The 71,393-nt window shown below is 47.3% G+C and overlaps 2 protein-coding genes across 3 annotated transcripts; both read right to left on the bottom strand.

Annotated features, from left to right (window-relative positions):
• Window positions 1-16,225: 16,225 nt before the first annotated feature.
• On the bottom strand, window positions 16,226-64,884 carry LOC125632989 (GTPase IMAP family member 8). Of its 2 annotated transcripts, none has more exons than XM_048842034.2 (4): window positions 64,574-64,884; window positions 41,756-42,702; window positions 20,483-20,522; window positions 16,226-17,474 (listed from the first exon to the last, which is right to left on the bottom strand). In XM_048842034.2, exons 1-4 carry the CDS (start codon window positions 64,602-64,604, stop codon window positions 16,705-16,707), a joined length of 1,788 nt encoding a protein of 595 aa, XP_048697991.2. In that variant the 5' UTR covers window positions 64,605-64,884; the 3' UTR covers window positions 16,226-16,704. The 2 variants fall into 2 exon arrangements, with proteins under 2 accessions (XP_048697991.2, XP_074980794.1); XM_075124693.1 differs by lacking the exon at window positions 64,574-64,884 and adding an exon at window positions 64,361-64,431.
• Window positions 36,301-38,028, bottom strand: LOC125633027 (uncharacterized). Its single transcript, XM_048842153.2, has 2 exons — window positions 37,502-38,028; window positions 36,301-36,914 (listed from the first exon to the last, which is right to left on the bottom strand). Exons 1-2 carry the CDS (start codon window positions 37,968-37,970, stop codon window positions 36,655-36,657), a joined length of 729 nt encoding a protein of 242 aa, XP_048698110.2. The 5' UTR covers window positions 37,971-38,028; the 3' UTR covers window positions 36,301-36,654.
• Window positions 64,885-71,393: the final 6,509 nt, after the last annotated feature.

Below are 71,393 nucleotides of genomic sequence, written 5' to 3'. Positions count from 1 at the left end.
ACGGAAACAGCCCCATCCCCTACATCGCTTCCAGAGGGACGAAGCATAGGTCCACAATTCAATGAGGAACTGATGTCTCCAGCATCAAGGGAACAGTTCCAGACCGAACAGGAAGCAGGTGAAAGCCTCCAGAGAGCTTGGACGGCGGCACGGAGCAACCCACCGCCTCTCAGCTCTTCTAATCGATCCAGGTTTGTTGTAGAAAGAGGACTTTTATACAAGGAAACTCTTTCTGGGGGACACCAGGAAGACTGGCATACTCAGAGACAGTTGGTAGTTCCAACTAAATACCGGGCCAAGCTCTTGAGCTTAGCCCACAATCATCCTAGTGGCCATGCTGGGGTGAACAGGACCAAAGACCGTTTGGGGGGGTCATTCCACTGGGAGGGAATGGGCAAGTATGTTTCTACCTATGTCCGGTCTTGTGAAGTATGCCAAAGAGTGGGAAAACCCCAAGACCAGGTCAAAGCCCCTCTCCAGCCACTCCCCATCATTGAAGTTCCATTTCAGTGAGTAGCTGTGGATATTCTGGGTCCTTTTCTGAAAAAGACACCCAGAGGAAAGCAGTACATACTGACTTTCATGGATTTTGCCACCCGATGGCCGGAAGCAGTAGCTCTAAGCAACCCCAGGGCTAAAAGTGTGTGCTGGGCACTAGCAGACATTTTTGCCAGGGTAGGTTGGCCCTCCGACATCCTCACAGATGCAGGGACTAATTTCCTGGCAGGAACTATGGAAAACCTTTGGGAAGCTCATAGGGTAAATCAGTTGGTTGCCACTCCTTACCACCATCAAACAAATGGCATGGTGGAGAAGTTTAATGGAACTTTGGGGGCCATGATACATAAATTCGTAAATGAGCACTCCAATGATTGGGACCTAGTGTTGCAGCAGTTGCTCTTTGCCTACAGAGCTGTACCACATCCCAGTTTAGGGTTTTCCCCATTTGAACTTGTATATGGCCGTGAGGTTAAGGGGCCATTACAGTTGGTGAAGCAGCAATGGGAGGGATTTACACCTTCTCCAGGAAATAACATTCTGGACTTTGTAACCAACCTACAAAACACCCTCCGAACCTCTTTAACCCATGCTAAAGAAAACTTACAGGATGCTCAAAAAGAGCAAAAAGCCTGGCATGATAAACATGCCAGAGAGCGTTCCTTCAAAGTAGGAGACCAGGTCATGGTCTTAAAGGCGCTCCAGGCCCATAAAATGGAAGCATCGTGGGAAGGGCCATTCGTGGTCCAGGAGCGCCTGGGAGCTGTTAATTATCTCATAGCATTCCCCACCTCCAACCGAAAGCTAAGGTGTACTATATTAATTCTCTAAAGACCTTTTATTAGTTTTTATTAGTCAGTTTACAGCCCAGGGAGGAGACAACGCTGAGTGGCCTGATGGTGTCTACTACGAAGGGAAAAGTGCTGGTGGTGTGGAAGAGGTGAACCTCTCCATGACCCTTGGGTGTATGCAGCGACAGCAGATCAAGGAGCTGTGCACTAGCTACGTTTTTCTCAGCAAAAAATTGTCTGAGAGGGAAAGCAACTGGTCAGTCAGTGAAAAAGAATGTTACATCATTGTCTACATGCTGGAAAAGCTACGCCCATATGTTTGGGGACGGCGTTTCCACCTGCAAACCGGCCATGCTGTGCTACAGTGGCTTCATACCGCCACGGAAAATAACAAAAAACTTATTAGGTGAAGTTTAGCTCTCCAAGATTTTGATTTCGACATCTAACACATCTCAGGAGCTTCTAACAAAGTGGCTGATGCACTCTCCTGTGAAAGTTTCCCAGAATCAACTGGTTAAAATCCTCCTTGAGATGTGGAAAATATTGTTAGTCTTTACGTACTTGGTAGTATATTTAGAGGTGCATGTGTCTTATTAACTCTGTTTTTCCTAGAGCTCCAGGAAGAAATCCCAGCCAGCTTTTCACCCTAGCTGAGATTTGGGGGGCGTGTCATAAAAATAAAGGGAAGGGTAAAACCCCTTTAAAATCCCTCCTGGCCAGAGGAAAAATCCTCTCACCTGTAAAGGGTTAAGAAGCTAAAGGTAACCTTGCTGGCACCTGACTAAAATGACCAATGAGGAGACAAGATACTTTCAAAAGCTGGGAGGAGGGGAATTGGTGAGGATTTTTACCAAACCTTCCCCAGGAAGTGGGGTGCAAGGGGTGGGAGGATTTTGAGGGGAAAGACGTGTCCAAACTATGTTTTTTCAGGAACCCAGATAAAGTTTGGTGGTGGCAATGGAAATTCAAGGGCAAAGGGTAAAATAATTTGTACCTTGGGGATGTTTTAACCTAAGCTGGTAAAAGTAAGCTTAGGAGGTTTTCATGCAGGTCCCCACATCTGTACCCTAGCGTTCAGAGTGGGAAAGGAACCTTGACAACTCATATCCAGCTTCTCGTCCACTGTAACCCCTAGTCCTTTTCTGCAGAACTGCTGCCTAGCCATTCAGTCCCTAGTCTGTAGCGGTGCACGGGATTCTTCCGTCCTAAGTGCAGGACTCTGCACTTGTCCTTGTTGAACCTCATCAGATTTCTTTTGGCCCAATCCTCTAATTTGTCTAGGGCCCTCTGTATCCTATCCCTACCCTCCAGCATATCTACCTCTCTTCCCAGTTTCGTGTCATCTGCAAACTTGCTGAGGGTGCAATCCACACCATTCTCCAGATCATTTATGAAGATATTGAACAAAACCGACCCCAGGACCGACCCTTGGGGCACTCCGCTAGATACTGGCTGCCAACTAGACATGGAGCCATCGATCACTACCCGTTGAGCCCGACAATCTAGCCAGCTTTCTATCCACCTTTCCCAACCATTGCTGGTTTCTTAAGCCCAGAAATGGCACTGCATTGTGTGATGCTGCTCAGACAAAAGTTTCTGCAGGAGCAGTTGCTTGATATCATCCTCTTCCTCATTCCCCTGCTGCTGCTGTAGCTGCATAAACCACTCTGTGATGCTTCCGCTGAAAGCCAAACCCACCTGGAACCAAGACCTCAGATAATGTCCCAAAAGCCTCTGTGTATTTGGAGTTTCCAGCTTCAGTGTGGAGCATTGTTTTATCCATGATGGTTGACAGCAGTCTGAAAATGATGCAAGCTCTCAAAGTGGCTCTAATACACCCATAAAGAGAAGTGCCATGGGACAGAGGGAGGAGAATCATGGGACTTTGGAGTTTGACCCCAAATCCTAGAATTCTACAAGCATCTGCGTGGCTTGAGCAATGTGCAGACAGAAAAATCCTAGAATGCACAGAGACTGGCAGTGAGGCAAAGGACCTTGGGATACCTGCCCAGAAAGCCATGAGCTTCGTGGCACCAAGCCGCTGTCATGTGTACGCAGTTATATCAATTGAAACAGGAAACAGCTGTCCATGCATATGCTATCCCTATGCCATACGTACTGTGCACCAGATAGTGCGTTTTATCTCAGACATTTGTTCCTAGTAGACATTGTTTTTGCTAATGGCATGGAGAAACCAGCTGTCTTTCCATCATGAACACTCCCTACTTCTGAGTTGAACTAGGGACAAATAGATTGAGAATCTCTCAGGATTATTTTCAGAATTTGGAAATTCCGTACTTAGCTGTGTGGTAGACATTTTACCCTGCTGACAGATCATTGCCTGCTTCTTTCAATTTCTGGACAAACATCGAACTCCAATCCACTTTGCCCACCTCTTTTTTTTCCCTCCCGAACGCTCAGAAGCATTTCCCCTATGGTCTCCACAGCAATCTGTTAGCTGCTAGTGAAAGATTCAGTGAGTTTTGTTTCCTGTTGGCTTACAGATCATAAATTAAAAGCACAGTGACTGTCAGCCCGGCAGAGTACAAGATTTGGGTTACAGTATCTATGACCAGTGGGGGTGGGGGACTGAGCTTTCAGTACTTTTGGTAAGTAAAGGGTTTTTCTTTTTCCCTTTGAACATTTTATTTAACCATTTCTATGCAATTTAGTTTCCTGGATTGTTAACAGCCGGCTTTGGTGGAAGTGCGGCTCATACTTACAGCAGCACATAGACAGTTTCCATCTCTTCTCATGACCCCTGATGAGCGTTAGCTGTATGTGATACTTGTAAGGTCAGTTTTCTGTACTTTCCCGGACTATAGCATCTTGGGGGTTAGAAGTGAGAGAGAAAGGAAGGATCGACTCCGGAGGCATGGACCGTTCAGCCTATGATCGCTGTTTAATTGCATCAGAGTTGTTACAAGCTGTATCGCTCGTTCACCTCCCCCACATCCTGAGGAGTGAGCCCAGCTTCTGGTTTCAGGCTTCTGTAGGCAGTTTTACTCAGGCAGAACCGGTTCCCCACATCCTGTGTTTGCCTTCTGCAGTTTACCAGATGGGGCTGAGGTTCAACAAAATCAACCCCCCACATAGCATACTACATATTAAACATTACATTAAACATACAATCAAACCCCACAAAATAGCCTGGCTATATTGCATTCATACTAAACCTCCTTTGTGATTTTTTATGTATTTTATGCTATATTTTGATTAACCACAACTGGGTTTCCAGAAATTTTGGGTAACTCTACTTAATTCATCTTCAACTCCCTACTTCAAATGAACTCAATTAAATTATGCTGGCTAGTCTAATTAGCACTTCAAGCTATACATGTGTGTATAGAGATACATACCTAGAGGCATCCCTCCTTAAATAATTAACCCATTAACCGGTTTCAATGATTACTGAAACAAGTCCCAAGAAACAGCAGAGAGAAGAGGGGTCAGCTCCATCTCTCTTCACCTGATGGCTAATGTGCTCTTAGCTGATCGAGATGTTGTTACCCAGTCGGGACCTACCAAGCAGCAAGGGGGAGGTTGCTGGTAGACGGATCTAGTCACAAGCCGGGAGAGTTGAGGGAACTGATATAAGGTAGCTTGAACGGTACAAGTTCTGAGTTACTGCAGCCTTTTGGCAGCAATAAAAAACAGAGATTAATCAACTCCCCTGCCATCACAGAGTATGGATTACCGAGCCCTGTGCAGCTGCCTTTTTTAACTTCAGGTACCCTTATATCACAATTCAACTTACAAAGCCCCCTTTACATGTTTATAAAGGAATCTCCTTGTGAGATTCTAAACCCCAGTGACTAGTCAATAATACCTAGTAAGGATGCCCTTGGAGTGCAATGAGGGGTCCTTCCACAATTACAATATCCATAGAGACCTAATGGTGAGAGACAGGGGGTCACCCGCAAGGCATACCAAGTTAGTCTGATGGTCAAGACCACGAGCACTCCTTTGTGTCTATGTCTACTATTTCCCCCTGGAGGACATATTCTTCCCTCTATTGCAGAATTTATTAGTTACGAAAAGTAGAAATAATATACTACAGGCAAAGAAATAGAAAGGATTTCCATAAAATGGAAACTCTTTGTTTCCCTGTTTGATCCTCACCCTTGCTAGTGGAAAAATACTAGCAGTTCAAGATGGAGTTTAGGACCAGGTGACATGGTCACTTGCGTCTGTAGTGTCACGGCCGCTATGAGGCAGAGGCTGTTAGAGTGTCAACAGGAAGACTACGCTCTTTCACAGTCCATTGTCCTTGCAGATGGGCCATCAGCCCTGTCTGACTTTTTCTTCGTTGTACCTGAAGGGTTAGCTGTGGGTGTCACCCAAAGTAGCACATTTGAAATACAGATACATAGTCAATATTCCTAACTTCAGATACAAAAATGATGCATGCATATGTAACCTTTGGGTGGGCTAGAGTTCACTTCATTGCCCTTCTCCAGTGCCTAAAAGAAACTCCAACTCCTACAGAAAAGTAGCTGGAGACCCAGAGTTCAGTCTCAGGATTTTCAGTAAGAATTGCAGAGGGTCAACCTCCCCACATTCAAGTCCTGAAAGGAACTAAAGAAATGAATTTAATTAAATAACTTTATAAAAACTTCTGATGAAGAAAGAAATAATACTAATTTTTACAGCATGACTATTTTATAATGCAGAGACATTATCTTCAGAAAACAAATTAAAATCTGAACAGTTCAGTCCCCACAGAAACACACAGTGAGAAGAAACTGAGAGCCCCAAAAGCTTAGATTTAGTTCACCTAAGTCTCAGTTAGAGTCTTTGATCACCAAATCTGTACGGTCTGCTGAGTCTCAAACAGAATCTTCCGCTGGAATCCACGTAGACTCTTCCTCTTCCTCTGCTGAAATCACAGCTAATGCTAACAGCTAACGGATTAACCAACTACTAGGTTAAGTGTATAGATTGTGAAAAAAATGGTCATAAGAAAATACAAAAATGGAGAATAACAAAATATAAATGACTCTTTCCCCATTACTACATTTAAAGCAGAGTTGGTGAATAGCACTAGTTGAGAAAGTAACTAGAACCATTTGGCTAAAATCAAAACAACATTCAATGCATACAATTGAAATAGAAGAAGTTATTTTCCCCTCCCAGTTTCTCCTTGCTATCATTAGCATTGCCCATGCTGCCCTGGGAGATGGTTAACAGTATAATTAACCTGCTGCAAAAATGCTTCAGCGTTAGGGAACACAGCCTGCTTTCTGCTCCTGAGCTCCGCTTCTTACAACTGAACAAGACACATGGCCCTTAGTAAAGCAGCTGCTCTGACTGCTTGCAATCAGAGGGCTTTCCCTTCACCCCCTCCCCTGGTTCTTCTCATACAGACAGCAAGCAGCAAAAGACCAGAAGTCCAAGTGCAGACAATGCAATGTTTATTGGGGTTCAGTTTCCAAGCAAGCATATTCTGAAGCCCTTCACACCTGTCGGACTTATCTCTATACGCCGATTGAGTCTGTTCCCCAGTTTTCTGTTCCCAGCTCTGACACCACAGGCCTTTACCCCATGGCCCACTTCCCCTGTTCCCAACTCCCAATTGCCCTATTACCATTCCCCTTTCCATTCCCCTCTCCTCCTTCTTAGCAGGCTCAAATATACCTGTACTGTACACCCCTAGTCACACCCCTTACCACTTCTGGTCATGTTCTGTTCTGGAGGGTCGTGAGTTGGGGTCTTTGTCTCACCTCTTTTGTACCCCACGGGAGGAGTCAGGCGTGAGGTTATACTCCAGTCAGGGGCAGGCATTTCTCTGGTCTTTTAGTGTGTTGTACCACCCCCTAATCCCTCTTGCCCCTCCTGACTGGTTGCTTGACCTTGCCTCAAGATAGGAGCTGAGACAGTGTGCGCCTCTACATTGCATTCCCACCGTGCCCTGCTCCATCTCTTTTCTCTTCCCATTATACTGACAAACGCAGCTGGCTGTGGAAAATGAAGCACAGTTTCTTTGTTCTTCACACATTAGGAAGGATGTAAGAGTATCAAAAGCCAAACCCAAAATTGTAGCTCAGGCTAACAAACAGGCTTATATGCTAACCCTCCACTCCGTTCTTTCTTCTGGGATCCTCCTGCCCAGGTATCCGGGAAAAACACAGGGCACGTGGTGGCACATTTCCTGAGAGGGCCAGGTATTAAGATGGAATGTGTCAGGGCTCCATTTGCCCCACTGCTCCCTATGCAGTATAGTGCCCTGCACCTTCCCTTGTACGGATGTGCTGCACGTAGAGTGCAATTAGTGTGTCAGACTCCCCACAGTGATGGGCCCGAGAAGGTTGGGGCCGGGTTATCCGTTACACTTTGGTGGAGGGCCTATTACATTGCTTATACGTGAGAAGTAGAGATTGTGCTTTGTGGGGCTGTGCCCCCCTTAGCCACCACAGTATACATTGCAGGATTAGTGTACTTAATAATAGGTCAACAACCATAATGATCCACAGTAACATCGGGAACCCTGACCCTTGTGATATAGTCCAACATTCAGGCCATTACCAAAAACCCTGCTTCTTCTCTTTTGACAGGGTTAAAACCCGGTAACACCATTCTGGAGTGTATATTTGAAATGTGTCTAGTTATTCGCAGTTGCAGTGAGCTGCCTCTGCAGTGTCCATGTACTTTTGTCCATATCACAAGTCCACTGGATAGTCACAGAAAAATGGGGTTTTGTCCAAGCCAGTTTGACCACATGGTATGGAATTGGGTAGTACACACTGGTTCAATTGTTCACAGCCATGAGTTCCACAGATCCATTCGTGTACCATAGTCCTGATGGCAGCGTGTAGATGTCTGTAACTGTGCCAGATGCTTGGACCCCAAGCGTTGTGTACATTCTCAGAAAACACTCCATACATATCACCCCTAATGGTCCCCATTTGCAACAGGCCATTAATTCTGCACCTCCATGGCCACTGGGATGGGACACATTCAAATATGTTCTCTGGACAAACAATTACTTAACTGAATTATTGTCCATTTTACACCATTCCATTCTCCCCACCTATCCTCCAGTGGTTCCCAGAGAGCTCCTCGCTGTCTTATTATTCCCATAGGGCTCATGGGGACCACCTTAGTAGCGGTCCCATTCCAAGGCACCATGGTAACAATTAAACAGGTGCCATCCCCAGAGCTGAGCATTATGTAATCCCCATACACACCTCCCCTTCCCAAGTTAGCCTTCTGAAGCCATCCCCCACCCATGTCGCGAGGTTTCCTGTCCACTGAGTGAGCCACAGGTTCACTTTTGCTGCCCTTTTCCATCCCATTGCGATTGCAGACCGTTGCTGTGCCAGTCGCTCATTGATTTGCTGCTGCAATTTTACATTCTGACTTATCAGTTACTTAGTTACCCAACGGTCCCCCCCGATTTCATACACCCAACCCTGTGTTTCCTGCTGCCCACACATCCCTTCTCCAGCGACCATTCCATGTGCGTCTTCTCGCTCCTCAATTAAATTGTTGCTTCAACCCTTCTATGTATGTGCTGCAGTTGGGGTGTACCTGGTCCACCCACCATTCTCTGGGGTGCACCACCCATGTAATGGACCGGAAAGACGTGTGGAAAAACACTGGTTGCACCCGCTCCCTTATCACATCTGACTGGGGTGTCTAGGTGGAATGCATAAGGCTGGGTTGCTCTAACGGAACTGCGTTTTGGCTTCTGGGTAACCAGTAAGGTATTATAGAAGCTGCTTTATGCTGGCTTGGTAAATCTAAGTATTGGAATATCCACCAGCTTTGGGGATTGTTTGCCCCATTCTTTGCAGTTTGGCCCTAATTAAGTGACCTCATGCTTCTTTTCCCTGGGACCCTGCTCACACCTGACAAAGGTATTGGTCCAGTGCTATCTGGAAATGGTAGAACTGACAGCAATAATGTAGAAAAAGCAGAAGTGTTCAAGAAATATTTCTTTTCAGTATTTGGGGAAAAGGTAGATGATATTGTCATATCATATGATGATGAAATATTTTCCATTCCATTAGTAACAGGAGGATGCAAAAACAGCCCCGATTAAAGTTAGACCTTTTAAAAGCAGCAGATCCAGATAACTTGCCTCCTAGAGATTTAAGAGAACTGGCTGAGGAGCTCACTGGATCATTAATGTTGATTTTTAATAAGTCTTGGAACACTGGAGAAATTCCAGAAGACTGGAAGAAAGCTCATGTTGTGCCAATGTTTAAAATGGATAAATAGGATGACCCAGGTAATTATAGGTCTGACTGATCCCAGGCAAGATAATGAAGTGGCTGATACTGGACTTAATTAATACAGAATTAAAAGAGGGTCTGACCCTATAAGCCTCTCAATGCCCACTGGCAAACGGTTCACTGCGTGTAACTACAAACCTTACCAGGCCTGACAAACTCACTACACATAACACTCACTCGTGTCATAATATTTATCCAAAGAGTATCTTGCATGATATCAGACCAAACTGGTGTCATGCTGGTAATGAATATCATTGTGTGATATAGAGAATTATGTATGTATGCTGGAAATACATTAGTAAAACATCTCTAGACCAAGCTAACAAAGAGGTTTATTCTACACAAAGGAGTGTGAATTTGTCCAGCTGCCTGGGTCCAGCTTTGTAAGCCAGAGACAATGTAAGTACATTTGTAATGGAGGTAAATACCAGTTATAAAGAGGCTGAGAAGACAGCAGGGGGGCAGCTCCCCGCAGCACAAGCAACCAGAAAGAATAACTTCATCTGGGGACTGTGACAAAGTTCCTCCTCTGCCTTGGCGGGTCCTGTGCTTTCCGGCAGATTTGCTCGCCTCAGAGGTCCACGGCAGCCCTCCGTTAGGCCACTTTTGCCAGTGGCTCAAACTTGCTGTTTGCCCAGGTAACCTCATCACTGGCCAGCATGGGGAAAGGGAGGAGAACAAACCCTGCGGTCTCTTGTCCTACCCAGTGGGTCGGGGACAGGCCAAAGACCTTCCCCATCTGATGTGACTCACAGTCGAGGTCAACTCCCCTTGTGTAAAGTAAGGAGTTGGGCAGGGGGTGGAGATGGGGGGAACCCGGGCCTGCTCTCTATTCCGGGTTCCAGCCCAGGGCCCTGGGGATACTGGGTGTCTGCAACATCTCCTGTACCAGCTGTATGACAGTTCCAACTCCCTGGGCTACTTCCCCATGGCCGCCTCCCAACACCTTCTTATACTCACCACAGGACCTTCCCCCTGATGCCAGAGAGCGTTTGTCCTCCTCAGTCCTCCAGCAGCGCGCCCTCTCACTCTCAGCTCCTTGCGCGCCCCTCACTGACGGATCCTTTTTAATGTAAGGGGGCTGTTGCCCCCTTACTAACACTCAGCGGGGGTGTTTTGGTTGCTAGCTCCCAGTACCAAAAGGGGAAGGGTGGATGGGAAACCAGGACCCTGAGACTGACAGTCCCCAGGGGCAATGGGGAGAGGCCAATGCTCCAGGTCAGCCTGATTGACAGGGCGGGCAGGTTAATCAGGGAGTCAGGAGGCCAGGGGGGTCCCATCCCCCGTGTGAGCTGGAATTGCCTGGGTCGGACAGAGGGGGGCCGAGCTAAGGAGAGATCAGGGGCCGGAGCTGAGTGGGGGGCAGAGCTGGGCCAGCCAGAGGGGCCAGAGACGCAGCCCAGGGAGCTGGAGGCAGAGCATCAGCAGCAGCCGTGCTGGGGCAGAGTGGTGGGGCTGGGGCTGGGGCTGGGGCTGGAGCAGTCTGGAGCCGGGCGCCGTGAGCAGCTGAGGAGAGCGAGGGGGACCCTGGGCAGTGGGCCCAAAGCAGGTAGACGCCCCCAGCCGAGAGGCTCTGCAGGCCAGGCTTGGAGGGGGACCGTAACCCCGACAGGGCGGGGGCGACGCTGGGAAGAAGGGTCCTGCCACCCAGAGCCTGCGAGCGCATGGCCACCACCAGAGCAAGTGTCCAAATCACAGCATCCCTGCAGCACGGCCAGGGCCTGAGCAGGGGGCCTGGGACTGACAAGGAACAGACGGTGAACAGCCCTGACGTTCCAGAGACACTGTTTGTGATGTTCCCTGCCACAGAACGGGGTGACGTGTTTCCTTTAACCTTTCCCATTTTTCCTTATTCCTTTTTAAACTAATTTCCAATTAAATAAACTGTATTTGCTTTAAATTGTATGCTATGATCAGTGGGTCAGGGAAGTGTCCAGTGCAGAGAGAGCACCCCAGCGTGGGGACACCCCAGCCCCTGTCCTAGGTGACCACAGCAAGGTTGGGGTCGAGCCCCCCAGGAATCCTGGGCCCGGCCTTGCTGGGGTTCCGAGGACTCTGCCACACAGGAGAGTGGAAGGGGAGTCCTCGAGGGCAGGGAGGCCACTGGGTAAAGGAAGTGGGAGCGAGGACTCAGATCCTTCCGCTAGCCCATTTCACCGGGGTAGTACAGAAGCCAGGAAAGTTCCCCACAATAGCGGGACCATTCACCCCCCCCCCCGCGCTTCCATTAAGCCAGATGTCCTGATTAGCCTGCCTGCCTTAATTGATTCTGGTAAGTTCCTAATTGGCTCCAGGTATCTCAATCAGCCTGCCTGCCTGAATTGGTTCTAGCAGGTTCCTGATTGCTCTTGGGCAACCCCTGCTCTCATAACTCAGGGAACAGAAAACTATTCATCCAGCGGCCAGCGTGGTTTCCTTTGAACAGACTCCTGCCTTCCACAGCACCCTCCTGTAGCCCTCTGGCCTGGAGGGAGGGAGGTGGAGGGCTGCTACCGCTGCTAGGCCCTGGGCTTTCGCTGCTGCTGCTGCAGCTACTCCCTTGTCTGGACCAGACCCCTCCCCCCTTCTCTGCTACCTGGTGGACCCCCTGGTTGCTGCTGCTCCTCCTGAAGCTCCTTGGGGGGGGGCTGCTGGCCTGCTCCCCAGAGAAGGGGAGTGATGGACCCTTGCTTCAGCTGTTGCTGCAGCTGTGGGCACCATGACCACCTGAGAAGGGTCCCTCCCGCCTGGCCAGGGGACTGCCTGCTGGAGCCGCCGCTGCTGCTGTGTTTGCTGCCTGGGAGCTGCTGGAGCCTTGAGGAGAAGGAAGAAGAGGATCATCTGCTGCTGGGGGAGCGTGCAGAGTCTCTGCAGACCACTGTGGAGGGGGCCTTCAAGGACAGGATCTCATGGTCTACAGTGCTGAATGCTGCAGAGCGGTCCTGGAGGACGAGGATGGACGTCTTTCCTCTATCCACGGACAGCAGGAGATCAGTGCCACTAAAGTGGTTTCAGTTCCATGTTCGGGCCTGAATCCAGACTGTGCTGCGTCTAGAATATTGGTTTCAATTAGATGAGCTCATAGTTTGCCTTTGGCTTCTCTCTGAGCTTGCTCAGGAAGGGGACATGTGTCCCAGCAGCGCTTCAGCCCTAGGAATGTTGATACCTACAGGCAGATCGCTCGAGGCGTATGTGAAAAGGGCTCTGACCGCGACACGGTGCCGTGCAGAACAAAGATAAAGGAGCTGAGGCAGGCATACCAGAAGGCAAGGGAGGCAAACCATCTCTTCGGTGCTGCACAGAGGACCTGCTGGTTCTATAAGGAGTTGGACACTATCCTTGTCAGCGACCCCACCTCCACTGCCAAGAGCCCATGGATACTTCAGCGGGACTGGAGGAGGCAGAAAGTGGACGAAGTCTTTGATGAAGAAGTGGAGTTAGACGATGATTTAGAGCCCACAGCAGGGTCACCAAATGAGGGAGGCAGCCAGGAACTATTCACCACTCCAGAGGTGTCCAGCCAGTCTCAGCAGTATCTCTCTGGCGAGCAAGAAGCAGGAGAGGAGACCCCTGGTAAGTGGCTTTGCTCTGTGTAGTGTGGTGGTGGGTTCAGGTTATAGAAATGTTCAAGGCTTGCTGTGTTTCTGTGTGCTGGACATTTCTCTGTGCCTCTAATCAGTATGGTGGAACAAGGTGTTGATGCACACTGAGAACTCATGGGAGTCCTCCAGACAGATCGCTAGGAAAATTTCTTAGAGGTACTTTTTAGAGGGCTTTCCCTTCACCTTCTCCCCTGGTTCTTGTCATGCAGAGAGAGAGGAAAAGACCAGAAGTCTGAAGTGCAGAGAATGCAATGTTTATTGGAAGTGTTTCTTGCAGCCCTCTCGTGGGCCCTCAGTTTCTGCAGAATTTATGTTTAGTAAAATATTCCAACCCCTTGTTACTGTGTAGGAAACCTCCCAAATGTGACCCTGCCTGAGTCTGCAGAAACTGGGGAGCCATGAGGGGGCACCTGCAGTGGTCCGTAGGCTGGTGCATCACACATCTGTAGTTTACTCTTTTTAGTTATTTCAGCAAAAGGTGGGGATGAGGGGTGGGGGTGGGAGGTGAAGGAAACCAGTGAAAGAAGATGGTTACACAGTGATTCAGGGAAGGCAGGTAGGCAGCATGGCGGAGCCGGGTGTTTTAATCCTGTATAAAGTAATACATAAATGTACTTGTTAACTCACTCCTTGTTGGTGTTTGTTTCTTCAGGAGGGTTTAAATGAGGCAGGCATAGTTGTCTGGTGGACCAGCCCAGGGTATCCTATGGGCATGGGGCGGCAAGGACACAGGCCCAGAGATGGTTGTGGGAGAAGCAGACAAAGCACTGAGGGGGCATTGGGAGGAGGAGGGGCAGAGTGATGCTTTAGGGCACAAGGGCAGGAGAGAGCAGTGCTGAAGGTGAGGACAAGAAATTTAAATTTGATGCAGTGGGGAAGGGGAACCCAATGGAGCTGTTAATACAGTGTGAAGCCATTTAGCTTGTCAAGTTGACAGTGCAGTCCTCTGTGGTGGTGGATTACTGTCAGCAATTGACCAAGTGGTCTAGAGGAACAGAAGAGGCTTGATACCCAAAGCACTGGCTAGCTTAAGCCTCTGGCGGCTGGTAGATACTAAGGGTCTGAGACTCTGTTTCGAGACTTCAATAAAGCAAACCCAATTTTTTTTGTGGCTGTATGTGTCTCCTTCACATAACACATGAACTAGGGGTCACCAAATGAAATTAATAGGCAGCAAGTTTAAAACAAACAAAAGGAAGTATTTCTTCACACAGCACACAGTCAACCTGTGGAAATCTTTGCCAGAGGATGTTGTGAAGGCCAAGACTCTTAACAGTGTTCAAAAAGGAACTACATACATTCATGGAGGATCAGTCCATCAATGGCTATTAGCCAGGTTGGGCAGAGATGGTGTCCCTAACCTCTGTTTGCTGGAGCTGGAAATGGGTGACAGGGGATGGATCAGTTGATGATTTTCCGTTCTGTTCATTCCCTCTGGGGCACCTGGCATTGGCCACTGTCAGAAGACAGGACACTGGGCTAGATGGATTATTGGTCTGACCCAGTGTGGCTGTTCTTGTGTTCAGGTTTCCCCTCTGTAAAAGGGGATTAATGATGCTTCCCTCTTTGAGATCGGATGAAGAGGTAGCTATTATCATTATTACCTGGCCACCACAGCATCTCAGCTGCACACCCACATGATAATTACAGCTGCCTCAATAACCACTGCCCCCTACCAACAATACTTCTCTTTCTGTTAAAAAAAAACACCCCAGGACATTCACTGACAAAAACCTTCATTCGTACAGTGAAAATTGACCGGTGGTTTGATGTGCCCTTCTAGAACACCGAGTTTAGCATAACTCAAGCTTATGAAATCCAGGAAACACAGAGTTACATGCCCATGCAGGATACCTGCTCGTGCAACCTTAACTCTCCCCTCTATGAGTGACGCCCCAATATACTCGTAACACATATTTGCACGCTGCTTTTGCCCTGTACTGAACAGGAGCTACATACACCTGCCCGGCACTCACACACTTAGCGTACTCCACAGAAAGAACATCACAGCTGCTAAATTTTAAAACCCTTTCACCCTTGTGCACACAATGTCATCTCACACTGTACCGTCACTTACCCTTCACTGAACAGACAGACCACAATCTTCTCCCAGCTCACTGTGGCTAACCCCCATGAGCTTGATTATATTACATACTAAAATGAGTCATGCATGGCTCTAGGGGCAGGGACTGCCTTCTTACTGCATGTTTGCAGAGCATCCAGCACAATAAGGCCCTAATGCAGGGGTGGGCAAACTACGGCCTGCGGGACTGTCCTGCCTGGCCCCTGAGCTCCCGGCTGGGGAGGCTAGCCCCCGGCCCCACCCCTGCTGTCCCCCGCAGCCTCACCTTGCCATGCCGCCAGCGCTCTTGGCAGCGTAGTGGCATGGCTGGCTCCGGCCGGGTGGCGCGGCTCAGGGGCAGATTTAAAAGTGAACACAGGGCTGGGCACTGGGGCAGCTCAGCACCGGCGCACCCGCCCTGGGGGCTGCACTGCGGGGGCAGGGGAGAGCAGGAAGGGAGGCTCACCTGCAGCCTCAGGGGAGCAGGCGGGCGGTGCGGGTGGCAGGAGTGCAGCGAACGCGGCAGAGGACTCAGGAGGACACCGGGAGGCCGTGCAGCCTCCCGGCTTTCCAATAAGGGCCGGCCAGAGAGAAGCGGCGCTTTGAAGGGGAAACCACCGCTTCTCTCCAGCAGCCCCTGCTCCTCTTGAGTCCTCCGCCCATGTTCGGGGGCTGCATTCCGAAAGGGGCGATAGAGGGGGGTTGGATGGGAGTGGGGTTCTGGGGGGGGCGGTTAGGGGATGGGGAGCAGGGGAGGTTGGATAGGGGGTGAGGTCCAGGCGGGGGTGGTTAGGGACGGGGGTTCCGGGAGGGGGTGGTCAAGGGACAGGAAGCAGGGGGAGTTGGATGGGTTGGGGGTTCTGAGGGGAGCAGTCGGGGTGGATGGGGTGGGGATCAGGCTGTTTGGGGAGGCAGTCTTCCCTATCCGGCCCTCCATATAGTTTTGTAACCTTGATGTGGCCCTTGGGCCAAAAAGTTTGCCCACCCCTGCCCTAATACTTGATTGGAGCCCTTACATGCTAATGAAATACAAATAAATATACATAAACCAGTGCATTAGCATTAATATGATTGTATTTTGATGTTTCCAAACTATAGCTACATACAACAAATAACTGTTTTCGGGGGTAGAGGGCATGTGAGTGTGTAGCAGAGGCAAAAGGGGGAGGATGGGCATATGGGAACAAATTAGGGATGAAAACAAGGGAAAGTGGTAGGGAAGAAGGATAGAGGCAATGGTGGGGTGCAGCGATATTGCAGAGCAGGTGGCATTATTGGCAGTGGGGTGGGTTGTTTATGCATAGTGATTGAAGTAGGTTTCAGAGTCCAAAATGGGAAATCCAAAAGGTTCGTTATCACATGGCAGGTTGGGAAGGTTCTGGTCCCTGGCTCCCTGCTATTGGCTGATGATGGCTACAGTTGCTTCCAGGGGGATAAGTCTTTTACACCTTGTCCTGGAGGCTGCCCCAATGGTACAGGCCCCTTCCTCCATAGATCAGTGGAAGGTGGGAGCTGCTGGGCCTCGGTCATTACTCTTACAGCCAGGGTCTCCTCAACATGTTGTGTAATCTAGTAGTCATAGCCTCTTTCTTGGGTGTCTTTTGTTTTGCCATCTGCTCTCTCAGTTTTTCTTCAACCTTCCTGTGCTTTTCTTCAGTTCCTCCATCCACCATACGCTCCACCTCAGAATACAGCTCATTGGTGTAGCATCTGCCTCCATTCTCCTCCACCATTTTCTCAGTTATTTCCATCAGCTCATTAACCTGTTCGTCCCTCTCTGCTCCAGTTGCCTTGTTGTTGAAAGCGCAGTATCGGTTCTTACACTCTTGAATCAGCTCCTTAAGATTTTTGTTATCTGAGTTTGTCACATAGTCCCTCAGTGAGTCACCCCCTAAATCTTCTTTCCGGGTGAACAGGACGATCATGTTCCTCTTAGCTTCGACTCCAAAAATCTCCCATACTCGCTTCACTACTTCCTTGTCTTCTTCAGTGTAACGGCCCAGCTGAGTCACCAGCACCAGAGCATGGGGACCTGGGGCAGAGAGCAGGATACAATGACTGATCTCTCGATAGGTTTCTGTGTCACTGGCCTCTGGAGAAAATACATCAGGCATATCGATAACCACAACCTCCTTCCCGTTCCAGCTCATGCTCCCTGTACTGCAAGCCTCGGTTACTGGCTTTGCCCGCAGTTTGGACACAAACACTTTGTTGCCAAGGATGGTGTTTCCCGTTGCACTTTTCCCAGCTCCTTCCTTACCAACAAGGATGAATTTTAATTTGATGTGGCTGCTTTCTTGTGCACCTGTTGGGAAGAATTTTGACAGATTTACTATGTTATTGCATGTATAATAAAGTAAAGATGGTGGGTTTAAGATTTCTCTTAATTAAAAAAAATATATCTATATAAACTCATTAAAACTACAGGCTGCCTGAGTTTCAAGATTTGGGTCTGGATTTGAAACCTCCCTGTGTTTGGATTCAGATCAGAATTCAGGTCCAGGTCACTGGAGCATCTCAGTGCTTTGATACAAATGGATTTTAAGTCACATGTGAAAGGTGCTGCTCTCACCACTATGGTGTCAGAGCTGAGCAGCCAGTTGGCATTTGACCTCCTGAGGTCCCTTCCAACCCTGATATTCTATGATTCTATGATCATCACAGAACTGTGACACAAAAAATATGACAGCCTCTTCGGAATACGAGAGCAGAAACAATGGAGGATGTGGTGTGTTAGCATTGAGCTGCATGGACTGAGGTTTCTGAGGACTTACAAAAGGAATCAAAGGTTTCAGAGTAGCAGACGTGTTAGTCTGTATTCGCAAAAAGAAAAGGAGTACTTGTGGCACCTTAATAAATTTGTTAGTTTCTAAGGTGCCACAAGTACTCCTTTTCTAAAAGGAATCAAAGGGGATTTAGTGTATCATTATTTCCATTAATAGTTGTGTGGGGTCACAGGTGTACATGGCCAGAAGAGATAATCTATAGTAATCTAGTGTGAACTCCTGTATAATGCAAGGAAGAGAATTTCAGCCAGTTACCTTTGTATTGAGCCCAGTAACTTCTGTTTACCTAAAGCATGTTCCAAAAAGGCAACCAGTCTTGATCTGAAGATATCAAGAAAGGAGGAATTCCCCACTTCCATTGGGAGCTTGTTCCAATGGTTAATTACACTCACTGTCAAAGTTGTGCCTAATTTCTGAACTGAATTTATCTGGCTTTAATTTTCAACAATTGGTTCGTGTTCTGCTAGATTAAAGTGCCCTTTGGTACACAGTAATTTCTCCAAATGAATGTATTTATACACTGTAAGCAAGTCACTTCTTGATACTAATTTTGATAAACTAAACAGATTGAGTCTTTAAATCTCTCACTATAAGGCATTTTCTCCAGCCCTCAAATCCCTTTTGTAGCTCTTTTGCTGCACCCTCACATCCCTTTTATAATATGAAAGATTACAAGTTGAGTTGATAAAAGAAACTGTATGATGTTTATCCTTAGGCTTCTCTAAGGCATTGGACTTGGTATTGCATGACATTCTCATGAAAATACTCAAATTATACAACATCACAGCACAGGTTAAATGGATTACAATCTGGTTAACTGACAGATCTCAAAAAGGAGTTTTCAATGGTGAATCATCATCAGATGGGAGTGTTTCTGAGGGGTTTTGTGAGGACTGGATGTAGGCCCATGTCAAAGTTCCTTCCCCACTCTGAACTCTAGGGTACAGATGTGGGGACCTGCATGAAAACCTCCTAAGCTTACTTTCACCAGCTTAGGTTAAAACTTCCCCAAGGTACAAATTAATTTTATCCTTTGCCCCTGGATCCACTGCCACCACCAAACTTTAACTGGGTTTACTGGGAAACGTAGTTTGGACACGTCTTTCCCCCCCAAATCCTCCCAACCCTTGCACCTCACTTCCTGGGGAAGGTTTGGTAAAAATCCTCACCAATTTGCATAGGTGACCACAGACCCAAACCCTTGGATCTGAGAACAATGAAAAAGCATTCAGTTTTCTTACAAGAAGACTTTTAATAGAAGTAAAGGAATCACCTCTGTAAAATCAGGATGGTAGATACCTTACAGGGTAATTAGATTCAAAACATAGAGAATCCCTCTAGGCAAAACCTTAAGTTACAAAAAAGACACACAGACAGGAATAGTCATTCTATTCAGCACAGTTCTTTTCTCAGCCATTTAAAGAAATCATAATCTAACACATACCTAGCTAGATTACTTACTAAAAGTTCTAAAGGTTTCAGAGTAACAGCCGTGTTAGTCTGTATTCGCAAAAAGAAAAGGAGTACTTGTGGCACCTTAGAGAGTAACCAATTTATTTGAGCATAAGCTTTCGTGAGCTACAATAAGACTCCATTCCTGTTCTATCCCTGGCAAAAGCAGCATGCAGACAGACACAGACCCTTTGTTTCTCTCCCTCCTCCCAGCTTTTGAAAGTATCTTGACTCCTCATTGGTCATTTTGGTCAGGTGCCAGCGAGGTTACCTTTAGCTTCTTAACCCTTTACAGGTGAGAGGATTTTTCCTCTGGCCAGGAGGGATTTTAAAGGGGTTTACCCTTCCCTTTATATTTATGACAGCCCAACATTATTTGATACTTGTATTCAATATCTTGCAGTAAATATAAAAGCACTGAGATAAAATGTGTGGATGACACAAAGATTGGTGCAGTCATAAAGAATGATGAGTACTGCAGAGCGATCTGTTGCATTAAGAAAGCTGGGCCTATTCAAACAAAATGCATTATAATACAGCCAAGTGCAACAAGGACTCTAGCAACAAGCACTCTTGGAACAATCTAGGGAAGCAGTGACTCTGAAAAAGATTATGGGGTCACAGTGGGCAACCAACTGAACACGAACTCCCAGTCCGACGCTGTGGCAAAAAGGGCTAATGTGATCCTTGGATGTATAAACAGGCATAAGGAGGTGATTTTATCCGGGTTTACGGCATTTCTCAGACTGATACGGAAATAGTGCGTCCAGTTCTGGTGTCACCTTTTTCAAAAAAAACAAGTTGAAAAATGGAATCAAGATTCGATGTCTTTCTGGAAGAGATGCTTTAGTCAAACACAAGTTATTGATCTCATTACTGGAATAACTGGATGGAATTCTTTTGTCTGTGCTATACAGGAGCACAGACTAGATGATCTAATGGGTCCTTCTGGGCTTAAAATCTGGGTCTATGAGGTCCTATTCCCACACCTAAAACTATACCTGTATGTAACTCATTGAAGCATCGGTGCCTAAGTCAGTAGCGAGTGCAGAACAGATTTCTGAGTGTCACTTACCTTCAGCAGTTTCTTCATTTTCTCTCCCTTTCCTTTCTGGCTGAAAGATTTGTAAAAATAAGCAGTTATTTGCAAACATGTTATCAGAGCAAACAAAATCATGAATAAGGCTGCAAAAATTCTCCTGCAAAAATCTCTCTAAGATTCTTTTTAATGTATTTGTTCAGCAGTGATCAGCCTCTCACTCAAATTGTAATTTTCTGCAATAATTCGATGCATCTTTTCTTGAATCATGGTCTTACTATTCCTTAGAAATGGCTACCCATGAAAAGGTCTTCTGACATATCTAACAGATCCCAAAACTTGAGACTGGATCAGGATCAGCAGAAACTGCAAAAAAAAAAAAAAAAAAAAAAAAAGACTTTGGCACCATAGAGTATGAGCTGGTTAACAGTGAAAGCAAAAGAGGTTGTATGTTTGGGGGAATTGATTTAAGTAGAAAAAACTCTGCTTCAGAAGGGTGAGAGACAGCCAGCTTTTAATGCATTCTATTTAGGAGGGGGATTACCAGAGCACTTGCCTTCCTGTGCACTCCTAAGGCAGGGGTCCTGTGGGAAAGGAGTACTGTGTCCAGTTTTGGGCCCCACACTATAAGAAGGACGTGAAAAAACTGGAAAACATCCAGCGGAGGGCAACAAAAATGATTAGGTGTCTGGAACACATGACTTATGAGGAGAGACTGAGGGAACTGGGATTGTTTAGTCTGCAGAAGAGAAGAATGAGGGGGGATTTGATAGCTGCTTTCAACTTCCTGAAGGGGGGTTCCAAAGAGGATGGAGCTTGGCTGTTCTCGGTGGTGGCAGATGACAAAACGAGGAGTAATGGTCTCAAGTTGCAGTGGGGGAGGTTTAGGTTGGATATTAGGAAAAACTTTTTCACTAGGAGGGTGGTGAAGCACTGGAATGTGTTACCTAGGGAGGTGGTGGAATCTCCTTCCTTTGAAGTTTTTAAGGTCAGGCTTGACAAAGCCCTGGCTGGGATTTTAGTTAGGGATTGGTTCTGTTTTGAGCAGGGGGTTGGACTAGATGACCTCCTGAGGTCCCTTCCAACCCTGATATTCTATGATTCTATGTCTGATTACCTGCCGTATGGGCAGGTGGCATATGTGTGCATTCAGTGCAAGGAGCTCCTGGCCCTAAGAGACCATGTATGGGCTTTGGAGGCCAGAGTGCCTGAACTAGAGGAGCTAAGGGAGACAGAGGGGTACATAGATGAGACTTTCCGGGACACAGTAGAACGGTCACACCCCCACTCTGACAGCTGTTGAGGAAGATGAAAGTCCCAGGGAAGGAGAGCATCTAACTGGAGCAGAGGGAACCAATCCCATACTTGGGACCCTCCTTCCAGATGATGTTGTGGTATCCTCAATGCGAGAGGAGGAGGGGAGGGAACTGTCCAGGGGAGGGAACTCCAGCTATTAGGAAGAGACAGGTGTTAGTAATTGGCAATTTGATCATTAGAAACATAGATAGCTGGGTTTGTGATGATCGGGAGAACTGCAGGGTGACTTGCCTGCCTGGTGTGAAGGTTGCGGATCTCTCAAGGCATCTAGATAGGTTTATGTGTAGTGCTGGGGAGGAGCCGGTGGTCGTGGTACATGTGGTTACTATAGGAGAGAGGTCCGAGAGGCCAAATTTAGACGGCTAGGTAAGAGATTGAAGTCCAGGACCTCCATGGTAGTATTCTTGGAGATGCTCCCAGTTCCACACGCAGAGCTCATTAGAAAGGATGAACTGCAGGGTCTCAATGCGTGGATGAGACGATGGTATAGGAGGAGGGGTTTACATTTTTTAGGAACTGGGGAAACTTTTGGGATGGGGAAGCCTATACAGGAGGGATGGGCTCCACCTAAACCAAAATGGAACCAGATTGCTGGCACTTAACATTAAAAAGGTCGAAGAGCAGTTTTTAAACTAAGGGGTGGTGGAAAGCCAACAGGTGCAGAGGAGTATGTGGTTCGGACAGAGACATCCCTTAGGGGAGGATCTATTAATAGAGAATCTCTATGTCCTAGTGAGGACGAGAGGATGGAAAATGATAAAATACAGGCAGGGTCTGATCAGAAAGAGACCACAAAAAAAAAAAAAGAGTCCCATTCAATTACGTCATGTAATGGCAGACAGCTAAAAGGAGAGATGTTTTTAAAGTGTTTATATATGAATGCTAGAAGTCTAAATAATAAAATGGGTGAACTAGAGTGCCTCATATTAAATGAGGATATTGATCTAATAGGCATCACAGAAACTTGATGGAATGAGGATAATCTATGGGATACAGTAATACCAGGGTACAAAATATATCGGAAGGACAGAACAGGTCGTGCTGGTGGGGGAGTGGCATTATAGTGAAAGAAAGCGTAGAATCAAATGAAGTAAAAATCATAAATGAATCAAAATGTACCATAGAATCTCTATGGATAGAAATTCCATGCTCTAATAATAAGAATATAGCAGTAGGAATATATTACCGACCACCTGACAAGGATGGTGATAGTGACTGTGAAATGCTCAGGGCAACTAGAGAGGCTATTAAAATAAAAAACTCAATAATAATAATGAGGGATTTCAATTATCTCCATATTGACTGGGTACATGTCACCTTGGGATGGGATGCAGAGATAAAGTTTTCTGACACCTTAAATGACTGCTTCTAGGAACCCACCAGAGGAGAGACAATTCTTGATTTAGTCCTAAGTGGAACACAGGATCTGGTCCAAGAGGTGAATATAGCTGGACCACTTGGTAATAGTGGCCATAAAATAATTACATTTAACATCCCTGTGGCAGGAAAAACACCACAGCAGCCCAACACTACAGCATTTAATTTCAGAAAGGGGAACTACACAAAAATTAGGAGGTTAATTAAACAGAAATTAAAGGGTACAGTGACTAGAGTGAAATCTCTGCAAGCTGCGTGGAAACTTTTTAAAGACAATGTAATAGAAGCTCAACTTAAATGTATACCCCAAATTAAAAAAACATAGTAAGAGAACCAAAAAAGAGCCACTGAGGCTAAACAACAAAGTAAAAGAAGCAGTGAGAGGCAAAAAGGCATCCTTTAAAAAGTGGAAGTTAAATTCTAGTGAGGAAAATAGAAAGGAGCATAAACACTGGCAAATGAAGTGTAAAAATACAATTAGGAAAGCCAAAAAAAAATTTGAGGAACAGTTAGCCAAAGACTAAGTAATAGCAGGTTTTTTTTTTTAAGTACATTAGAAGCAGGAAGCTTGCTAAACAATGAGTGTGGCCACTGGACGATCTAGGTGCTAAGGGAGCACTCAAGGACGATAAGGCCATTGCAGAGAAACTAAATGAATTCTTTGCATCTATCTTCAAGGCTGATGATGTGAGGGAGATTCCCAAAACTGAGCCATTCTTTTTAGGTGACAAATCTAAGGGGCTATCCCAGATTGAGGTATCCTTAAAGGATGTTTTGGAACAAATTGATAAATTAAACAGCAGTAAGTCACCAGGACCAGATGGTATTCACCCAAGAGGTCTGAAGGAACTCAAATGTGAAATTGCAGAACTACTAACTGTAGTCTGTAACCTATCATTTAATCAGCTTCTGTACCAGATGATTGGTAGATAGCTAACGTGATGACAATTTTTAAAAAGGGCTCCAGAGGTGATCCTCGCAATTACAGGCCTGTAAGCCTGACTTCAGTACCAGGTAAAGTGGTTGAACCTATAATAAAGAACAATATTGTCATAAGAACATAAGAATGGTCCTACTGGGTCAGACCAAGGATCTTTTTAGCCCAGTATCCTGTCTTCCGACAGTGGCCAATGCCAGGTGCCTCAGAGGGAATGAACAGAACAGGTAATCATCAAGTGATCCATCCCCCGTCACCCATTCCCAGCTTCTGGCAAACAGAGGCTAGGGACACCATTCCTGCCCATCCTGGCTAATAGCCATTGATGGTCCTATTCTCCATGAATTTATCTAGTTCTTTATTGAACCCATTTATGTCAGACATATAAATAAACATAATTTGTTGAGGAGGGGTCAACATGGTTTTTGCAAAGGGAAATCATGCCTCACCAATCTACTAGAATTCTTTGAGGGGGGTCAACAAGCATGTGGACAAGGGGGATCCAGTGGATACAGTGTACTTAGACTTTCAGAAAACCTTTGACAAGGTCCCTCACCAAAGGGTCTTACACAAAGTAAGCTGCCACGGGATAAGAGGGAAAGTGCTCTCATGGATTGGTAACTGGTTAAAAGATAGGAAACAAAGGGTAAGTATAAATGGTCAGTTTTCAGAATGGAGAGAGGTAAATAGTGGTGTCCCCCAGGGGTCTTTTCTGGGACCAGTCCTATTCAACATATTCATAAATAATCTGGAAAAAGGGGTAAACAGTGAGGTGGCAAAATTTGCAGATGATACAAAAGTACTCAAGATAGTTAAGACCCAGGCAGACTGCGAAGAGCTACAAAAGGATTTCTCAAAACTGGTGACTGGGCAACAAAATGGCAGATGAAATTTAATGTTGATAAATGCAAAGTAATGCACATTGGACAGCATAATCCCAACCATAGATATGAAATGATAGCTGTTACCACCCAAGAAAGAGATCTTGGAGTCATTGTGGATAATTCTCTGAAAACATCCACTCAATGTGCAGTGGCAGTCAAAAAAGCAAACAGAATGCTGGGAATAATTATGAAAGGGATAGATAATAGGGCAGAAAATATCATGTTGCCTCTATATAAATCCATGGTATGCTCACAACTTGAATATTGTGTGCAGATGTGGTTGCCCCATCTCAAAAAAGATTTATTGGAATTGGAAAAGATTCAGAAAAGGGCAACAAAAATGATTAGGGGTATGGAACAGCTTCCGTATCAGGAGAGGTTAATAAGACTGGGACTTTTCAGCTTGGAAAAGCGACGGCTAAAGGGAGATATGACTGAGGTCTATAAAATCATGACTGGTGCAGAGAAAATATATGAGGAAGTGTTGTTTACTACTTCTCATAACACAAGAGCTAGGGGTCAGCAAATGAAATTAATAAGCAGCAGGTTTAAAAGAAAAAGGAAGTATTTCTTCATACAACGCACAGTTAACCTATGGAACTACTTGCCGGAGGATGTTGTGAAGGCCAGGACCATAACAGCGTTCAAAAAAGGAACTAGATAAATTCTTGGAGGATAGGTCCATCAATGGCTATTAGCCAGGATGGGCAAGAACGGTGTCCCTAGCCTCTGTTTGCCAGAAGCTGGGAATGAATGACGGGGGATGGATCACTTGATGATTACCTGTTCTGTTTATTCCCTCTGGGGCACCTGGCACTTGCCTCTGTCAGTAGACAGGATACTGGGCTAGATGGACCCTTGGTCTGACCCAGTAGGGTCATTCTTATGTTCTTATGTTTGAATGTAGTAGGGGTTGGGTGTGTGTAATTTCTTAGGATTTAAAAAAGCAAACTGAAAAAACAGAAATTCTTTTAGTTAATTTCTTTGTTTTGTGAGTGTCTGTAGGAGTCAAGGGCTTCCTTTGCAACCTGGATAAGGCCCCCTAGCCAGGGGGAGCAGCCTGTTAGCTCGGCACAGGAGCTCTGGAATCTGGGGTGCCAGATACTGGGGCACCTGGGGATGTCAGTGACTGCCATGGAACATGGGAAATGCAGAGTCAAGGAACAAGGCAGCCCCTGTCTCTGACAAAGTTCTCCTGTGTCATGAAAGAAAGACTGGGGGAATCTTCACAGAACTATGGGGGACTGTGAGAGACCCCTCCACAGCTCTGCCTCTCTCCAGCAGTCATCAGCGCTTTGAATCTACAACTCTCCTGCATCCGCAGAAAGAGCATCCTCTTCCCTATCTGTTCCCCTTTCAACAGGCAGTATATCGTGCTGGTTAGCAGTGTGATCTCCCTGTGATATAAGCACTTGCCACGCTTCATACCCTGCAGCCGCAAGATCATGCCATGATCATCAAAAATGCTTCCAGGCCCTGCACATGTTGCTTGTTCAGGATAGAACACTTGGAGTCTTGCATGAATTTGCTTGTTGAGACTCGCATATTTCCTACTCACATCAGTCGGCTTTGGGGACAGTGATGGCAGGGGGATGAACCTGCTTTCAACTACCTGAGAGGTGGTTCCAGAGAGGATGGTTCTGGACTATTCTCAGCCCTGGTCTACACTAGGACTTTAGGTCGAATTTAGCAGCGTTAAATCGATTTAAACCTGCACCCGTCCACACAATGAAGCCCTTTATTTCGACTTAAAGGGCTCTTAAAATCGATTTCCTTACTCCACCCCTGACAAGTGGATTAGCGCTTAAATCGACGTTGCCGGCTCGAATTTGGGGTACTGTGGACACAATTCGATGGTATTGGCCTCCGGGAGCTATCCCAGAGTGCTCCATTCTGACCGCTCTGGACAGCGCTCTCAACTCAGATGCACTGGCCAGGTAGACAGGAAAAGAACCGCGAACTTTTGAATCTCATTTCCTGTTTGGCCAGCGTGGCAAGCTGCAGGTGACCATGCAGAGCTCATCAGCAGAGGTGAGCATGATGGAGTCCCAGAATCGCAAAAGAGCTCCAGCATGGACCGAACGGGAGGTACGGGATCTGATCGCTGTTTGGGGAGAGGAATCCGTGCTATCAGAACTCCGTTCCAGTTTTCGAAATGCCAAAACCTTTCTGAAAATCTCCCAGGGCATGAAGGACAGAGGCCATAACAGGGACCCGAAGCAGTGCCGCGTGAAACTGAAGGAGCTGAGGAAAGCCTACCAGAAAACCAGAGAGGCGAACAGCCGCTCTGGGTCAGAGCCCCAAACATGCCGCTTCTATGATGAGCTGCATGCCATTTTAGGGGGTTCAGCCACCACTACCCCAGCCATGTTGTTTGACTCCTTCAATGGAGATGGAGGCAATACGGAAGTAGGTTTTGGGGACGAAGAAGATGATGATGAGGAGGTTGTAGATAGCTCACAGCAAGCAAGCGGAGAAACCGGTTTTCCCGACAGCCAGGAACTGTTTCTCACCCTAGACCTGGAGCCAGTACCCCCCGAACCCACCCAAGGCTGCCTCCTGGACTCAGCAGGCGGAGAAGGGACCTCTGGTGAGTGTACCTTTTAAAATGCTATACATGGTTTAAAAGCAAGCATGTGAAAGGATTACTTTGCCCTGGCATTTGCGGTTCTGCCTTTGCAAAAGGTTTCTGGGGAGGGCAGCCTTATTTCGTCCTTCATGGTAGGACACTTTACCACTCCAGGCCAGTAACACGTACTCGGGAATCACTGTAGAACAAAGCATTGCAGTGTATGTTTGCTGGCATTCAACCAAAATCCGTTCACGCGGTGGGAGGAGGCAAAATGCGACCTTGTAACGAAAGCACATGTGCTATGTATGTAATGTTAACAGCAAGGTTTACCCTGAAAGAGTGTAGCCACTGTTTTATAAAATGTGTCTTTTTAAATACCGCTGTCCCTTTTTTTTTCTCCACCAGCTGCATGTGTTTCAATGATCACAGGATCTTCTCCTTCCCAGAGGCTAGTGAAGCTTAGAAAGAAAAAAAAACGCACTCGCGATGAAATGTTCTCCGAGCTCATGCTGTCCTCCCACACTGACAGAGCACAGACGAATGCGTGGAGGCAAATAATGTCAGAGTGCAGGAAAGCACAAAATGACCGGGAGGAGAGGTGGAGGGCTGAAGAGAGTAAGTGGCGGGCTGAAGACAGGGCTGAAGCTCAAATGTGGCGGCAGCGTGATGAGAGGAGGCAGGATTCAATGCTGAGGCTGCTGCAGGACCAAACCAGTATGCTCCAGTGTATGGTTGAGCTGCAGCAAAGGCAGCTGGAGCACAGACTGCCACTGCAGCCCCTCTGTAACCAACCGCCCTCCTCCCCAAGTTCCATAGCCTCCACACCCAGACGCCCAAGAACGTGGTGGGGGGGCCTCCGGCCAACCAGCCACTCCACCACAGAGGATTGCCCAAAAAAAAAGAAGGCTGTCATTCAATAAATTTTAAAGTTGTAAACTTTTAAAGTGCTGTGCTTAAAGTGCTGTGTGGCATTTTCCTTCCCTCCTCCACCACCCCTCCTGGGATACCTTGGTAGTCACCCCCCTATTTGTGTGATGAATGAATAACGAATGCATGAATGTGAAGCAACAATGACTTTATTGCCTCTGCAAGCAATGATTAAAGGGAGGAGGGGAGGGTGGTTAGCTTACAGGGAAGTAGAGTGAACCAAGGGGCGGGGGGGTTCATCAAGGAGAAACAAACAGAACTTTCACACCGTAGCCTGGCCAGTCATGAAACTGTTTTTCAAAGCTTCTCTGATGCGTACCGCGCCCTCCTGTGCTCTTCTAACCGCCCTGGTGTCTGGCTGCGCGTAACCAGCAGCCAGGCGATTTGCCTCAACCTCCCACCCCGCCATAAACGTCTCCCCCTTACTCTCACAGATATTGTGGAGCACACAGCAAGCAGTAATAATAGTGGGAATATTGGTTTCGCTGAGGTCTAAGCGAGTCAGTAAACTGCGCCAGCGCGCCTTTAAACGTCCAAATGCACATTCTACCAACATTCTGCACTTGCTCAGCCTGTAGTTGAGCAGCTCCTGACTACTGTCCAGGCTGCCTGTGTACGGCTTCATGAGCCATGGCATTAAGGGGTAGGCTGGGTCCCCAAGGATACATATAGGCATTTCAACATCCCCAACAGTTATTTTCTGGTCTGGGAATAAAGTCCCTTCCTGCAGCTTTTGAAACAGACCAGAGTTCCTGAAGATGCGAGCATCATGCACCTTTCCCGGCCATCCCACGTTGATGTTGGTGAAACGTCCCTTGTGATCCACCAGAGCTTGCAGCACTATCGAAAAGTACCCCTTGCGGTTTATGTACTCGGCGGCTTGGTGCTCCGGTGCCAAGATAGGGATATGGGTTCCGTCTATAGCCCCACCACAGTTAGGGAATCCCATTGCAGCAAAGCCATCCACTATGACCTGCACATTTCCCAGGGTCACTACCCTTGATATCAGCAGATCTTTGATTGCGTGGGCTACTTGCATCACAGCAGCCCCCACAGTAGATTTGCCCACTCCAAATTGATTCCCAACTGACCGGTAGCTGTCTGGCGTTGCAAGCTTCCACAGGGCTATCGCCACTCGCTTCTCAACTGTGAGAGCTGCTCTCATCTTGGTATTCATGCGCTTCAGGGCAGGGGAAAGCAAGTCACAAAGTTCCATGAAAGTGCCCTTACGCATGCGAAAGTGTTGCAGCCACTGGGAATCGTCCCAGACCTGCAACACTATGCGGTCCCACCAGTCTGTGCTTGTTTCCCGAGCCCAGAATCGGCGTTCCACAGCATGAACCTGCCCCATTAGCACCATGATGCATGCATTGTCAGGGCCCATGCTTTCAGAGAAATCTGTGTCCATGTCCTGATCACTCACGGGACCGCGCTGACGTCGCCTCCTCGCCCGGTATCGCGTTGCCATGTTCTGGTGCTGCATATACTGCTGAATAATGCGTGTGGTGGTTAATGTGCTCCTAATTGCCAAAGTGAGCTGAGCGGGCTCCATGCTTGCCGTGGTATGGCGTCCGCACAGAAAAAAGGCGCGGAACGATTGTCTGCCGTTGCTCTGACGGAGGGAGGGGCGACTGACGACACGGCTTACAGGGTTGGCTTCAGGGAGCTAAAATCAACAAAGGGGGTGCCTGTACATCAAGGAGTATTTCAGGCAGGACTTCACGGAGGGTTCCAATAAGAAATGGTGCACCTAAGTTATCGTTGTTATTGGAACAAGGAGGTTAGCCTGGCCTCTGATTGATACATGGCTAAATTTACCTCGCTGCACCTTCTCTGTGAGTGACTGCAGTGTGACCTAGAGGAATGAGTCCCCTAGACAGGGGAGGAGGCAAATGAGTACAAAACAAATCTGGTCTATTTCTTGTTTTGACCCACTCCATCTATCTTTTACATCTTTGGCTGGCAGCAGACGGTGCAGAAGGACTGCATGCCATCCACATCTCATGGCTGCTCGGCAGAAGATGGTACAGTACGACTGCTAGCCATCCCCATCTCTTGCCTGCCTGGCAGAAGATGGTGCAATACGACTGCTAGCAATCCTCATCTCTTGCCTGCCTGGCAGAAGATGGTACAGTACGACTGCTAGCAGTCCGTATCGCCTGCCCGCTCACCATAAGACGGTTCAATAGGACTGACTGCAGGACTAAAGAGAATGACCTGGTCAAGTCACTCCAAATTTAGTCCCTGTGCCCATGTCTGCCCAGGCGCTCCCAGCCGACGCGGCCAGGAGCACCTCGGACATGACGAGGACGACTACCAGTCATATTGCACCGTCTGCTGCCAGAAGGCAATGGGTTGCTGCTACTGTGCAGCAAAGCCGTACCGCGTCTGCCAGCACCCAGGAGACATAGGGTGACGGTTACCTGAGCGGGCTCCATGCTTGCCGTGGTATGGCGTCTGCACAGGTAACTCAGGAAAAAAGGCGCGAAATGATTGTCTGCCCTTGCTTTCACGGAGGGAGGGAGGGAACGGGGGCCTGACGACACGTACCCAGAACCACCCGCGACAATGTTTTAGCCCCATCAGAGTGCTCCATTGTGACTGCTCTGGACAGCACTCTCAGATGCCCGATTGTTTGCCATTGCTCTGATGCTGGGAGGGGCGACTGAGGACACGGCTTACAGGGTTGGCTTCAGGGAGCTAAAATCAACAAAGGGGGTGGCTTTACATCAAGGAGTATTTCAGGCAGGACTTCACGGAGGGTTCCAATAAGAAATGGTGCACCTAAGTTATTGTCCTTATTGGAGCAAGAAGGTTAGCCTGGCCTCTGATTGATACATGGCTAGATTTACCTCGCTGCACCTTCTCTGTAAGTGACTGCAGTGTGATCTAGAAGAATGAGTCCCCTAGACAGGGGAGGGGGGGAAGCAAATGAGTACAAAACAAATCTGGTCTATTTCTTGTTTTGATCCACTCCATCTATCTTTTACATCTTTGGCTGGCAGCAGACGGTGCAGAAGGACTGCATGCCATCCACATCTCATGGCTGCTCGGCAGAAGATGGTACAGTACGACTGCAAGCAGTCCGTATCGCCTGCCCGCTCACCATAAGACGGTTCAATAGGACTGACTGCAGGACTAAAGAGAATGACCTGGTCAAGTCACTCCAAATTTAGTCCCTGTGCCCATGTCTGCCCAGGCGCTCCTGATCGACCTCACAGAGGCGACCAGGAGCACCTCAGACATGACGATGACGGCTACCAGTCGTACTGTACCGTCTGCTGCCACAAGGCAAGGGGTTGCTGCTACTGTGTAGCAATGCCGTACCGCGTCTGCCAGCACCCAGGAGACATAGGGTGACGGTTACCTGAGCGGGCTCCATGCTTGCCATGGTATGGCGTCTGCACAGGTAACTCAGGAAAAAAGGCGCGAAATGATTGTCTGCCCTTGCTTTCACGGGGGGAGGGAGGGAACGGGGGGCTGACGATATGTACCCAGAACCACCCGCGACAATGTTTTAGCCCCATCAGGCATTGGGATCTCAACCCAGAATTCCAATGGGCAGCGGAGACTGCGGGAACTGTGGGATAGCTACCCACAGTGCAACGCTCTGGAAGTCGACGCTTGCCTCGGTACTGTGGAAGCGCTCCGCCGAGTTAATGCACTTAATGCACTTAGAGCATTTTCTGTGGGGACACACACACTCGAATTTATAAAACCGATTTCTAAAAAACCGACTTCTATAAATTCAACCTTATTCCGTAGTGTAGACATACCCTCAGTGGTAAAAGAGGACAGGACAAGGAGTAATGGTCTCAAGTTGCAGTGGGGGAGATTTAGGTTGGATATTAGGAAAAACTTTTTCACTAGGAGGGTGGTGAAACACTGGAATGCGTTACCTAGGGAGGTGGTAGAATCTCCTTCCTTAGAAGTTTTTAAGGTCAGGCTTGACAAAGCCCTGGCTGGGATGATTTAATTGAGAATTGGTCCTGCTTTGAGCAGGGGGTTGGACTAGATGACCTCCTGAGGTCCCTTCCCACCCTGATATTCTATGATTCTATGAATGGGGAAGTGTTCCCAAGGCTGAATCATGGGGTGTGGGGAGCAGGGTAACTGAGCTGAAGGGAGGCCCCATGCCGTAGTAGTGAGCTCTCCAGCAGGCAGGCTAGTGTTATAGCAGCACTACCAAAGGAATGAAACTCATAGGTCAGCTGAAGAGCCAGTTGAACAGGGTTCTTCCAGTACCTTCATGAGGTGTATTCCAAATATCATATAAAGCTTGACTTCACTGCGATAAAGAAGGATGTATCTTGACATTCCTCCTGTATGAAAGCGACACACTTCTTCAGAGTCCCATGCAGTCTCTCCTTTATCCCATTTGCTTGGGGAAGGTACAGAGCAGATTTATGAAGTGTTGGACCCATACCCATCAGAAAGGAGTCAAACTCTCGATACAAAAGGTGCCCCATTATCTTAATCAAGGCTTTCTGGTAGGCCAAACATTGAAAATAAAGTGGTTAGGCAAAAAGTGAGCTCCTTTGAAGTGCCTTGTGAAATTAGGAATCCAGAGGAGTAACTTGAGTATAGTCAACATTCTGTAGCCATGCAGTACAGTTGAGGGGCCAGTAATACAATTGAGGGGCCAGTAATATCCACTGCAATTCTCGCCATGGTCTATCTATGGCTACTCATTTCAAAGAGGCCAGACGAACAGTAATTCCATGCATTGTGCAGGCTGAACATACCTTCACATGATGTTCAATGTCTGAGTGCAGCCCTGGCCAGTAAGCATAAGTACACAGGAGTTCCTTCATCTTTGTAACTCCCAAATGTCCTTCACAAACCACATCCATGATTGCTGGTTACAATGCTGCTGGGATGATAACCTGGTCTTCTCTGCATAAGCTATGTCAAGTAGCATGTCTTCACTGTGAATTTGAAATGAATTTTTTTAACGATTGGGTCCATCTAAGCTTTTCGTTTTGCACGTATCACCTAAGTTCAGCATCTTGGAGTGGCGTCAGAAGTTGGCCCTAAATCAACTGGCATGTCTCTCAGGGTATGTCTACACTACGGAATAAGGTCGAATTTATAGAAGTCGTTTTTTTAGAAATCGGTTTTATATATTCGAGTGTGTGTGTCCCCACAGAAAATGCTCTAAGTGCATTAAGTGCATTAACTCGGCGGAGTGCTTCCACAGTACCGAGGCTAGAGTCGACTTCCGGAGCATTGCACTGTGGATAGCTATCCCACAGTTCCCGCAGTCTCCGCTGCCCACTGGAATTCTGGGTTGAGATCCCAATGCCTGATGGGGCTAAAACATTGTCGCGGGTGGTTCTGGGTTACATATCGTCAGGCCCCCGTTCCCTCCCTCCCTCCGTGAAAGCAAGGGCAGACAATCGTTTCGCGCCTTTTTTCCTGAGTTACCTGTGCAGATGCCATACCACGGCAAGCATGGAGCCCACTCAGGTAACCGTCACCCTATGTCTCCTGGGTGCTGGCAGACGCGGTACGGTTTTGCTACACAGTAGCAGCAACCCATTGCCTTCTGGCAGCAGATGGTGCAGTACGACTGGTAGCCGTCCTCGTCGTGTCCGAGGTGCTCCAGGCCACGTCGGCTGGGAGCGCCTGGGCAGACATGGGTGCAGGGACTAAATTTGGAGTGACTTGACCAGGTCATTCTCTTTAGTCCTGCAGTCAGTCCTATTGAACCGTCTTATGGTGAGCAGGCAGGCGATACAGATTGCTAGCAGTCGTACTGTACCATCTTCTGCCGGGCTGGCAAGAGATGAGGATTGCTAGCAGTCATATTGTACCATCTTCTGCCAGGCAGGCAAGAGATGGGGATGGCTAGCAGTCGTACTGTACCATCTTCTGCCGAGCAGCCATGAGATGTGGATGGCATGCAGTCCTTCTGCACCATCTGCTGCCAGCCAAAGATGTAAAAGATAGATGGAGTGGATCAAAACAAGAAATAGACCAGATTTGTTTTGTACTCATTTGCCTCCTCCCCTGTCTAGGGGACTCATTCCTCTGGGTCACACTGCAGTCACTCACAGAGAAGGTGCAGCGAGGTAAATCTAGCCATGTATCAATCAGAGGCCAGGCTAACCTGCTTGTTCCAATAAGAACAATAACTTAGGTGCACCATTTCTTATTGGAACCCTCCGTGAAGTCCTGCCTGAAATACTCCTTGATGTAAAGACACCCCCTTTGTTGATTTTAGCTCCCTGAAGCCAACCCTGTAAGCCGTGTCGTCAGTCGCCCCTCCCTCCGTCAGAGCAACGGCAGACAATCGTTCCGCGCCTTTTTTCTGTGCGGACGCCATACCAAGGCAAGCATGGAGGCCGCTCAGCTCACTTTGGCAATTAGGAGCACATTAACCACCACACGCATTATCCAGCAGTATATGCAGCACCAGAACCTGGCAAAGCGATACTGGGCGAGGAGGCGACGTCAGTGCGGTCACGTGAGTGATCAGGACATGGACACAGATTTCTCTGAAAGCATGGGCCCTGACAATGCATGCATCATGGTGCTAATGGGGCAGGTTCATGCTGTGGAACGCTGATTCTGGGCTCGGGAAACAAGCACAGACTGGTGGGACCGCATAGTGTTGCAGGTCTGGGACGATTCCCAGTGGCTGCGACACTTTCGCATGCGTAAGGGCACTTTCATGGAACTTTGTGACTTGCTTTCCCTTGCCCTGAGGCGCATGAATACCAAGATGAAAGCAGCCCTCACAGTTGAGAAGCGAGTGGCGATAGCCCTGTGGAAGCTTGCAACGCCAGACAGCTACCGGTCAGTTGGTAATCAATTTGGAGTGGGCAAATCTACTGTTGGGGCTGCTGTATCTGATCTGATGATATCAAGGGTAGTGACCCTGGGAAATGTGCAGATCATAGTGGATGGCTTTGCTGCAATGGGATTCCCTAACTGTGGTGGGGCCATAGACGGAACCCATATCCCTATCTTGGCACCGGAGCACCAAGCCGCCGCGTACATAAACCGCAAGGGGTACTTTTCGATAGTGCTGCAAGCTCTGGTGGATCACAAGGGACGTTTCACCAACATCAACGTGGGATGGCCGGGAAAGGTGCATGACGCTCGCATCTTCAGGAACTCTGGTCTGTTTCAAAAGCTGCAGGAAGGGACTTTATTCCCAGACCAGAAAATAACTGTTGGGGATGTTGAAATGCCTATATGTATCCTTGGGGACCCAGCCTACCCCTTAATGCCATGGCTCATGAAGCCATACACAGGCAGCCTGGACAGTGGTCAGGAGCTGTTCAACTACAGGCTGAGCAAGTGCAGAATGGTGGTAGAATGTGCATTTGGACGTTTAAAGGCGCGCTGGCGCAGTTTACTGACTCGCTTAGACCTCAGCAAAACCAATATTCCCACTGTTATTACTGCTTGCTGTGTGCTCCACAATATCTGTGAGAGTAAGGGGGAGATGTTTATGGCGGGGTGGGAGGTTGAGGCAAATCGCCTGGCTGCTGGTTACGTGCAGCCAGACACCAGGGCGGTTAGAAGAGCACAGGAGGGCGCGGTACGCATCAGAGAAGCTTTGAAAACCAGTTTCATGACTGGCCAGGCTACGGTGTGAAAGTTCTGTTTGTTTCTCCTTGATGAACCCCCCCGCCCCTTGGTTCACTCTACTTCCCTGTAAGCTAACCACCCGCCCCTCCTCCCTTCAATCACCGCTTGCAGAGGCAATAAAGTCATTGTTGCTTCACATTCATGCATTCTTTATTCATTCATCACACAAATAGGGGGATGACTACCAAGGTAGCCCAGGAGGGGTGGTGGAGGAGGGAAGGAAAATGCCACACAGCACTTTAAGCACAGCACTTTAAAAGTTTACAACTTTAAAATTTATTGAATGACAGCCTTCTTTTTTTTGGGCAATCCTCTGTGGTGGAGTGGCTGGTTGGCCGGAGGCCCCCCCACCGCGTTCTTGGGCGTCTGGGTGTGGAGGCTATGGAACTTGGGAGGAGGGCGGTTGGTTACAGAGGGGCTGAAGTGGCAGTCTGTGCTCCAGCTGCCTTTGCTGCAGCTCAACCATACACTGGAGCATACTGGTTTGGTCCTCCAGCAGCCTCAGCATTGAATCCTGCCTCCTCTCATCACGCTGCCGCCACATTTGAGCTTCAGCCCTGTCTTCAGCCCGCCACTTACTCTCTTCAGCCCGTCATTTACTCTCTTCAGCCCGCCATTTACTCTCTTCAGCCCGCCACTTACTCTCTTCAGCCCGCCACCTCTCCTCCCGGTCATTTTGTGCTTTCTTGCACTCTGACATTATTTGCCTCCACGCATTCGTCTGTGCTCTGTCAGTGTGGGAGGACAGCATGAGCTCGGAGAACATTTCATCGCGAGTGCGTTTTTTTTTCTTTCTAAGCTTCACTAGCCTCTGGGAAGGAGAAGATCCTGTGATCCTTGAAACACATGCAGCTGGTGGAGAAAAAAAAAGGGACAGCGGTATTTAAAAAGACACATTTTATAAAACAGTGGCTACACTCTTTCAGGGTAAACCTTGCTGTTAACATTACATACATAGCACATGTGCTTTCGTTACAAGGTCGCATTTTGCCTCCCCCAACGCGTGGCTACCCCCTCAACCCTCCCCCCTCCCCATGGCTAACAGCGGGGAACATTTCTGTTTAGCCACAGGCAAACAGCCCAGCAGGAATGGGCTCCTCTGAGTGTCCCCTGAAGAAAAGCACTCTATTTCAACCAGGTGACCATGAATTATATCTCACTCTCCTGAGGATAACACAGAGAGATAAAGAACGGATGTTGTTTGAATGCCAGCAAACATACACTGCAATGCTTTGTTCTACAATGATTCCCGAGTACGTGTTACTGGCCTGGAGTGGTAAAGTGTCCTACCATGAAGGATGCAATAAGGCTGCCCTCCCCAGAAACCTTTTGCAAAGGCTTTGGGAGTACATCTAGGAGAACCACGAATGCCAGGGCAAAGTAATCCTTTCACATGCTTGCTTTTAAACCATGTATAGTATTTTAAAAGGTACACTCACCAGAGGTCCCTTCTCCGCCTGCTGGGTCCAGGAGGCAGCCTTGGGTGGGTTCGGGGGGTACTGGCTCCAGGTCCAGGGTGAGAAACAGTTCCTGGCTGTCGGGAAAACCGGTTTCTCCGCTTGCTTGCTGTGAGCTATCTACAACATCATCATCATCATCATCTTCTTCATCCCCAAAACCTGCTTCCATATTGCCTCCATCTCCATTGAAGGAGTCAAACAACACGGCTGGGGTAGTGGTGGCTGAACCCCCTAAAATGGCATGCAGCTCATCATAGAAGCGGCATGTTTGGGGCTCTGACCCGGAGCGGCCGTTCGCCTCTCTGGTTTTCTGGTAGGCTTGCCTCAGCTCTTTCAGTTTCACGCGGCACTGCTTCGGGTCCCTGTTATGGCCTCTGTCCTTCATGCCCTGGGAGATTTTGACAAAGGTTTTGGCATTTCGAAAACTGGAACGGAGTTCTGGTAGCATGGATTCCTCTCCCCAAACAGCGATCAGATCCCGTACCTCCCGTTCAGTCCATGTTGGAGCTCTTTTACGATTCTGGGACTCCATCATGCTCACCTGTGCTGATGAGCTCTGCATGGTCACCTGCAGCTTGCCACGCTGGCCAAACAGGAAATGAGATTCAAAAGTTCGCGGTTCTTTTCCTGTCTACCTGGCCAGTGCATCTGAGTTGAGAGTGCTGTCCAGAGCGGTCACAATGGAGCACTCTGGGATAGCTCCCTGAGGCCAATACCGTCGAATTGTGTCCACAGTACCCCAAATTTGAGCGGGCAAGGCCGATTTAAGCGCTAATCCACTTGTCAGGGGTGGAGTAAGGAAATCGATTTTAAGAGCCCTTTAAGTCGAAATAAAGGGCTTCATCGTGTGGACGGGTGCAGGTTTACATCGATTTAATGCTGCTAAATTCGACCTAAAGTCCTAGTGTAGACCAGGGCTCAGTAAAAAGCATATGATGGAGGCAGAAACAGCATAGTACAAGTGAGCCAATGCAGCAGAATTTCTCAAAAAAGCACGGGCAAGTAAATTACATCTCCCTTTGATAGGTACCAAATCAAAGTTATACTGCTGCAACTGAATAATCCACCGCTGCAGCCTCCCACTCTACAGGTCACTGGCCTGGTGACGGAGGAATAGGCCAATGGTCAGTTTCTAAGGTGAAGTGTCTTCCCTCTAAGTAGACCTTGAAGTATAAAGTAGCAAAAACCATTGCCAGAACTCTAGGTCAGCCTGGGAATACTTAGGTTCCATTGGGGTGACAATATGGGATGCAAATATAACTGGACATCCCTTGTGAAGCAGAACTGTGCCCAGACCCCAATTGCATGCATCAGTGTGAATCACTACAGGCTTCCATGGATCAAAATGAACATGGGATTGGATCCAACAGAGGGCTTAATGCAGGGTTCAGAATCCTGTTTCCTTCTTTAGTCCAAACTGACTGGCCCTGGCCCTGGGTTAAATCCCACAGTGGCTTAGCATGGGGCAGAGCATGGCCACCTATGTATTGATCCAAGGAACGAACATAAACTGCTACAACCAGTGGGTAATGACAGCAAAGCAGCAGATTGTAACCATTCAGACATTGGTTTCATACCAATGGCTGACAGAGAATTCCCTAAAAACTCTACAGCATCTTTTGCAAATCTCCTTTTGGTTGCATTCCATTTTATGCTGATGTTGGGTTAGCACTTGGTCCAGAATAGTATTATGCTGAAGAAGGATCTTATCAAAGAAGAGAATGTCATACAAATAGCAACATGCACCTTGGATATTATCAAGGAGCTGAGAGAGCACTCTCTGAAACATCTCAGGAACTGAGACTAAGCCAAAAGGGAGTAGTTGATAGCAGTAAAACCCCCAAATGGCATGCTGGAAGTCAACAACAGCGGTGAACTTTCAGCCACAGGTATCTGCCAATAACTGGATTGGTAGTCCAACAAAGAGAAAATCTGGGATCTACTTACCTGGTACATCACCTCTTCAAAGGTTGGCAAATGAAACTGGTCACATTTTATATATTTATTATGTGCCCTAAAATCTATGGAGTCAAATGTCACCATTCTTCTTGTCTACCATCACTGTGGGTGAGCTCCAATCTGTTCACCTTTCCACCTTCCGAATGATACAGTTATCTTTCATGCACTGCAATTCTACTTGCATCTTGTCCACAAGTGCAGGAGGTAAATGACATGCAGCAGGTGCAAAGGCGGTGGCTTTCATATCCAGCTGTGGAGGATACACATATCCCATGGACAGAGCACCATCACCGTTAAATAAAAATGAACAATACAGATAGTAGGACAATAATGGAACAGAATTCACAGCACCACCTTTAACAATGTAAAACTTTGTTGTCAAGGCTATGCCGTTATCGAGCATAGTGGGTGCAGTTGTATGCTCTGTCTGCAAGGCATACCAACCGCAAGCTTTTATAATCACTGCAGCTGAGCAAATGTCCAGATTGTGAATTGACTCCGATGGAAGAACGTTAACTTCAGCACCTGTATCCACTGTGGACGTCAGTAGTTTACCATTACTTCCTACCGTATGGGATACCATCTCCAGCACCCTGTCGCATGAGAAGATCATACTATAGGAACCATTGGGGTCCTGGTAAAGGTGGTGTCATGTGGCTCCATATGGACTTCAGGCTGCCGCACATCGCGAACCAGTGCACTGTGGCACACTCACGTGACGTGCCCTCCCTACCCCCAAGCCCAGCACACAGCAATTCTAGCTGGGCAGGCAGGGAAATTGGACAAGTGGCCAGTACTAACACAGCGGAAACAGTGAGGAGCTGGCAACGTTTGCTGCTGCGGCCACGGAGTGGGAGTAGACAGTGTCGTATTACCCTAGTCAACACAACTAGGAGGAGCAGCTGATGGTTTAAGCATAGACACAAAATTAGCAGCAGTTTGAGACACAGAACCCCTTTCAGCCCAAGCCCTCTCAAATGAGCCACTCTTAGCAAACACAGAATCAAAAGTTAGCAATTCTAGCACCTTCAGCCAGTAACCGTTCACCCAGGCACTCATTGGCTACACCAGTCACAAAAATATCCCTGAGCATGATCATCATCATGCGCCCAAATTCACAGTCCTGGGCCAACCAATGCAAACAACATGCAAACTCATGTATGGTTTCGCTGGGCTGCTGGTGAGCTTCAAAAACAAGTTTTCCTTTTTAAGAGACCAGAAGAGCCAGTGCTAAATCCTCACCGAGGCTCTGCACGGGGGCATGAATGGAGGACTTGGAGTCCGGGAGTCTGTCAAGAAAATCAGTGCCATCACAGCCTAAGCAGTTCTGCAGCAAGGGTAACCAAGCAACCAAGAGGGTTGCATGACCGGCACATAGTTCCAAAGTTCTGAATAAAATATTGCCAGTCAACAGCCAAAGGACGTGCAGGCAGCATGGGTTGCAGACCAGAAGCACCTATTGCAGGATATGCATGTAGTTATCAGTCAAAACACGCAACAGCCATGAACCAGGGAGGTCAGCAAGAGTCTGAATAGAACGTAACAATCTGAAGAGCAGGTTTGTAGCCCCAGGGCCTGCCTGGCTGTGCACACCGAACGCTACGCACCCACACCACCTTTCCACAGCACGAACAGCAACACTGAGTTCAGGGAGCAGAAACCAGGAAACCAACAGGAACAGGAAGCAGGAAGGTCCCACAAACCCCAGTCATCGCAAGCCCCAAGCTCCACAGCTCTGTCTCCTCGCCAGCGGTGCAAGTAACTTTTATTTGTCCCCGGTATGGGGAGGGGCTAAGGGGGGCACATGACCTCCCCATGTGACCCTCCATGTGACTCTGCCCCACCCCCAGCCTGGGGTCCCCATGCTCTTTCCCTCCCCTCCCCACCCCACGTTACCGGGGGCAGGACTTGGGGTGGTACAGCTGCCGGAGGAGAAGAAGGTAGGCCAGGAACTTACCGTTATACTAATAATTAAAACATAATCCAATTATTTATAATTAATTTATAATTTATAATTAATAAATACCTCGCTCTCATATAGCCTTTTTCATTAGTCGGTTTCAAATCACTTTCTAAAGGTGATCAGTGTCATAATTACAGTCCTGGGATTTCAATCTGCTGAAGGGCTGAGTGCCTTTGGCAAGGTGCCAGACCCCTCAGTACTCAGCCCCTCACTAGTCCAGATTCCCCTAAATACCGCAGAACTTTGTTTAGGTCCCACTTGCACAGGAGTAAGTATACTTAAATATGCAAACACAGAGGTAATCTCATTACCGTCATTGCTTCCTTCTTCCCTTGTTTTCCCTTTTCCTTGTAGTACTTCTGTATTTCTTTCAGCAGGTTTTCTTCCTGTTCTGCCTCTCTGGCTCTTTGAGCTTCTGACAGCGTTTCTAAAGCTTGATATACAGTCTCGCCTAGTCTTAGATGTATTTCCTTTATTTCCTCTGGCCTTGACTTTAAGCCTTCCTTTATATTTTTATATTTCTCCTTGAAGTGATGTATTATATCTTTTACCTTTTCTTCCTCTAGTTCTCTGTATATTTTCTCAAATTCCCTCTCCTGTTGTTCAGTCTTCTCTTTGGCATATTTGTACATCTCATTGCTGTAAGATCGGCCTCCATTCCCCTGCACCATTTCCTCAATCACTTTCCTCAGTTCATTAATCTGCTCATCCCTTTCTGTGCCAGTTGCTTTATTGTTCAAAGCGCAGCATCGGTTCCCACAAACATTAATCAACTTCCGAAGATCTTGGTTATCCAAGTCTCTTATATAATCATTCAGTGAGTCACCTTCTAAGTCTTCTTTCCGGGTGAATAAGACAACCATGTACCTCATTGCTTCAGCCCCAAAAATCTCTCGTATTCGACTGACTGCTGCCGTATCATCTTCAGTGTAACAGCCCAGCTGTGTAACCAGCACCAGAGCATGGGGGCCTGGGCAGGAGAGCATGATACAGCGAGCGATCTCACAGGCAGATGCTTCATCAGGGGCCTTTGTATCAAAAATATCAGGAGTATCGATAACCACAACCTCCCTCCCATCCCATGTTACCCTCTCTTTAGCACAAGTCTCAGTTACTGACTTTTTTACCATGAGCTTGGACTCAAACTTTCTCTCGCCAAGGATGGTGTTTCCTGTCGCACTTTTCCCAGCTCCACTTTTACCAACGAGGACAATTCTCAGTTCACGTCCTCCAGGGTCTTGACCATCAGTATGTGAATCTGTGGGAAAAAAATGAGATTCAGAACATCATTGCACAGGTAATAAGGTAACAATGGAGAGACTGCAGCTGTGAGGATAACTGTTAATGCATACTTCAGCTCAACTCTCTTGCTCCTAATGGAGTTCAAAATGGTGACACCCTGTATGACTCAACCCAAACGAAAAGAAAAGTACAAATGTACATCCTGTACAAATGATGCAAGTTTAACTATTTACATGGTGTTTTTTGTTGGGATGTTTTCACATGAAACACAAATCTTCTTGGAGAACCCCTTTTATGTCTCTACCTGATTTCCTTTCAGCCACCCAGTAGGGGCCTCTTCCAGTGAACCTTGAGCTCTGTCTGTTGTTCCTGTGAAATCTGCTGTCTGGGATAGGCCCTGTCCATTCTATTCTATTCTAATGGGGAACTCATTACTATCACAACTCTTCCAGCCTCAGCTTCCACAGTTACATTCTGAGGTTCTGGTGGGCAACCATCCTGACATTCTGTCCCCGTGATGTCTTCGCAGATGTTCCTCATGGATAACTTTAAGCTTAGGCCTGGGTTCCATCTGTATTCTGAACGCCACTTAATTTATTTGTGTTAGTACTGTGTAGGGTGCCTCCCAAGGTTTGTGCAGCTGAGGGCTCCTAATATTCACTCTGCTAAGATTGTGGAACTGGATCCCCCCTTAAACATCTCCCCACATGACCTTCAATTACAGAGTTTTTTTCAGTTTGTCAGAGGCTGCCCTCACATTTGCTCTAGCAAAGTTATGAACTCTTTCTATTCTGGGTTGTAGGTGTAGGGTTTCTACATAGTCCAGATGGTTCAAATCCCTCTGTTCCTCTTCAGGGACTCCATTCGAGAGGTTTGCTGGGGTGCTGAGCTCCTGCCCAAACATGAGGAGTTCTGGGGTACGCTTTGAACTCTCATAGCCTGCTGTTCTATCAGCCATCACAAGGAATGGGACATGCTGGTCTCCATCCATTTGGTGTGTTGTTCAACAGTAGCCAGCTGAGTCCCCAGCATCCTATTGAACCTTCCCCCCCTCCACCCCCAAAAGACTGTGTGTGTGCTGGGGTGGGGTGAGTTGGGGATCCTTAGAGTCTCACAAACCTGCTGAAACATTTTGGAGTCACAGTTTCTCCTTTGATCCATGCAGTGGCGGATTAGCCAATGGGCCCCTGGGCCCCATCCAATTAGGGGGCCCGGAAAAATGGGCACCCCACCCCCAGGAGACAAGCGCCAGGGCAGGTCAGGGGAAGTCTTCGCGCCCTGCCCCTACTCCCTGGAAGCAGTGCTGGATGGAGTGGGGGAAGCCCATGTGCCCCTACCCCGCTCTGCTCCCTGGCAGGAGCGCTGGGCAGGCAGGGTGGGGCAGGGGAAGCCCCTGCTCCCTGACTCCGCTATGCTCCCTGGCAGAAGCTCCAGACAGCAGGGGATGCCCCAGCACCGGGACCCCATCTGCAGCCATGAGACTAGAGGAGCTCTAGCTCCTTGCCTCAGCCTCAGGGCTGGGGAAACTGTCACTCCCTGCTGCGGCCCCAGGGAGCAAACGGGGGGCTGCAGTGTGCGGGGGCAGAATGGGGCAGGACCGTGGGTAGAACAAGGGCGGGGCCGTCGGGGAAGGGAGAGAACGGTGTGAGGCCCTGAGCAGGGCTGCAGGTGGAAGGGGCAGAATAGGGGTGGGACAGTGGGCAGCAGGTGTGGGGAGGGGTCCCCCACTTGCTCTGGCCCAGGGCCCCACGGAACCTTAATCTGCCCCTAGATTCCTGTGCAACTCACTTGGGACCCCAGATCTGGTGAAGAATTCATTCACTAGAACCCCTGCTACCGTCACAGCCTCTGGATTGCACATTGGATAAGCCTCAGGCCATTTTGTGAAGTATCTGTCACTACCAGCAAATACTGATTGCCAGCATCTGTGTCAGGCAGAGGCCCCAGCTCACCGACAGCAATGCACTCCCTTGGTGCTCGAGATACTGCTGCAAAGGGCCCTCCCTGTGTTAGGGGCGGCTGCTGTAAGACTTGCGGACTGATAGACCCACCCCATTTGTGAGCCTAATGATGAGAAATTGGATAAAAGTATATACAATATTCTAAGCACATGTAACAGGAAATGATGATGGCAAAAAGGTACAAAAAAGGGAGACAGAAAGACACATTAGCCCAAATGAAAAGGTCTCCTGCTAGAGATTCATAGATTCCAAGGCCAGAAGGGACCATTGTGATCATCTAATCTGACCCCTTCTGACAGGTAGAGGGCTGGGTTTACCAGTGGTGTCACCTAGTGGTTAGGTCACTGGGCCTCCACTCCCCACAAACCTCATCTTCAACAACAACTCTTGCTGACATACCCTCCAATTGGGTCACCAATTCATGCCCCTTTCTGGAGTAACAGAGTTCAAAAAAATATAGAGAGTCCCAAGGCCCTACCTGTGATGAGGATGTAAGTCCACCTCCTGACCCCTATAGGTGGACTTACATCCCCCCCTTGCTTCGGGGCTTTGAATGTCTCTACTCTCTCCTTACTTCTGAGAGGGCTGCTTCCGAGGGCATAAACCTCCCTTCCCTGTGATAAGGACCTGGGCCCTCTCTCTTCAATGGGCTCCAACCCAGGGCCCTATGAGAGGCAACAGTATCAAGGACCCTGGAGCACCTCAAGGGTGCCTCCTTTGGCCACTTCCTACCATTCGCCTCCCCTAAAAGACTCAAAGTTCAACATAAGAGAGGAGAAATCCAGGTGGGCTCAGCTGGTAGCCTCTTCCTGAGAGTGAAAGCTTCTGCAGTTCCCCCATGGAGCTCTCAGTGTACGGGGAGACTTTGGCAAACCAGTAAAGTGCCTGAAACCACTATGGCTTATTGCTAAAAGCAGCCAAGTCAGCAGGCTGTAAATTAGCCAAGTCAGCAGGCTTGGCTTAACCAAGGCAGGAGGGGGTGCCACAGAAAGGGCAGCTTGACCCCGCCTCCTTCCTGATACGAATTGTGTGGAAGTGGCTGATACATGCATTTTCGAAGAGCAGGATGTGCCCCAGGAATGTCTATTGGGGCCTCAAGGCTGCAAACTCTGGAAAACCCCACACCTGGTTAATCGATAATCAGAAGGAACCTCTTGCTTGACTATTGAAACTGCTTACTTAACAAGTTTGCTTTAAGGGACATATCATTCTATTACTAATGTATAAATAAGGGGAAAAAGTTTGAGGTCGGGGGGACTCTTCAGGACTGGACTCTCCCTCTGGATGCATCTTGTGTTCCCCAGCGGCAGACAGGCTGCCGCTGTGCCACTCGAGAGCCACACTCAGCTTTGGTAATTATCAAGGGTTGTGGGTGTTTTACTAACCTCTTGCGGACGTGTGTATGGGGCTTGAGACTAAGTAAAGTTTAGCTTTAAGTGAAAGCACTCTTGTGTTGTCCTGTTTGTGCCAGCCATCGACTGGTCGGACGGCCGTGTCTCCCCTGATTTATTTCCTGACACCACCTCGCACAGAGTAAAAGTTACCAAGAGCTTTAGGTTGAAAGAACCCCGGGTAACATAAGGATAGGTCTGTCTACTTCTGAGCTGTCTGGCTCCTTTTTATGCTCCTCCTCCAGCAGGAGCAGATTGTACAGGTGGTGGGGGCAGAGTCACCTGTGCCCAGAACTTCTCCTTAACTCCTTCAGTTCCAGTGTGGAACCATATACCCCATCAGACCACTGTGTAACACAGGCCATAGAATCCTCCCAAAATAATTCCTTACCACAGATCTTTTAGAAAAACATCCAACCTTGATTTTAAAATTACCAAATTCCTGTGAGCAACTTAAAGAAGTATGGGCTGGATGAATGGACTATAAGGTGAATAGAAAGCTGGCTAGATCGTCGGGCTGAATGGGTAGTGATCAATGGCTCCATGTCTAGTTGGCAGCCAGTATCAAGCGGAGTGCCCCAAGGGTCGGTCCTGGGGCCGGTTTTGTTCAATATCTTCATAAATGATCTGGAGGATGGCGTGGATTGCACCCTCAGTAAGTTTGCAGATGACAATATACTGGGAGGAGAGGTAGATATGCTGGAGGGCAGGGATAGGATACAGAGGGACTAGACAATTTAGAGGATTGGGCCAAAAGAAATCTGATGAGGTTCAACAAAAACAAGTGCAGAGTCATAGAATCATAGAATTGGAAGGGACCTCTGGAGGTCATCTAGTCCAACCCCCTGCCCAGAGCAGGACCAATCCCAACTAAATCATCCCAGCCAGGGCTTTGTCAAGCCTGACCGTAAAAACTTCTAAGGAAGGAGATTCTACCACCTCCCTAGGTAACGCATTCCAGTCCTGCACTTAGGACGGAAGAACCCAATGCACTGCTACAGATAGGGACCAAATGGCTAGGCAGCAGTTCTGCAGAAAAGGACCTAGGGGTTACAGTGGATGAGAAGCTGGATATGAGTCAACAGTGTGCCCTTGTTGCCAAGAAGGCCAGTGGCATTTTGGGTTGTATAAGAAGGGGCATTTCCAGCAGATTGAGGGACATGATCATTCCCCTCTATTTGGCATTGGTGAGGCCTCATCTGGAGTACTGTGTCCAGTTTTGGGCCCCACACCACAAGAAGTATGTGGATAAATTGGAAAGAGTCCAGTGGAGGGCAACAAAAATGATTAGGGGGCTGGAGCACATGACTTATGAGGAGAGGCTGAGGGAACTGGGATTATTTAGTCTGCAGAAGAGAAGAATGAGGGGGGATTTGATAGCTGAGGGGGGATTTGATAGCTGCGTTCAGCTACCTGAAAGGGGGTTCCAAAGAGGATGGATTTCGACTGGTGAGGTTTGCGATGGTCCTTACCTCCTGAGGGAGTTCATTTACCATCTGAGACCAGCCTCCCAGAAAGTTCTGTCTACTGCACACATGTTTTTCCTTATTGTAGAGAGTTCCATTGTGCCAGAGGAGCAAAGCTGTTTGACCATAGTCTTCATCCCAGAGCTAGAGGCTCCTTTACATGTTCTATGCCCTGGGGCCAAGCTATGGAACACCTTGAAGAGAAGGACTGAGATCTTGAACTTGATTCAATATTCTGTGGAGAGAGCAGAGGGCAGGTGTGATGTGCTTACAGTAGCCCATGTAGCTGAGGAGATGCACTGCAGCATTCTGTACTGATTGGCATTTCCTAAGTGCTGAAGGTTTCATGCCCAGGTATATCACATTGCTGTAATCCAGCTGAGAGGTGATGGGAGTAAGGATAATAGACCTGGGGGGTGCAAGTGGTGTTGTCTCCGATCCTCCCAGTCAAGGGTAAGGGCCCAGGCAGAGGTGGTAGATGTGGTATATCTTGACTTTAGTAAGGCTTTTGATACTGTCTCACATAACTTTCTGATAAATAAACTAGGGAAATACAACCTAGATGGAGCTACTATAAAGTGAGTGCATAACTAGTTGGAAAACTGTTCCCAGAGAGTATTTATCAGTGGTTCACAGTCAAGCTGGAAGGGCCTTTGAGTGGGGTCTTGCAGGGATCAGTTCTGGGTCTGGTTCTATTCATATATCTTCATCAGTTATTTGGATATTGTCATAGAGAGTACACTCATAAAGTTTGCAAAAGATACCAAAATGAAAGGGTTGTCAGTGCTTTGAAGGATAGGATAAAATTCAAAATGATCTGGACAAACTGGAGAAAAGGTCTGAATGAAATAGAATTAAATTCAATAAGTACTCCACTTTGGAAGGAACAATCAGATGCACACACACAAAATGGGAAGTGACTGCCTAGGAAGGAGTACTGCGGAAAGGGATCTGGGGGTCATAGTGAACCACCAGCTAAATATGAGTCAACAGTGTAACACAGTTCACAAAAAGTAAACATCATTCTGGGATGTATTAGCAGGAGTGTTGTAAGCAAGACACAAGAATTGATTCTTCTGCTCTTCTCCGCACTGATTAGGCCTCAACTCGAGTATTGTGTCCAGTTCTGGGTGCCACATTTCAGGAAAGATGTGGACAAGTTGGAGAAAGTCCAGAGAAGAGCAATAAAAATGATGAAAGGTCTAGAAAACATGATCTATGAGGGTAGATTGAAAAAAAATGGGTTTGTTTAGTCTGGAGAAGAGAAGTCTGAGAGGGGACATGATAACAGTTTTCAAGTAAGGTTGTTACCAGGAGGAGGCAGAAAAAATGTTCTTCTTAACTTATGAGGGTAGGAGGAGAAGCAATGGGCTTAAATAGCAGCAAGGCAGGTTTAGGTTGGATATTAGGAAAAAACCTGCTAACTGTCAGGGTGGTTAAGCAGTGGAATAAAATGCCTACGGAGATTATGGAAACTCCATCATAAGAGATTTTTAATAGTCGGTTAGACAAACCCCTGTCAGGAATGGTCTAGATAATACGTAGTCCTGCCCTGAGTGCAGGAGACTGGACTAGATGACCTCTCAAGGTCCCTTCCAGTCCTATGATTCTTAGACTCTATGAAAGCTTGAACGACTGAGGTCAGGTGATTGTCTGCCAGGATGGGACGAAGTCTCCTAGACAATGGTAAAGCTAATATGGGCTGGGAAAGCAACCCTCCCACTCCCCCGGCCGCCTTTAGGTGTATGTGTCATGCTTGTTCAAGGTATATGGCATGAATTTTCACACAGGGGCAGAAAGCAAGCCCACCCCACCCTCACACAGCAATGGTAGCTCCTGTGGTTGGGCCTTTCTCTCCCTCCAGGCATTGCAACATGGAGCACAGGGTCACATGGTGCTGTGAACCCATTCACTATATCATAATGCCAACCACGCATATTTGGCCTGGCTGTCCCTCTGTCATGATAGGGGGGAGGCCAGGCGAAATCTGAATAGCACCGTGACTCTGTGCACCAAGCCACAATGCCAGAAGTGGGAAGCCAGACTCCCCCCTGCATGGGCTGGAGCCGCTGCTGCTGGGGGAGTGCAGGTGATCTCACTCTCCAGCCTACGACCAGTGACTCATCTCCCTCCTTGTTCCAAAACCTGGCTCTGCCACTGCTCCTAGTTTATTGGAGATGACAGCATTACTTACAGATGCTGCTATGTGAGAGCTTAGCATTAACAAGAAATCTATGAGTGCTCCTGTCATAAACATACAGCTAAGGGGCGCATACAATCCCTCCTGAGCAGCTGTACTAAATTCTTACCTGTAAGGGGTTAAGAAGCTCAAATAACCTTGTTGGCACCTGAACAAAAGGACCAATAAGGTAAGAAGATACTTTCAAATGGCGGGGGGAGGGGGTGTTTGTGCTCTCTTTGTTGTTCCCTCTCTAAACGGAGAGAGAGACCAGGCAGGAAAAAACATCTCCTGAAAACTTACCTGAAATGAGAATCTAAGCTTACAGACATGGTAAGCAAGGGCAAGGAAATGTGTTAGATTATCTTTTGTTTTAGCTTGTGAATTTTTCCTATGCTTAGAGGGAGTTTTATTCCTTTTTTTTTTGTAACTTTGAAGCTGAGCCTAGAGGGGAATCCTCTGTGTTTTAAATCTTTTTATTACCCTGTAAAGTTACCTTCCATCCTGATTTTGCAGGTGTGATTCTCTACTTTTTTATAAATAAAATTATTCTTCAAAGAACCTGATGGAGTGGTCTGTGCTCACATTGTAACCAATTGGTTGGTATATTATTCTCAAGCCTTCCCAGGAAAGGAGGTGAAGGGGTTTGGGGGAATATTTTGGGGGAACAGGGCCTCTAAGTCACCCTTTTCCTGAATTTTTGTAAATCACTTGGTGGTGGCAGTAATACCATTCAAAGACAAGGAAAGGAATTGTACCTTGGGGAACTTTTAACCTAAGCTGGTAGAACATAAGTTTAGGGGGTCTTCCAAGAGGGTCCCCACATCTGTACCCCAGAGTTCAGAGTGGGGAGGGAATCCTGACAGCTCCTAAACTACAGATTGAACCGACCAATTGTGGTGTGAACCTTCAACCAAAGGAGGCTTCGCCATGACTTCAAACTCTTCAAAATGCAGTCCTCTGCTCACCAAGGTCATCTCTGTCTTGCTTGAGTTCAGCATGCAAAGGATAGCTAGAGCTGTGTGGCATTTGCATGTTGGTGGCACTTTAGCCCATTTCATTTGACCAGTTCACTTAAAGGCTTCAGGTGGATGTTCAAAAGGACAAGAGAGAGAACTGATCCCATCAGGGATTCCACAAGTGAGGAATCAAGGGGTGGAGGTGCCATTTCTCATTACTACTCATTGGATGTATATATATCTATATCTATATCTGTAATGTGTTGCGAAGTTATGTTAACTATATATATGTTCTGCTTTTCCTACAATTCTGTTCACCCATATCAATATCCCCCCACACTTGGTATGAGTACTCAAAATATGAGATGGGAGAATATAGGGAGGTACCAAGGACAAAGCTGGCACAAACTAGTTGGTTAAACTTAACCTTTATGTAACATGTAAAAAGTTTTGTAACTTGTAAAAATCAGACTATAAACACTATGAGCTGAAGTGCATATGCTTGAATTACAAGCTCTGGGTAAGATGAAAATGCTGCGAGATAAGAATTGATTCCTGGACGGAGGATATCATAGAATCATAGAATCATAGAATATCAGGGTTGGAAGGGACCCCAGAAGGTCATCTAGTCCAACCCCCTGCTCAAAGCAGGACCAATTCCCAGTTAAATCATCCCAGCCAGGGTTTTGTCAAGCCTGACCTTAAAAACCTCGAAGGAAGGAGATTCTACCACCTCCCTAGGTAACGCATTCCAGTGTTTCACCACCCTCTTAGCCCTGGTCTACACTAGGACTTTAGGTCGAATTTAGCAGCGTTAAATCGATTTAAACCTGCACCCGTCCACACAATGAAGCCCTTTATTTCGACTTAAAGGGCTCTTAAAATCGATTTCCTTACTCCACCCCTGACAAGTGGATTAGCGCTTAAATCGACGTTGCCGGCTCGAATTTGGGGTACTGTGGACACAATTCGATGGTATTGGCCTCCGGGAGCTATCCCAGAGTGCTCCATTCTGACCGCTCTGGACAGCGCTCTCAACTCAGATGCACTGGCCAGGTAGACAGGAAAAGAACCGCGAACTTTTGAATCTCATTTCCTGTTTGGCCAGCGTGGCAAGCTGCAGGTGACCATGCAGAGCTCATCAGCAGAGGTGACCATGATGGAGTCCCAGAATCGCAAAAGAGCTCCAGCATGGACTGAACGGGAGGTACGGGATCTGATCGCTGTTTGGGGAGAGGAATCCGTGCTATCAGAACTCCGTTCCAGTTTTCGAAATGCCAAAACCTTTCTGAAAATCTCCCAGGGCATGAAGGACAGAGGCCATAACAGGGACCCGAAGCAGTGCCGCGTGAAACTGAAGGAGCTGAGGCAAGCCTACCAGAAAACCAGAGAGGCGAACAGCCGCTCTGGGTCAGAGCCCCAAACATGCCGCTTCTATGATGAGCTGCATGCCATTTTAGGGGGTTCAGCCACCACTACCCCAGCCGTGTTGTTTGACTCCTTCAATGGAGATGGAGGCAATACGGAAGTAGGTTTTGGGGACGAAGAAGATGATGATGAGGAGGTTGTAGATAGCTCACAGCAAGCAAGCGGAGAAACCGGTTTTCCCGACAGCCAGGAACTGTTTCTCACCCTAGACCTGGAGCCAGTACCCCCCGAACCCACCCAAGGCTGCCTCCTGGACTCAGCAGGCGGAGAAGGGACCTCTGGTGAGTGTACCTTTTAAAATGCTATACATGGTTTAAAAGCAAGCATGTGAAAGGATTACTTTGCCCTGGCATTTGCGGTTCTGCCTTTGCAAAAGGTTTCTGGGGAGGGCAGCCTTATTTCGTCCTTCATGGCAGGACACTTTACCACTCCAGGCCAGCAACACGTACTGGGGAATCACTGTAGAACAAAGCATTGCAGTGTATGTTTGCTGGCATTCAACCAAAATCCGTTCACGCGGTGGGAGGAGGCAAAATGCGACCTTGTAACGAAAGCACATGTGCTATGTATGTAATGTTAACATCAAGGTTTACCCTGAAAGAGTGTAGCGACTGTTTTATAAAATGTGTCTTTTTAAATACCGCTGTCCCTTTTTTTTTCTCCACCAGCTGCATGTGTTTCAATGATCACAGGATCTTCTCCTTCCCAGAGGCTAGTAAAGCTTAGAAAGAAAAAAAAACGCACTCGCGATGAAATGTTCTCCGAGCTCATGCTGTCCTCCCACACTGACAGAGCACAGACGAATGCGTGGAGGCAAATAATGTCAGAGTGCAGGAAAGCACAAAATGACCGGGAGGAGAGGTGGAGGGCTGAAGAGAGTAAGTGGCGGGCTGAAGAGAGTAAGTGGCGGGCTGAAGACAGGGCTGAAGCTCAAAGGTGGCGGCAGCGTGATGAGAGGAGGCAGGATTCAATGCTGAGGCTGCTGCAGGACCAAACCAGTATGCTCCAGTGTATGGTTGAGCTGCAGCAAAGGCAGCTGGAGCACAGACTGCCACTGCAGCCCCTCTGTAACCAACCGCCCTCCTCCCCAAGTTCCATAGCCTCCACACCCAGACGCCCAAGAACGCGGTGGGGGGGCCTCCGGCCAACCAGCCACTCCCCCACAGAGGATTGCCCAAAAAAAAGAAGGCTGTCATTCAATAAATTTTAAAGTTGTAAACTTTTAAAGTGCTGTGCTTAAAGTGCTGTGTGGCATTTTCCTTCCCTCCTCCACCACCCCTCCTGGGATACCTTGGTAGTCACCCCCCTATTTGTGTGATGAATGAATAACGAATGCATGAATGTGAAGCAGCAATGACTTTATTGGCTCTGCAAGCAATGATTAAAGGGAGGAGGGGAGGGTGGTTAGCTTACAGGGAAATAGAGTGAACCAAGGGGTGGGGGGGTTCATCAAGGAGAAACAAACAGAACTTTCACACCGTAGCCTGGCCAGTCATGAAACTGTTTTTCAAAGCTTCTCTGATGCGTACCGCGCCCTCCTGTGCTCTTCTAACCGCCCTGGTGTCTGGCTGCGCATAACCAGCAGCCAGGCGATTTGCCTCAACCTCCCACCCCGCCATAAACGTCTCCCCCTTACTCTCACAGATATTGTGGAGCACACAGCAAGCAGTAATAACAGTGGGAATATTGGTTTCGCTGAGGTCTAAGCGAGTCAGTAAGCTGCGCCAGCGCGCCTTTAAACGTCCAAATGCACATTCTACCACCATTCTGCACTTGCTCAGCCTGTAGTTGAGCAGCTCCTGACTACTGTCCAGGCTGCCTGTGTACGGCTTCATGAGCCATGGCATTAAGGGGTAGGCTGGGTCCCCAAGGATACATATAGGCATTTCAACATCCCCAACAGTTATTTTCTGGTCTGGGAATAAAGTCCCTTCCTGCAGCTTTTGAAACAGACCAGAGTTCCTGAAGATGCGAGCATCATGCACCTTTCCCGGCCATCCCACGTTGATGTTGGTGAAACGTCCCTTGTGATCCACCAGAGCTTGCAGCACTATTGAAAAGTACCCCTTGCGGTTTGTGTACTCGCCGGCTTGGTGCTCCGGTGCCAAGATAGGAATATGGGTTCCATCTATAGCCCCACCACAGTTAGGGAATCCCATTGCAGCAAAGCCATCCACTATGACCTGCACATTTCCCAGGGTCACTACCCTTGATATCAGCAGATCTTTGATTGCGTGGGCTACTTGCATCACAGCAGCCCCCACAGTAGATTTGCCCACTCCAAATTGATTCCCAACTGACCGGTAGCTGTCTGGCGTTGCAAGCTTCCACAGGGCTATCGCCACTCGCTTCTCAACTGTGAGGGCTGCTCTCATCTTGGTATTCATGCGCTTCAGGACAGGGGAAAGCAAGTCACAAAGTTCCATGAAAGTGCCCTTACGCATGCGAAAGTTTCGTAGCCACTGGGAATCGTCCCAGACCTGCAACACTATGCGGTCCCACCAGTCTGTGCTTGTTTCCCGAGCCCAGAATCGGCGTTCCACAGCATGAACCTGCCCCATTAGCACCATGATGCATGCATTGTCAGGGCCCATGCTTTCAGAGAAATGTGTGTCCATGTCCTGATCACTCACGGGACCGTGCTGAGGTCGCCTCCTCGCCCGGTATCGCGTTGCCATGTTCTGGTGCTGCATATACTGCTGAATAATGCGTGTGGTGGTTAATGTGCTCCTAATTGCCAAAGTGAGCTGAGCGGGCTCCATGCTTGCCGTGGTATGGCGTCCGCACAGAAAAAAGGCGCGGAACGATTGTCTGCCGTTGCTCTGACGGAGGGAGGGGCGACTGATGACACGGCTTACAGGGTTGGCTTCAGGGAGCTAAAATCAACAAAGGGGGTGCCTGTACATCAAGGAGTATTTCAGGCAGGACTTCACAGAGGGTTCCAATAAGAAATGGTGCACCTAAGTTATCGTTGTTATTGGAACAAGGAGGTTAGCCTGGCCTCTGATTGATACATGGCTAGATTTACCTCGCTGCACCTTCTCTGTGAGTGACTGCAGTGTGACCTAGAGGAATGAGTCCCCTAGACAGGGGAGGAGGCAAATGAGTACAAAACAAATCTGGTCTATTTCTTGTTTTGACCCACTCCATCTATCTTTTACATCTTTGGCTGGCAGCAGACGGTGCAGAAGGACTGCATGCCATCCACATCTCATGGCTGCTCGGCAGAAGATGGTACAGTACGACTGCTAGCCATCCCCATCTCTTGCCTGCCTGGCAGAAGATGGTGCAATACGACTGCTAGCAATCCTCATCTCTTGCCTGCCTGGCAGAAGATGGTACAGTACGACTGCTAGCAGTCCGTATCGCCTGCCTGCTCACCATAAGACGGTTCAATAGGACTGACTGCAGGACTAAAGAGAATGACCTGGTCAAGTCACTCCAAATTTAGTCCCTGCGCCCATGTCTGCCCAGGCGCTCCCAGCCGACGCGGCCAGGAGCACCTCGGACACGATGAGGACGACTACCAATCGTATTGCACCGTCTGCTGCCAGAAGGCAAGGGGTTGCTGCTACTGTGCAGCAAAGCCGTACCGCGTCTGCCAGCACCCAGGAGACATAGGGTGACGGTTACCTGAGCGGGCTCCATGCTTGCTGTGGTATGGCGTCTGCACAGGTAACTCAGGAAAAAAGGCGCGAAATGATTGTCTGCCCTTGCTTTCACGGAGGGAGGGAGGGAACGGGGGGCCTGACGACACGTACCCAGAACCACCCGCGACAATGTTTTAGCCCCATCAGAGTGCTCCATTGTGACTGCTCTGGACAGCACTCTCAGATGCCTGATTGTTTGCCATTGCTCTGACGCTGGGAGGGGCGCTTACAGGGTTGGCTTCAGGGAGCTAAAATCAACAAAGGGGGTGGCTTTACATCAAGGAGTATTTCAGGCAGGACTTCACAGAGGGTTCCAATAAGAAATGGTGCACCTAAGTTATTGTCCTTATTGGAGCAAGAAGGTTAGCCTGGCCTCTGATTGATACATGGCTAGATTTACCTCGCTGCACCTTCTCTGTAAGTGACTGCAGTGTGATCTAGAAGAATGAGTCCCCTAGACAGGGGAGGGGGGGAAGCAAATGAGTACAAAACAAATCTGGTCTATTTCTTGTTTTGACCCACTCCATCTATCTTTTACATCTTTGGCTGGCAGCAGACGGTGCAGAAGGACTGCATGCCATCCACATCTCATGACTGCTCGGCAGAAGATGGTACAGTACGACTGCTAGCAGTCCGTATCGCCTGCCCGCTCACCATAAGACGGTTCAATAGGACTGACTGCAGGACTAAAGAGAATGACCTGGTCAAGTCACTCCAAATTTAGTCCCTGTGCCCATGTCTGCCCAGGCGCTCCTGATCGACCTCACAGAGGCGACCAGGAGCACCTCAGACATGACGATGACGGCTACCAGTCGTACTGTACCGTCTGCTGCCACAAGGCAAGGGGTTGCTGCTACTGTGTAGCAATGCCGTACCGCGTCTGCCAGCACCCAGGAGACATAGGGTGACGGTTACCTGAGCGGGCTCCATGCTTGCCATGGTATGGCGTCTGCACAGGTAACTCAGGAAAAAAGGCGCGAAATGATTGTCTGCCCTTGCTTTCACGGGGGGAGGGAGGGAACGGGAGGCTGACGATATGTACCCAGAACCACCCGCGACAATGTTTTAGCCCCATCAGGCATTGGGATCTCAACCCAGAATTCCAATGGGCAGCGGAGACTGCGGGAACTGTGGGATAGCTACCCACAGTGCAACGCTCCGGAAGTCGACGCTTGCCTCGGTACTGTGGAAGCGCTCCGCCGAGTTAATGCACTTAATGCACTTAGAGCATTTTCTGTGGGGACACACACACTCGAATTTATAAAACCGATTTCTAAAAAACCGACTTCTATAAATTCGACCTTATTCCGTAGTGTAGACATACCCTTAGTGAAAAAGTTTTTCCTAATATCCAATCTAAACCTCCCCCACTGCAACTTGAGACCATTACTCCTCGTTCTGTCATCTGCTACCATTGAGAACAGTCTAGAGCCATCCTCTTTGGAACCCCCTTTCAGGTAGTTGAAAGCAGCTATCAAATCCCCCCTCATTCTTCTCTTCTGCAGGCTAAACAATCCCAGCTCCCTCAGCCTCTCCTCATAACTCATGTGTTCCAGTCCCCTAATCATTTTTGTTGCCCTTCGCTGGACTCTCTCCAATTTATCCACATCCTTCTTGAAGTGTGGGGCCCAAAACTGGACACAGTATTCCAGATGAGGCCTCACCAATGTCGAATAGAGGGGAACGATCACGTCCCTCGATCTGCTCGCTATGCCCCTACTTATACATCCCAAAATGCCATTGGCCTTCTTGGCAACAAGGGCACACTGCTGACTCATATCCAGCTTCTCGTCCACTGTCACCCCTAGGTCCTTTTCTGCAGAACTGCTGCCTAGCCATTCGGTCCCTAGTCTGTAGCTGTGCATTGGGTTCTTCCATCCTAAGTGCAGGACCCTGCACTTATCCTTATTGAACCTCATCAGATTCCTTTTGGCCCAATCTTCCAATTGGTCTAGGTCCTTCTGTATCCTATCCCTCCCCTCCAGCGTATCTAGCACTCCTCCCAGTTTAGTATCATCCGCAAATTTGCTGAGAGTGCAATCCACACCATCCTCCAGATCATTTATGAAGATATTGAATAAAACCGGCCCCAGGACCGACCCTTGGGGCACTCCACTTGATACCGGCTGCCAACTAGACATGGAGCCATTGATCACTACCCGTTGAGCCCGACAATTTAGCCAGCTTTCTACCCACCTTATAGTGCATTCATCCAGCCCATACTTCCTTAACTTGCTGACAAGAATACTATGGGAGACCGTGTCAAAAGCTTTGCTAAAGTCAAGAAACAATACATCCACTGCTTTCCCTTCATCCACAGAACCAGTAATCTCATCATAAAAGGCGATTAGATTAGTCAGGCATGACCTTCCCTTGGTGAATCCATGCTGGCTGTTCCTGATCACTTTCCTCTCATGCAAGTGCTTCAGGATTGATTCTTTGAGGACCTGCTCCATGATTTTTCCAGGGACTGAGGTGAGGCTGACTGGCCTGTAGTTCCCAGGATCTTCCTTCTTCCCTTTTTTAAAGATTGGCACTACATTAGCCTTTTTCCAGTCATCCGGGACTTCCCCGGTTCGCCACGAGTTTTCAAAGATAATGGCCAGTGGCTCTGCAATCACAGCCGCCAATTCCTTCAGCACTCTCGGATGCAACTCGTCCGGCCCCATGGACTTGTGCACGTCCAGCTTTTCTAAATAGTCCCTAACCGCCTCTATCTGCACAGAGGGCTGGCCATCTCTTCCGCATTTTGTGATGCCCAGCGCAGCAGTCTGGGAGCTGACCTTGTTAGTGAAAACAGAGGCAAAAAAAAAAAAAAGCAGGATATGTACGTCTCCTTTTTGTACTGTACTGTTTTGTCTTCAGACAAGACATTTGGCTGAGTTCAGCTATTTGCATTTTTAAGAACAAACCGTGAGTTGTAGTCTAACAATTGGCTACACCTTTTAGTCAATACTCTCAAACCATTTTAGCACATTACCTTGGTCCCCTGCCACCTCATCATGGCAAAAGAACAGTATCTCATGGTCAACAGTACAGAATGCTGCAGAGAAGTCCAGAAGGATGAGAATGGATGTCTGTCCTCTATCCATTGACAGCAGGAGATCACCCACCAGTGCCACTAAGAACAGTTTCAGACCTATGTCCTGGACTGAATCCAGTTTGAAGCTAGCATTCCAGACCTGGCATAATTAGATGAGCTTGTCATTGGCCTTTGGCTAGCTTCTCTATGAGTTTGCTCAGGAAGGGAAGGTCCTCTCCACTGAACGTGACATTGGCTAGGTTGGTCAGGAGTGGCACCAGTTGTTCTTGACTTTCACAAGCCAGGAAGGGCCTGGGTTGAGATTCCTTTAGGATGTGCAGAACTTCTTGATGAGTGAATGTGTTGAACTCTGGGAGTGCAGGTGGGCTGCTGGTTGGTGGGAGGAGGTGGAGGGAATCCAGGCTTCCTGAAGGTCTGAGAAGGCTTCCTGAAGGTGTGTAATCATTTTAGCACAGTTGGATTTCTGGTTTTAGAACAATAGGATGATAGTTCTTGGCAGTGTTCAGTTCTGGTGCAAGTTGCAAGCAACCAGGAGTGATGAAACAATTTACCACCCTGGATAGCTCCTAGGGGAAAGATTGGCAGCCTCAATGGAGGCTGATGGGAAGTTTCTCATGGTCTGTAATGTCTGGTTTGTCTACACTTTGAGCTGGGAGTGTGATTCCCTGGGCTTGAGGAGACAGACCAGCGCTCACTCTGATTGAGCTAGTGTGCTAAAAATAGAGTGTAGCCATGGCAGCGCAAACCGAAGGAGGGGACATTCACCCTGAGTACATACCTATCCAAGGCCATAGGCACACATCTCAGGGCAGCTCACATTTGAGATAGCACAGGTCTGTCTCCTTGAGCTGGGAACTACACCCCCAGCATAAAGTGCAGACATCCTCCATTACAGCCTCAGCATAGGCTTGTAGGAATTCGTTATGTTTCATCCTGTCTGCACCTGCCTTCATTTTCTGCCAGTGGTGCTTGAGTTTCCACCCCCTCTTCATTTGGAGAAGGATGTCATGGTGTGTGGCAATGGGGAGGGAGGGGCTATTTGGGGGCCAACAGGTCAATGGTCTAGGCTAGCATAGAATGATGATGATTCACCAAATCCTTGATAACTTGTCCTGTGGGTTGTGTGCTGTTGTTATCTAGCAAGCTTTGGAACTTGTTAGAATCTGTGATTCCTTGTGGTTGAATCAGGACCCACTGGTCTTTCTTGTTGCCTAGGCCCAGGAAGGTCTCTGGCCATTGCCCTAATATGGTGATGGTCTGTCCAAGGCATTGGCTGTGCTCTGATGTCCTTTATCTTGATATCTAGGTGTAAGAGGAAGTCCAGTGTGCGACCAGCTGTGTGGGCTGGACCAGAAATGACCTGTAAAACCACTAGGGAGGAAAAGGAGGAGATGAGTTCTGGGGCAACCATGGCCTCGTTAATATGCATTTTGAAGTTTCCTAGGGTGAAAAATCTGGGGTATTTCACCACCACTGCTGACAAGATATCAATGAGTTCCTTTATGAACCCTTTAGTCTGTTTCAGAGGGGTAGCCGTGTTAGTCTGTTTCAGCAAAAACAATGAGGAGTCCTGTGGCACCTTAAAGACAAACACATTTATTTGGGCATTAGCTTTCATGGGCTGGAACCCACTTTGTCAGATCCTTTAGTCTGTGGTTGTCTGTAAATGAGCATAAAATCTGTTAACTTTGACTCTGGTTTCTACTGCCATGTGAATGAATTTGAATAAAGTTGTCTTATCTGAGGCACCTCTCTGGGATTTGATATATGTAGAGACAATGAATGCAGGGCCATCTGCCTTTCTGTCCTGCCTGGGGCTGTGATGTATGGTGTGTCTGGGGAGGCTGAGGTGGGCTGGAAGTCTTGTTCCAGCCCAGTCTCAGTGAGGCAGGATACACTGAGTGCTTCATCACTGATAAGGTCATGTATTGTTCGTTAGTGGCAGATCATACATTGATCAGCATCAGCTTTAGTTTCTGATGCACTGTGCTTGGATCAGATCTGGATAACTCAATCTCTTTTCTGGGGGTAAACTCTTCAGCACCACCAGAGGGCTGCTATAACTGCCGTCCCTCACCGACTCTTCATGTTCCTAGCCACTCATTTTGGCTGAGATGATGAACTGAACCAAAGGAGCCTTCTGGGGGGGGTCCCCCCACCCCCCACACAGCAAAGATAGTACTTTGTCCCATCTCGACAGTACAAATCTACCTCTCCCATCTGGGCTATTGTGGGTTACAAATGATGTTACAACTATCTAGTCTTAGCCAAAGTTCTCTGTCCCAATTCCACTCCCAGGTGGCTGATTTCCTCAGTGTTCTGTGACTCTTTGACTTTCTTCTTTGAATGATTTTTCAGCTCCTTAAGTCCTTGCTGCAGCTCGTCTCCCTTACCAAGTACCAAGTGGGACAGAGCTTTCCTGGTCTCCCAGTTTTTGTGGAAAACTTTCTGATTCATGACAGTCAGGTTGTGGGTCACCTCATCAATTCGCCTTGGCAACCCAGAGGTAGTTGTATAAAGGGGATTCAAGTTCTGCTCGGAACGCTTTGTAACTGCTTTCCCAACCAAGATTCTCTCCGTCCTTCCTGGGAAGCTTTGAGATGTTGCTCTATTCTGTAACAATATGGCTTTTCTGTAGCCATGTTGGAATGCCTGAACCAAAGCCGCCTTCTGCAGCCGGACTGAAGTAGCAGCAGCCATTAGCTGTCGGCCTGGAGTCACATACGCACATTCCATCTAAAATGTGTTAAAAGTGTCACACCAGGCTGTGAGGGGGGGGCTTTGCCCTGATAGCTCCCCACCGTCACCAGATAAAGAAACAGATCTCAAGATGGGTAAAGAAAACTTAAGTAACACCATTCTGTCTGGCAAGAAACTGCTTATCCATAGAGAATGTTGTGGAATCCTCATTGTATGATCATTGTCATTACACTTTCCTATTGATTGACTGTGTGATCTCTATTTGGTTTGTAACTGTTTCTGTCTGCTGTACAATTACTTTTGTTAGGTGTAAATCAATTAAGGTGGTGGGGTATGATTGGTTAGGTAATTTTTTTATGACTGGTTAGTAAAATTATACTAAAATAATTGGTTAAGATATAGCTAGGCAAGACTCAAGTTTCATTATATAAACTGCGGTCCAAGAAGGAGATAAAGAGAGGAAGAAGATTGGAAGTAAAAAAAGCAGAAGGAAGGAAGAAAAAGGCTGAAGAAGACCAAAGGAGACAAGGAACCCCAAGGAGAACTCACCTCCAAGACCCAGCCTAAGATAACAGCTGCCAGGACTCTCCTGCACAACCATGATGTGCAGCCTCTAAGATCCAGAGACTGACCTTGCCTGGTCAACAGGGGAAGCTTGCCTGCCTATACCAGGATTGGTGAGCATGACACTGTGTGCTTAGTATGTGTATTCTGTTTGGGAATTGTCAATAAATAGAGGATAAGGATATTACTGTTTGAGGGTCTTTCAGTGGCTAAAGATCCTGCCAACCTGCAGGAAGATGCACCCTGAGCCCTAGGAATTGGATAAGGGTGGGTGTATAAATTAACAGGGTTGCACCTTAAGCCCTAGGAATTGGGTAAAGGTGTGTGTGTCCCTACAGTGTGGAAGAGTTAGAGAAATTTGTGCAGGTAACAATTCCTTCTGTGAAGTCTGGCACATTTGTTTTTGGTCTTGTTTTAATTTATTTTATTAAGCCTCCCGCTCTCCAGTTTTAGGTCTTTCTTTAGGTTTTATTTTAATTCCTTTTGTAAAGCTCTTGTTTTAGGTTCTTTTGGACATCTGTAACTTTTGTCAGTATGTCTCTCATTTCTTCCATCTTGATTCAACAGGAATACCAGCTCACAATTTCTCTCCTTGAAAACTGGCTCTCACTCCTGACATCAATGTTACTCCTTTTTAGCCCAGCCATAGTCAATATTCGAGACCTTGTTTTTTGGGAAAAACTTTTGTACATGCTAGGGATGGTAACAAGACCCATCACAGTCACAGAGATGCCCTTGGGACTGTCACCTGATGTGCTGAAATTACCTCTGAGCCTGTTTTCCCTGCCAGCTTGTGACTCCAGAGCCCTGCCTTGTTGAGCCAGACATGCTAACCTGCTGCAACACAGACCCAGGGTCTGGGCCACACCCCCAAAGCTGCAGACTTTAAGTGAAAACACCTCAGCAGGTTACCTGCCTCCAGCACCCAGACACCCAGACATGGTCACATGTCACTGTAAGACCATGTGGGAGTAGGAAAAGAAAAAGAGGGTTTAAGTACAGCCATTTAAGTGTCAGAGACAGAGCAACTGTTAAGCTAAGTCTTAGCCTAATATCGTGAGACCTGTAGAAGCAGGGCTCATGTCAGAAGCAAGTGGGAAAGCAGCAGAACAGAGTTAGTGTGACTAGCCTTGAAATAACGATGTTTTGAGAAGAGTAGTGAAAAATACTGGAATGGACAGGAACTAACATAAACATAAGATATAGATGTTTTTAAATAATACATGCCACGAAAGAGTATAAATGCTTGTGTGTTATTGTTTGTATTTCAAAGAAACTGAGGCAGAGATGCTCTGTGTCAGCTGTGTTTTTCCCTTGCAATTGCTCGAATAAAACTGTCTCTGACTTGTTGCTGACAACCTAAGAGTGAAGACTGTCTCCATTCTTCCTGCTTTGGCCCACAGGTACACAGGAAAGCTTGCAGGTAGATAAACCATTTACAACCAATTGTCCTAGTCAATGGGAGCCTTCAAGATTCTAAACCACCACTAATGGCCCACACTTTGCATCATTACAATAGGACCTCAGAGTTATACTTCATATTTCTAGCTTCAGATACAAGAATGATACATGCATACAAATAGGGGGAATATATTCAGTAGGTTATAACCTTTGTTATGATACCTTACAGGAGACCTTTTGCAGAAAGCATATTCCAGTTCCATTATATTTACACTTATAAGCATATTTCCATAAAACGCATGGAGTGCAACATCGCAGGCACCATCTTTGTACAGCACAGTGGGGTCCTGGTCTATAACTAGGACTTTCTAGGCACTCTGGTAAAACAAATAATAGCTGCCTAATTTGAACCCATTACTATTCAGCCCAGGGTGCCCCACTTTCTCTAGGGTATATTATTTCTAGTGTATTCCCCTTTCGTAAACTAAGTTACTTGACAGTTTAAAAACATGACAAATCAACTCCAAATAAACAACCGTATGGACCTGCATTACGGTGAATGTATAGAGATTAAGACTGTCAGAGCCAGCTGTTCCCCTTTCTCTTATAGAGAAAGCAGGAGTGTCTTTTTTCCCTTCACACCTCCTAGCTCTGGGACTTACAAAAGGGATATGGCGAGTGGGAAAACTTAATACCAGATTTGTTTGTTTTCCAACATTGCAGTTGGGGCATTTTAACTCTCCCAGTTAGGAAGGGTGCATTGATCATCAAACCACAATTGTAACTCGATATTAAATATATTTGTGTGGTGACTATCACTTACAGCGGATGTGTAGCCTGGAGCCGAGACTATCATGCACATTTCCTCCAAGATCAGTTCAAGAAAGTTTCAGTTACCCCCAAACAATATTATAAATAAGTCTCTGCTATACCTTTTAATCATCACCTATGCGTGTTCTCATCCCTCCATAGAAATGGGGATCAAACAGTTTTTGGTATATCTAGATCCCAAAGAGAGAAAAATCATTGTCCTTTGTAAGGCAGGAACATGTTCAGTGACAAGCCTCACCGAGAGAAGGGTTTTTTTCTGACATTGTAGCCAAGTTTGAACCATCCCCCCTTCCTCACCCCCTGCAATGCTTTACCTCTCCCCTTCCGGCTCTGCTCACAGGACATATTGTATCTCCTACAGCTGCAAATCCTTCTGCCTTCTACAACAGCCTTCCAGGCTGCTGCTGCTGCTGCTTTACCCAGAGGGTTGGGAGCTCATCTGCTTTCTTCAGCTTACAAAACAGTCTCAGATGCTCTCGCACAAAGTGCTGGAGTGGCAAAGGGATGAGAGCAAAGCAAAGAATGAGTTCAGTCCCCTTCTGTGCGTGCGTCCAAATGGGTCAGTAAGGCCAAGGGAAGAACAACCTTGGAGAGTTTGACAGGAACTGAGTTTGTGGAGATCAGCTTGTCACAAAGAGCAGTGAGAGGAACACGTGAAAAAAATCAAAATGAAACTAAAGCCCCTAGAGGCTAAGACAAGCAGCTCAGCCACAAATACAGCCATAGTGCAACTGCACTTGAGTCAGGAGAGCCAGTTACAACTCTGCCATGGACATGTCTGATTGCAGTGTTTGCAATGTACAACATAAACAGGACATAATTGTCCTTTCTATATAGACTGTAAACACTTTGGAGCAGGGATTGCTTTTTCTGTGCTGCATGTTCTCCAGCACAATGGGGTCCTGATCCTGGTCACTGTAATACAAATGATACACAATTCTCTTCCGTATCATTTATCTGTAATTCTGCAGCTGTGGAATTTACTATGGAGCCTAGTATTCGCTGCAGAATATCGGCATTCATTCTTAAACCAAAAAAGAGCATAAATATGAGAAGCAGTGCGGGCCGAGGGTTGAGCTGGCCGCTGCTTCCTGCAGCTGCCATTGGCCCGGATTGGCGAACTGTGGCCAGGGGGTGCTGCGGAGCTCCATGCCTGCAGATAATCCAGGTAAACAAATTGTCCCAGACCACCAGTGGCTTACCCTGACGGGCCGGATGCCAAAAGTTGCCGACCCCTGACCTAGACCGTCCCTGACAGGTGTTTGTCTAACCTGTTCTTAAGAACCTCTAATGATGGAGGTTCCACAACCTCCCTGGGCGATTTGGTCCAGCACTTAACCACCCTGACAATTAGGAAGTTTTTTTCTAATGTCCAATTTAAACCTCCCTTGCTGCTGTTTAAGCCCATTGCTCTTGACCTATCCTCAGAGGTTAACAAGAACAATTTTTCACCCTCCTCCTTGTATTAACCCTTTAGGTATTTGAAAACTGTTATCATATCCCCTCTCAGTCTTCTCCTCTCCAGGCTAAATAAACCCATTTTTTTTCAATCTTCCCTCATAGGTCATGTCTTCTAGATCTTTAGGCATTTTTGTTGCTCTTCGCTGGGTGTTCTCCAATTTGTCCACATCTTTCCTGAAATGTGGCACCCAGAACTGGAACAATTCTCAAGTTGAGGCATAATCAGCATGGAGTAGACCGAAATAATTACTTCTTGTGTCTTCCTAACAACACTCCTAATATATCCCAGAATGATGGTTGCTTTTATTTTTGCAACAGTGTTACAATGTTGACTCATATTTAGCTTGTGATCCACTATGACCCCCAGATCCCTTTCCTCACTACTCCTTCCTAGGCAGTCATTTCCCATTCTATATGTGTGCAACTGATTGTTCCTTCATAAGTGAAGTTCTTTGCGTTTGTCCTTATTGAATTTCATCCTGTTTACTTTCGACCATTTCTTCAATTTGTCCAGATAATTTTTAATTTTAATCCTAGTCTCCAAAGCACTTGCAACCCCTCCCAGCTTTGTATAATCTGCAAATGTTATAAGAGTACTGTCTATGCCATTATCTAAATCATTGATGAAGATATTGAACAGAACCAGACCTGGAACTGATCTCTTCAGGACCCCACTCATTGTGCCCTTCCAGCCTGACTGGGAACCACTGATAATTACTCTCTGGGAATGGTTTTCCAAGCAGTTACACACCCACCTTGTAATAGCTCCATCTAGGTTGCCTACCTTGTTTATGAAAATGTCATGGGAGACCATATCAAAAGTCTTACTAAAGTCAAGATATACCACATCTACTGCTTTCCTCCCATCTACAAGGCTTGTTACCCTGTCAAAGAAAGCTATCAGTTTGGTTTGACATGGTTTGTTCTTGACAAATCCATGCTGACTATTATTTATCTAGATGTTTGCAAATTGATTGATTAATTATTTGCTCCATTATCTTTCCGGGTACTGAAGTTAAGCTGACTGGTCTGTAATTCCGCAGGTTATCCTTATTTCCTTTATTAGTATATGGGTTTTTTCATACAATATAAATATCTGTGGAAGTTAAAACTGTTCAAAACTGACCATTCTGTCTGTCAGAACTGTAATGGCAAAATAAACTGAAGAGAGATCTAGAAATATCGTCCATAGTTCTTTGAACTTTTGAAAAGGGATAAAGACAAATACACACCTGACAGTTACTGGTATAAGTTTATGGAAATTATGGACTACAAATGCCCAATCCAAAGGTCAAACCAGAGATGGAACTTGCAGTTAGGGAAGGCAGTGTCTGGCTCAGCAGCAGATCAGGGTTCTACCTGGTTGTACAGACAGCAGCCTGGAATGTCCTCCATGCTTAAATAGTGTGCATGGACCCATCAGAGGCCATGAGGGTGCTGCTAGTTGGAACTTCCATGGGTGGCACTTTCTGGGGGCTAGGGTTTATAGTACATTGGTCATAGCTCTGCTGTGGTGGCCTGGAAGCACTGGAGACAGGGGTTCTGGCCTAACTCATCTTTCCTGCTTAACTCCATTTGACCCTTACCCAAAAGACCCTTTTACCAAGAGAGGGAAGTCAATAGGATTTGGGATACAGGCCAGCACCTCTAAATTAGTGACTGGTAAAATCATCCCTTCTAGAAGTAATAAAGAAACACAGCTAAATGTATGAAAAAACTGAAAATGTAAAAAGAGAGGGGAAGATGTTTTACAATATGTGCAAATAGATCTGTTAAGGAAAAATTAATGTAAAAAGGGCTGTTTGAATCTAAGTGTTAATAAAATCACCCCAATATGTTTAATTGGAGGAGGACATAACCAAGTCTTCCAACTCCCCAAGACCCTCCTGATCCAGAGAAGGAAGCCAATAGGATTTGATATGTGACCCCATGCCCCTAGACCCAAGATTTATATGTAGCATAAGCTCTAGAAATTACAAAGAACTGCAGCTAAAATAATGAAAAGCTAAAATGTAAAAAAGACAGAGACATGTTTTAAAATACTTGCAAAGAGCTTTGTTAAGGCAAAGGGAACATTCATAGGTGTACATGTTAGCTCACACACGCCAGCGTGTTTTTCCAAGTGATGAACTGGAGAGAAAACGGCAAAAGATCAAAGTATTTATGATACTTTAAAATAATCTGTGGTATAAATTCTATACGTTTAAAGACACAGTAGTTTTTAGAAGGTGAATATTAACCTTTTTACTGAAAAATACACAAAATTTTTCATAACCTTCTGTAAGTATTAAAAGAGAGAGAGAAAAATACAAAAGGTAAGGCATAAGGAATAACTAGGACATTGTAAGTTGTGCCTTCCAGTGTAGCTCATAGAGCTCGCTTAGCTTTTTATAATATTCAGCAGTAACACAAGGAAACTACAGGTCTGTATCCTGTAAGACATCAGTATAAACAACTTAGCATAAGAATAGCCAAGTATATTCATAGAATCATAGAATCATAGAATATCAGGGTTGGAAGGGACCCCAGAAGGTCATCTAGTCCAACCCCCTGCTCAAAGCAGGACCAATTCCCAGTTAAATCATCCCAGCCAGGGCTTTGTCAAGCCTGACCTTAAAAACCTCTAAGGAAGGAGATTCTACCACCTCCCTAGGTAACGCATTCCAGTGTTTCACCACCCTCTTAATGAAAAAGTTTTTCCTAATATCCAATCTAAACCTCCCCCACTGCAACTTGAGACCATTACTCCTCGTTCTGTCATCTGCTACCATTGAGAACAGTCTAGAGCCATCCTCTTTGGAACCCCCTTTCAGGTAGTTGAAAGCAGCTATCAAATCCCCCCTCATTCTTCTCTTCTGCAGGCTAAACAATCCCAGCTCCCTCAGCCTCTCCTCATAAGTCATGTGTTCCAGACCCCTAATCATTTTTGTTGCCCTTCGCTGGACTCTCTCCAATTTATCCACATCCTTCTTGTAGTGTGGGGCCCAAAACTGGACACAGTACTCCAGATGAGGCCTCACCAATGTCGAATAGAGGGGAACGATCACGTCCCTCGATCTGCTCGCTATGCCCCTACTTATACATCCCAAAATGCCATTGGCCTTCTTGGCAACAAGGGCACACTGCTGACTCATATCCAGCTTCTCGTCCACTGTCACCCCTAGGTCCTTTTCCGCAGAACTGCTGCCTAGCCATTCGGTCCCTAGTCTGTAGCGGTGCATTGGATTCTTCCATCCTAAGTGCAGGACCCTGCACTTATCCTTATTGAACCTCATCAGATTTCTTTTGGCCCAATCCTCAAATTTGTCTAGGTCCTTCTGTATCCTATCCCTCCCCTCCAGCGTATCTACCACTCCTCCCAGTTTAGTATCATCCGCAAATTTGCTGAGAGTGCAATCCACACCATCCTCCAGATCATTTATGAAGATATTGAACAAAACTGGCCCCAGGACCGACCCTTGGGGCACTCCACTTGATACCGGCTGCCAACTAGACATGGAGCCATTGATCACTACCCGTTGAGCCCGACAATCTAGCCAGCTTTCTACCCACCTTGTAGTGCATTCATCCAGCCCATACTTCCTTAACTTGCTGACAAGAATACTGTGGGAGACCGTGTCAAAAGCTTTGCTAAAGTCAAGAAACAATACATTCACTGCTTTCCCTTCATCCACAGAACCAGTAATCTCATCATAAAAGGCAATTAGATTAGTCAGGCATGACCTTCCCTTGGTGAATCCATGCTGGCTGTTCCTGATCACTTTCCTCTCATGCAAGTGCATCAGGATTGATTCTTTGAGGACCTGCTCCATGATTTTTCCAGGGACTGAGGTGAGGCTGACTGGCCTGTAGTTCCCAGGATCATCCTTCTTCCCTTTTTTAAAGATTGCCACAACATTAGCTTTTTTCCAGTCATCCGGGACTTCCCCGGTTCGCCATGAGTTTTCAAAGATAATGGCCAATGGCTCTGCAATCACAGCCGCCAATTCCTTCAGCACTCTCGGATGCAACTCGTCCGGCCCCATGGACTTGTGCACGTCCAGCTTTTCTAAATAGTCCCTAAGCACCTCTTTCTCCTCAGAGGGCTGGCCATCTCTTCCGCATTTTGTGATGCCCAGCGCAGCAGTCTGGGAGCTGACCTTGTTAGTGAAGACAGAGGCAAAAAAAGCATTGAGTACATTAGCTTTTTCCACATCCTCTGTCACTAGGTTGCCTCCCTCATTCATTAAGGGGCGCACACTTTCCTTGGCTTTCTTCTTGTTGCCAACATACCTGAAGAAACCCTTCTTGTTACTCTTGACATCTCTTGCTAGCTGCAGCTCCAGGTACGATTTGGCCCTCCTGATATCATTCCTACATGCCCGAGCAATATTTTTATACTCTTCCCTGGTCATATGTCCAACCTTCCACTTCTTGTAAGCTTCTTTTTTATGTTTAAGATCCGCTAGGATTTCACCATTAAGCCAAGCTGGTCGCCTGCCATATTTACTATTCTTTCGACTCATCGGGATGGTTTGTCCCTGTAACCTCAACAGGGATTCCTTGAAATACAGCCAGCTCTCCTGGACTCCTTTCCCCTTCAAGTTAGTCCCCCAGGGGATCCTGGCCATCCGTTCCCTGAGGGATTCGAAGTCTGCTTTCCTGTGACCATTGGCTTAGATAAATGGCCTGACAGATACCCTTAGATTTTGGGGAACTAGGACTAGCTTGGTCAATAACAGGCTTTGGAACCTAATGGTACCAGGCAACTGCAGGAACATGGAAGTTATAGTGGACTGGGATATTTTAGGGTAGAATCATTGGCAGATGTCTAAGCACCAGCTTGCTTGACCAATAGGTGACATAGCTGATAATGAGTTAAATGACATTAATACATTAACCTATAGGATAAATGCACCCTCAATATTCTGAGGGTGAAGAAGTGGATTTGGACATGGAAGGCTGGACATTAGAATAAATATTCATGATAGGGCTCAGGCCCTATAACAAGGCAAACCACCACGGGGAGGGGGTTAACTTTCCATCTTTTGATCCTTCAGAACTATTATTATCTTCCATCAGTTGTGGGCATTGAGGAACCTGGACCATCAGACTCATTCAGCATGCCAGAGGCAGGGCTTGTCCTTTGTCTCTCATCACCAGGTCCTCAAGGAAGGGTGTGAGCATGCAAGTCTAAAAGCATATGCAAAGAATGATCCCACAGTTATTCCCAATACCGTTCTATGCCTAGCCGTTTCTGTGGTTTGCATCTGTTCTGTCTTTATTATTGGTTCTAATAAAAACCACCAAGGCTTGGCTTTGCCCTCTGTGTGAGTGTCCTTGCCAAGCACCTTGCCAAGGTAGTTAACTCATTGGTTTTAGTTCTGTGTTTCCTGGTTCTGGAACAAAAACCTTGTGACCCTCAGCTCATTAATCAGGATCAATTGGCAACAAGTACAAGTATCATCAAGCACTAAAAGGGATCAGGCAACACAAGCAGGTATTTATATTATTTTTGAAAAAGTTCTGTCAATTTATTTTAAATCAGTTCATTCCATGTTTCCCATTTTTTCCTCATATAGCTCAACTGTTAATCTAATATTGGTTTCAGAGAAGCAGCCGTGTTAGTCTGTATTCGCAAAAAGAACAGGAGGACTTGTGGCACCTTAGAGACTAACCAATTTATTTGAGCAT

This window comes from Caretta caretta, chromosome 2 (genome assembly GCF_965140235.1).
Source record: "Caretta caretta isolate rCarCar2 chromosome 2, rCarCar1.hap1, whole genome shotgun sequence".
Classification (NCBI taxonomy): domain Eukaryota; kingdom Metazoa; phylum Chordata; order Testudines; family Cheloniidae; genus Caretta; species Caretta caretta.
The sequence above is the reverse complement of the archived record's forward strand: the minus strand, read 5'-3'. Positions and strand labels throughout refer to the sequence as shown.

Bases quoted from the DNA above. Each gene is read 5' to 3' on its own strand.
- LOC125633027 (XM_048842153.2), bottom strand. From the start codon at position 37,970: ATGCTACCAGAACTCCGTTCCAGTTTTCGAAATGCCAAAACCTTTGTC. The intron at 36,915-37,501 runs GTGAGTGTACCT...TTTCTCCACCAG, and splicing joins AGGCGGAGAAGGGACCTCTG to CTGCATGTGTTTCAAGGATC.
- LOC125632989 (XM_048842034.2), bottom strand. From the start codon at position 64,604: ATGTCCTGTGAGCAGAGCCGGAAGGGGAGAG. The intron at 42,703-64,573 runs GTAAAGCATTGC...TTTTTCCCACAG, and splicing joins GCAGAGCCGGAAGGGGAGAG to ATTCACATACTGATGGTCAA. The intron at 20,523-41,755 runs GTAATGAGATTA...CAAATCTTTCAG, and splicing joins GGAAGAAGGAAGCAATGACG to CCAGAAAGGAAAGGGAGAGA.